General features: G+C 42.3%; 1 protein-coding gene and 1 long non-coding RNA gene across 3 annotated transcripts; one reads left to right on the plus strand and one right to left on the minus strand.

The window, feature by feature from the left end:
- Positions 1-25199: 25199 nt before the first annotated feature.
- LOC309437874 lies at positions 25200-27077 on the minus strand. Of its 2 annotated transcripts, XR_014183650.1 has the most exons (4): positions 27006-27077; positions 26809-26863; positions 25817-26107; positions 25200-25438 (listed from the first exon to the last, which is right to left on the minus strand). It is a non-coding gene; the product is annotated as an uncharacterized lncRNA (long non-coding RNA). The 2 variants fall into 2 exon arrangements; XR_014183651.1 differs by having other exon boundaries at positions 25817-26863; positions 27006-27059.
- Positions 27078-27588: 511 nt separating this feature from the next.
- TBX18 (T-box transcription factor 18) lies at positions 27589-52831 on the plus strand. The gene is made up of 8 exons (XM_082048605.1): positions 27589-28414; positions 29138-29321; positions 30854-30955; positions 33841-34012; positions 40470-40637; positions 41814-41878; positions 45655-45749; positions 49114-52831. Exons 1-8 carry the CDS (start codon positions 28138-28140, stop codon positions 49836-49838), a joined length of 1788 nt encoding a protein of 595 aa, XP_081904731.1. The 5' UTR covers positions 27589-28137; the 3' UTR covers positions 49839-52831.
- The last annotated feature ends 19258 nt before the right edge of the window (positions 52832-72089 follow it).

Genomic DNA, 72089 nt, shown 5'->3' on the forward strand with positions numbered 1-72089 from the left:
TTCAGGTTTGCCCCACTGAAACTCGTGAACTATGAGTTGCACCTGGGCTAGGAACATGCTTCCCTCTAGGCAATGGAGAGTGAAAGATGTCTCCAGAGGTGATTCAGATCACAGGTGGGCTGGCTTGATTCCTGGAGACACCTCACTCGATTTTCTGAGGATACACAGAGAATAGCAGAATAATGCACTTCAGTCAGGTGTCCAAAGCTGGCATTTGTGCCCCCAGTGGTTTTCATCAGAAATAGGAAGAAAACTCCCAAGCAGGAAGTCAGTGCCAGCTACCTACCAAGATGATGTCAGGACCACTGAGCAGAGAGAAAGGAGGAGGAGGAGGAAGAAGAGAAGGAGAGGGAAATCCAGGGTAACTCTTCTGTGGCTGATCAATGTTGAGGTGTCTGGAGGGCCTGAAAAACTCTCCCCAGATACCTGCACCTGCCAAGGCTGTCATCTGCTCTGACGCTGCCAAGGGAGCTGGGGACATGCCACAGCAGCCCAGAGAGGCTTTCGGCTCCCCCAGGCCACGAACTCACATCCACTTGGCCAGAAGAGGATGTGAAATCCAGCCTCACCAAGCTGTCTGGGAACAGAGCTGTCTGGAAAAGTGTTAAGGGAGGGCCTTAAAACCTGACCACTGCAGCAGGTTTAGATTAAAACAGGTATGTTGCAGGCAAACCCAAACCCACTCAAACAGCTGGAGCCCCCAGATCCCACTCATCTTGCATGGATTATGTGCTTTGCACTGACCAGCTTCATGCTAACAACCAACCTGGGTGCTGCTGGACTCACATCTCCATTATAGGTGCCAGCAGGGCTCCTTTTAGCAGGTGGTAGCCATTTGCACTGCAGAGCAAGGTCTGTGTAGAACCTGCTATTATAATTGATGGATAATACAGATCTGCAGCTAGTCTTTTTTTTTTCCTGATCGCACACAGCAGCACCATTGCGCCCAGCTGACCCTGTGGTGGTGCTTGCAGAGAACCTCTTCCCACCCACACACTCAAAGTTCACCGGTGTAGACACTTTCAGACAATCTTGTGAACACTTTGCTTTTGTTCTTTCTTGTTTTGTTTCCCTTAATCTAAAAGAAGTTACTCAAACTGAGAACATATTGTTGCTCTTTGTGTGTGGAAAAACATAACATAGCAACTTGTCTTAGCTTTCTAATAGTTTCATGATGTGCTTTTAAACAATGTCAAACTTGTTCAAGACTTGTGACATTTGAAGTTGGCAAGTAAATCAATGTTTATTTTTTTTTCAAAGGCGAAACTTTTTAGAAATAAAATGGTTGCATTTATTTCAAAGAAAAATAGTAATCCCTGTTTTTTGTGTTTTCTTTTTTTTTTTTTAGACACAAAGTGCTGTGTATGCAGGATTATTTTTATTTTGTGTGTATGTTGCAGTGCTCAACATTTTAATTGCCACTTCCTCAATAAAACTATTGGAAATCTTCCATCTTGCCATTAGCACTTACAAAATAACTGTTAACAATATGTTATCCAGACACAGAAACTTTATAATTAACATTGGACTAGTCTTCAAAGTCTAGTGACTAAAATATATCCTATAAAATTACTGGACTTCATTCAATGCTATTCTGCTGTTTTAATGTTCAATAAATGTGTTGAGGGGAGATATTTGGCAACATGCGCTAGTCTCTCTGGCAGGGAGAGTGACTACAATGGGGTTTGCTCTCTGTTGTATGGCAAGAGCACCAAGGCTCGACTGGGCTGCCGTGCAAAAGCTGGAAGGTTGCTGCTGGTGTGAAATAACGTAGCTCCCAGACACACTGCTGTGCAATCCTTCAAGGCGACACTCCTCCCTTGTCAACTGACAAGGAATTGGACAGTTTTCACATAAGCAGTAAAACACAACAGGCAATGTGTTTCTGGACCATTACAGCACAACTGGGGTAGTGTCAGAAGTCAGAAGGCTGAAGGCCAATTGTCTCAACTACGGGAGGAATACAAGACTGGCTCTGAAGCATCTTAATGCTGTCCCAAAATGGTATTTCTGCAGTACATTAAATAAGGAGGAACATGGACATGACATCACTGGCAGCTAATTAAGACTCATTCCAGCCAGAATTGTGCTGCAGCCCTAGCAGGCCATTGCACTGGTAAAGAGTTTGGAGGACAGGATAAAAGTGTTGGAATGCACTTTCTTTTGCATTAAAATACGAGAAAGGTATCATAATGGATTTAAAAGAAAAAAAAAAGTTTTGCAGGACCAAGGTCATTTAAAACAGTATCACCAAATAATCTGGCCATGCAAAGCTCTTCCCCCATGGGAAACATCTGAAAAAAACCCTCTGCTTAGTTTTTGAGACAAACAAGACTAATGGACCAACAGACGTGTGGATACAGTTTTGGAAGCTATTTTTACTGGGGTGTAGCTCTGAGTCGAGTCAACGGTATCATGGTCTTTAACACTAGATGCTCATAGAGAGAAGTGGTCACTGTCCCAGTATAATATAAGACCTTTATAAGTATGAAATACCTCACATGCCAGGTGATATCTATGCCAGGAGATGCTGTAGGTGAGACTCAGGCTGCCCAGAGCTCCCACCTAGCAACTAAAGGTGAGGAGGTAGAAGCAAAATCCATGGCTTTGGAGCCACAGGAATCCATGGGGCACTGAGAAAAGGGGCACCAGAGGGAAGACAGAGAGTTGCACCACAGCTGTCTCAGCCCTGCAGCTTCTGTCCTAGGTGGATCTGAATGTATAATGAGAAAAGTTTATAAATATGCAGTATAAATATTAATGCAGAATTTTGCTGTGTCCAAAAAGCAAAATTCCTTGATTTTCCAGACTACTTTCCTAACTCTTTACAGGCAGATAGCAGGCAATATGAAAGATATAACTGCAGCATCTGTGGCAGACTTTCCTTCAGAAAATAAGCTTTAGTAGGAACTGTTTTTAAACTCCCCCTGTTCTCTGCTCACGGGTCATCTGGTGAGGCCACAGGTCGGAGAAAGGGCTTCAGCAGAAGAAGAGCACCAGGGAAGGGCTTTCATCTTTCATGCTCATTGCACACATGAATACTTCCTTTCTGTCAACAATTCGAACACCCGGTCAGACCAGTTATTTTCAAATTGTTTGTCATTGTCTAAGCAGGTTTGCCCTCTTTGCAAAATGTGATTTTTCAGATCTGTCACAAGCAGCGACAGGCTTTTGAGCAAGTGGTTGGGTTGCTGAGGGGAGATTTTTGGGCTCAAAAATGTCTACTAGGACACAGTGCAAGCTCGTATCATCTGGATGTTTCTCTGCACCTAGTCAGTGGGCTTGTTCTGTTCAGCAATAATATTATAATCTAATAACACGCTCATGAAATAAAGTTACAGATCATTGTGGGGGTGGCTGCATTGTGCTAGTACAACTTCACTTTATCATGACAGTCAGGTGTAGGATGAAAACCACTAGAAAATTTCATAGGGAAAAAATCCTTTCTTGATTCACTGTCAAGAATTCAGGCTGAAGAGAGTGAAAAGATTTTGGAAAACATTTTTTCTGTGCAATTTTTTGCCATCATCATATAGTTTTCAATCATAAGATCAGATAAAAGAGATCTCTCAGGGACACTAAGTTATCCAGCTAATTCTTCTTCACCATGGTAGGGTGTTTAGCTATATGTACACCACTCCTACCATTTGCTTTTCTAACCTGTTCTTGGGTACCTGTGATGACTGGACTTGTTGATTGGACTGGTTTCCCTAGACAATCTCTTTCAATGCTTGTTTATTTATTGCAAAAGAGACAATATTCTGATACCTAGGACATTTTTTCCTTGTTTAAATGACCTTTTTATGCACAAAAGGCAGAGGAAATATTTTTTCATTCTTCTCGCCACTACCCTCATGTATCTGAAGGCTGTTATCACAATTCTGTTTTATTCTTCTGCAGACTAAACAATCTAAATTCCTTCAGCCATTATTGTAAGATGTAATTTTAGACCTTTGGCCACTGTTGATGCCCTCCTCTGATCTCCATCAGCCATGTCTTTTTGGTGTGCAACACCCAGGGTTTACTCATACTGAATAGAATGGAACATGTCTTTAGACTTACCAGTGATATTCCTATACAACTATCTTCTCCTGAGCTCTGGGATTGGGAGACAGAGAGAAGAAATGGGTATCTTTCACACTATGATCACTGTAGGTATTCATATTTTAAGACAAAATATTTCTGTGACCATTATCCACTAAAATAATTTTCATCTTAAAGTTCATTAATTTTCATTAACATTTGTTTGAATACTAAGAGAAGGTGAATGCAACTGAGGACACAAAGGCAGCTGTAACAAATTCAGATAAATCTTCCTAAAATAAGAGTAAGAGTAGTCTCATTCTGAGCTAACAAAGATACCCTTCCTTACGACAAACGAAGATGATAAATTATTCTGCAAGCTTGATGAGAAAAATGTTGGATACTCATTTAACTGGTAATAGTTGTACATCATGTTATAGTTTTAATGCTTTAAGAAAAAAAAGCAATGCTTATAAAGAAAACACAGTATTTTTTATGCTCTGTGGAAAAACAAAACAAATCAAAATAAACAAACAAACAAACTCTCATCCACACAAGCTGTCCTCAAGACATGCCTGCATCTTGGACCTGAAGAAGGGGGTTTTGATCCAAATTCTTGTCTCATTTTTCCAACTATATTAGTCAGCCTAATAAAAGAGACAGCTTCTGTCCATAACTCATGTTTCTCTGGTGGTTATCACTATAATATTTGCTGCCATAAACCCCTAGGAATTCACAGCTCACTCTCTGTTTCCCTCTCTCAAAAAGACAAAAAGAAAAAGGGCAGAGAAACCCTGTCCTGCTGCAGGACTGTATTCCTGTGCAAAACAGCGGTGTCAGGCGTTGCCACATCAACCTCAGGCAAGCTGACAGGTCAGTGCTGCAGAGTGCAGAGCCATGAAGAAACGTGATCTTGCATCCCAAACCATGTGGCCACCAGAGCTCAGCACTGCACTGGTACAGCTACATCGGTGCCACTTTTGGAGGGCTCTCCCAGTGCTCCCCCTGCTCGGTTCCTACATACAGACATGTCCCAGACTGCTGGTGAGACTTCAGCTTCTTGGGTGTGTGATGGCTTTGGAAAAACACAATCTCTATGCACATGCAGGAGAAAATCACCAAGTGATTTGTTACAAATTATTCACCATGCTCTAAGAATAACCAACTTATTTCATTTAAAAAGAGGGCAGAGAGGTTCTCTGCTAGCACGTGAGCATTTTTCCCTAAGGAAAATTTCATAATAGTTAATATAAGCAGAACTACAGTAGTGCATATGGTTAACAGCTGCTTTAACATGATATGGCATAACAACTGTCTGGAAATCATTAGCCTAACTTTTCTTTAGTATTTGGATAATTAACCCACAGACAGAGCTATTTCAGCTTATCAGATAATACATAGATATGTATTTTTTTTCTGCATTATTTACAGTACATATAGTCCCGTTTCTCAAAATAACACACAAAACAATCACTGAGTGGATGAAAAAAAATCATAGGTCTCAATAGATATTTAACAGATATTTAGATCTTTCCAGAACACTGAAACATTCATAGCTTCCAAAGAAGACTTTCGTTTAAGGAAATTAAAACATAAAACTCTATTACAGTTAAGGTTGCAAGGAGACTAACAAAAGCTTGGAATATAAATGTTTATATATATATATATATATATATAAATTTTGTTAAATATATTAAACCATAAAGCAGAGTTCCCAGGGATTTTGATAATGTAGATCACCTTTTGGTACAGAGATTTTTTAGCAGGCCTTTATTGCTCTTCACAACTGCCACCTTTCCCCTCTTTTATCTGCCCATAATAATTTTGTTGGAAGTACAGCTATTCTTTAGCTTGAACAGTGCTCTCAGGAAAAGTTTTAGCTCTTGTAATATTAAGCAGAGTGAAAATTGAAGAGGAAGAAAGATCAGCACCACATATGGAAGGCAAAATAATCTTCCTGACATTGTGGTGACCTACAGAAGACACTGTCATCTTGCATGAAAATGTATATAAATGTGTCTGGAGTCAAGCAGTTTTAGGAAGGCAGCTTGAAAAACAGAATAGTTGAACCAGTCAACAACTCCATAATTTGTTAACATTCCTGGTCCAGAAGTTTTGTTCCATATTCCAACTTTATTCATTCTGGAGAATAATTAAATTATAACAATAATATAACTTCCAAAAGCTTCTGTAAGAAGTAAGTATGCTTAAAAGTACAACCTAAATTTTAGACTGTACATAAATAGCAGAAATAAATACTTAAAGTTGTAAGAGCTGAGTTCCCATAAGTCAACTTCCCATGAGTCCAGGTAGTAGGGAAATAAGGAATAATGATGTAAAGTTTTCCTTTCTGCTTCCCAGAGTGTTTGCATGTGTGTACTTTACACCTGTCCTTCCTTGAGGACAGCTCAGAATTCACGTTTAATGCCCATAGAAAGCTAAACCTGTTCCCTCATGCAGGTGCATCCATGTTCTTTTGAGTGGGACAGTGAAGTGCTCTTAATAGTTTGGCCGTAATGAAGTTTTGGAATGGGGAGGGAGAAGGGACATAAGTGAAATACAAGTCGTTACTCACCTGCTTGAGAATAAACCAGAGAGTAGTTTGACCCAATTGACTTTTCTTTGGGATGTCACCAAATGCAGCCTTCACTCTAGGGGCTCCACAGAACACAGCTTATTTTTCCCTCTTGGATCGTGTATGTACCAAGGCATACGTTTCTTCACAGCACACATCTAAAAACACAGTGGTAAATGCTAATCCTGTAATGGCCTTTGAAGCACAAATGTGTTCTTGCTTGATAAAGGTAGGTTCCATTTCAACAGTAGCCATTTAGTAAGAAACACATGTAATGCACAGCTACCTAAATCTGATGTATCACGATTCTGCTAATACATGACATTATAGAAGACAGAGAAAAAAAAAACAAACCTTATTAAACATCAGTAGCTTTTCCACAAACTCACCACTGCTATTAATTAGCTGCCTGTTAATGAGTGCAGCATGCTTTCCAAAGTCCAAAACTAGTGATTTGGATGGAATTCAACGACTATCCCACCATACTGATAGGCTTTGACAAACTACCAAAATGCCTATTTGCAGTCTTGATGGTACAGTATACTCAGTAAATATAGCTGGTAGTATTTCCACATGTATATGACTTCTATATGATTCATGGTCCAAGATGAGTAATGACTGCAATTCCTGTAAGGTTGTGGAGTAGACATATCTGATCATTCTTTGTCAATGAAAATTGTTGCAACACAGATCAAGAGCTCATTTAACTGAGAAAGCTAAGTTTTGGGAATAGATACAGCATTGAATCTGCTCCTAGTTTTGGTTCCAAGGGAGACAAAGAATTGAAAAATTCACATTTCCTCAGAAATGTGATGAGTTGAGCTGTTTCTCCTAGATCTCCATATAGCAGAGAATGCTTGTGGGCTGACAGTCTTGCACAATATTTAATGCTTGGCACGTAAATCTCAGGAGAACAGCTAATGGCATTTTGTCTTCTTTAACTTTGACCCAAAATCCTGCTAAAACAGAAGAAAGTCACTCTGTGGCTGAGAGCAACCTTTTGAGGTGCAGGAGTGGAAGTTCCACCATCCTCCAGCTGAGCATTCTCCTCCTTGCAGAGATCACCAGGGTGCTTTCGGCATACCTACCACAAACTGCCATACACAAGTACATTTTGATGACAGCATCTGAGCCAGATTCCCAGCTTCCCGGAGGACTTTACAGGAGTGTGATGTGCACTTTCAGATGTGTTTCTATTGCTACCATCTTTGCGCAAATGCAGGCGTACAGCCACTCACGTATAACAGGACACTGGAGTAAAAAGGCACGTGGGGGTCTTGTGAGCATGGGTGGAAAGTAATTCTTATTAAGGGGAAAGGGGATTTTACCTCACTTGCCCTTTTTCACTCTTGTAGGACAATAGTTAGAGTAAATCTTCACAACAATAGTCAGATTTCTAATCATAAACTAATGTCTCCCTTCTCAGCACATTGGAGGGTGAAAAAATATTCTGTTATCTTTCCCATTGTTGGCCTCCAACCAAGTTCCATGTGGGTCTAATCTGCAATCTTCATTCAAATAAGATGATATTTATCAAAGTGGGGATCAGGACTTTTGTCTATAAAATCATCTGGTTCCCGTTAGAAGATTCATTCAATCATGATGACATGTGTGATATCTCCACCAAAATCAGCAAAACTCATTCCTTTTGCTTTGCAAGATTCATCTCATTGTACCTTATCAAAGACTTTTTGTTACTCAGACCAGTGACTGTAAAGAATTACCAGAAAAAAAATTCTGGAACCACTCAAGACTACTGATTTCATGAGGGGGTTGGGATGACTGCATAGAAATCCCCTTCCAAATTAATAGCATTTGAATCCTGAAATGAATGTAACACAATAAAATTGTCTGCAACATTACAATAAACTTAATGAGCCTTAGAGCAATTCAGTCACCATAATAAAACACAGAATCGTGCAAATAACACTAATAGTAAGAGACAAATTCTAAGAACAAATATTGCATCTATCCGACAATAATAATGGTAAGAAAATGAGAAATTAAATCATATCAGAAAGTAAACTTTCAATGAAAAGCTTACTATTCAGATATTTTATAATTTAAAATATTACTAAAATAGATGTAGCAAGAAAATTTTAAGTATCCTACCAAACTATTCTTTTTTTTTTCAGTATTATATCTTGCGTTTTGTTTTCAATGTTTAGGCAAAGATTCCTGGGAATGCTCTTCACACTTAGCTTTTTATTTGCCATTTCTCTTGTGTTATTCGATCCTAGGAGGTAAGAGATAACAGTAAAAGAAAAATAATGGGTCAGTGAAAGAAAAAGATAGAAAAAATATCTATTTTTAGTCCCATCTTCTGTAATACTGTAGGTGATTTTCATTGGTGAAAATAGGAAATAACACATTATAGTTCCTAGGTGCTGTTAAAGCCTGAATCTACCATCCACACTCAAACCATGCCAGGAACTCTTTTGAAAGAACTGCAGCCAAAGAACAAATAATATCTATGCTTCAAGAAACAGAATTTGTGTCCTAAAACTTATTCCAAGAAAAGGGAGAACTTTACTCCACATCTTTATGGGTTTCTGAAGACACATTTAATCCATGAGCTAATTGATTTATTTTGGCAGGAGAGCTGTCCTTTTTCTCCTTTTTATTTTTTTTTCTTTCGCCCATGAAACAAGCAAGCTATCAGTACAGAGTTTTGAAATGTGAAAATCTGTTTAATAAACTCCTTCAAGAGTAGTTGGGACACAGATGTTTTGTATAATTATTAGGTGTATCTTAGGATAAAATGATTATGGCAAATTAGAAGTCTAAGTTTTACACTGTGTGCCTATAAAATCTCTTTTCTATAGGTGATCTTATCCAGCAGCATGCAACAAATGTATCACTGTAAAGCATGCGTTAAATATACCACACATATGCAGCCAGGTATTTGGATGACATATAAATAATGCAAACATTTACCCTTTTCTTCCGTGGCTGAAGCATCTACTTCTGTAATGTGGAGCATTCGACCATTTAATATCCCAAAGTTCATCTGATACAAGAGATGTTTCTTTTTTCTCGTGTCAAATATGTAAAACTTTCCCTGTGGATGTTTTCCTACAATGTATAGTGGCGAAGCTTATGTCACTCAGCGCTCTCACTGCAGAAAAAGGACAGGACTCGCTTGCTGTTGACTGGCACAACTGGCCAAGTTAGACCTTGACATTTGGAAAAGGGTCTTCAGCATCAGCTGAAGTGCTGGCACTTAGGGATCTCTATTAGAGATCAGGACCAGGCTCTTCCAGATGCTTCACAGACACGTAAGAGCAAAATTGTTCCTGCCCTGAACTGTTCACAGTCTCAAGAAAGTAATTTTCTCCTCAGCCAGCCAGCGATGGCCATTGCAAGCTCCTCACCAAAGACAAGTAAGTGTGTCCCAGCTGGGAGCAAGGAGATTCCCCTCTAGACTGTATTCTTAACTGCTACTCACAAATATGTCTTGTTTTCTCCATTTTTGCCATGTCAAAGCTCTATAGCTGTTTCTCCCTGTTTCGGTTTCGAGTTAGATTTTGGGGATTTTTTTTGTTTGTTTTGATTTTCTTTGGGTTTTGGGTTTTTATGGCGGGGGGCAGTGTTTGTTTTGGGGTTTTTGTGTTCGTTTGGTTTGTTTTTTCTAATTCACTTTCAAACCGTCGCTTTGTCCACACAGGACTTGCTTAAGCCATCAGGGTTTTAAATATATCTCTGGATATATTCCATGCCCACCTCCAATGTTGTGAGGCTAACCTCAGTGCAGGAAAGCTAAGTGCATCGATTTTCCCATGCCCTCAGATTTTGCAAAGCCTCACTTGGCTGCCTGGTGGTGACCACGGCAATAAACAAAGAGAAAATTTGACGTGGTTGGTTCTTGCTTTATCCTTATGTGTCAGGAGGCCAGGCTCCAGCTGGCAGGAGCCAGGGCAACACAGTGAAGCCAGGTTATGTCACCTGAGGATCTGGCTCATGGTCTCAGGAGCCTGTCTTGAAGTTCACCAGGAGATTTTCAGCCAAAAAACTTCACATTCCATTTCCAATAGCGGCTGCTTTTTCCAGCACTGAGAGCAGAGTTCTCATAAAACGTATACTCTTGTTATTATAATGGGACAGAAACACTAGTATTATAGTTGTACTCAGAGGCCTGGAACAAGATCTCATCACATTATACACTGAACAAACATGGCCATGGGTCTTGGCCAAGGTGTCAGCTCTGCCATGGCAGCAATCACCACTGCATGCCCATGGAGGAGCTGGAGGTACTGAGCAGGAGGACACCCCAGTGGTTGCCAGGTGGGTGCACACCAGCAGTGTCTGTCTCCAAATATGCACCCCTCCGTGCCCTGAGGGTGGGTTTTCACCCTCCTTTTCACAGCCTCAAGAAACCTTCCGAAAAGGAAACTTACAAGATGCAACATAAGACAGTGGGTAAGGTAGGGAGGTAATCATGACTCTCACAGAAGAAATAAGAGAATATCTGATCTGTGCACCACCACAGGCTTAATTGACTTTTTTCAAGAGAAATATTCCAGTCATGAACTAGCCCTTCCAGAGACACTTTTGATGGCTGAGGGTAGCCAATAATCAGCTTACACTCCCTCCTAGGGTTCTAAGATCACCCTCTCACATCAAAAAGGGGGAGACAAGGTACAGGTTCACAGCTTCTGGCTCTTGGACATGCCTTCAAAATTTGTACAGTGGCCTGCAAGCAAGAGGGTGACAGGGGGACGCCACCAAACAGATTCTGTCTGAAGGGAGTTTTCCATGGTTTAGATACATGATTTGCTGGAGAAACATGGGAGTCCACTCTTTGTTTGTTTGTTTATGTCAAGAATTCAAAAAATACGTATTTCTTTAGCTCTATTATGTTTAGTTAAATATTTAACTATGCTAGCATGAGAAGACTGTGCTAGTCAGTTTACTAGAGAAGCAATTATCCATTGACACATGCTGTCCATCAGTACTCTCTAAACACTACGTGTCAATGTATGTAATATTCCTCAAGCAAAATTTCAGCCCTACTGCTGCTGTTTGCTGCCTGTCCTGGGGTACCTGGAGGCTGTCCCTAAACTTCACTATTCTGCAAGGTACTCTACAGGCACATAATGTTTCACAGACCCTGTTTCAAAGACTTTTAAAATTATGTCCATGGTTTCTGGACTGGGTTCTCTGTTAGTTTAGATTGGCAACCCTGCATTGACTTCAGTGGAAGCCTGGTAATTTACACCAACTGCAAATTTGGATCTTTATTTCTTTTTCTTCTTTTTATTTCTGAGGACAGATTGGTTTATTTTAAAATCTGGCTGCTGACTAAAAATGTGTGAAATAACTTTTTTTTGCTGCATAAATATTTTTAAACAGTATTTTCAAGGATTTTGCAATGAGTAACATGAAGCTGGCAAAGCTCTGGTACCCCCTTCATCCTGTGCAAACAGAATTATGTAAAGAACAGACCTTTGGGACATTAGCATATTCAAGCAAAAAGAATATTAAAAAGCAACTTTTTTCTCAGAGACCCTTAATCTTTCCCCATCCTGCCCCTGGGGTGACATTCCACCATCCTGAGATGTTACCTGACTTATCCTGAACACTTCCACTAGATTTTTTTATGCCCCAGATAGAACCAACTGGCCAGTTTACTGCTTGTGTTTGCCATCACTGCAATAAATAATTAGTCTCATGCTGTGAGTCCCTCATCCTAGAAATCTTACTCCAAATTCAATAAAATGTTTAAGTGTAGGCACAAGGCCATCTGAAAGTTGGGTTTCCCTTGAATTTAATGGTTTTTGGCCTAGAGGGCTGGTCCTTTGGCTTGATAGTTTTTCCCACATAAGGGAGGCCTTTTTCTTCCTTCATTATTCAGAATTACCTTGAGGTCTTCTGAGCAGTAAGCACTCAGTTAACCATACACCTCCCCAAAATATTTTAATGTGAGGAAGCCACTGAGCATTTCTGAATATGGATGCAAGTATTTATGACTGTACTGTAAGAGGTTTCTACATCCCTTTGAGCATTGTCTAAGGCCAAAACTGACAGCCAAGGAATCAAGTTTAAAACCTTGACATGAAAATCAGGGCTTGACACCTCATCCTCAAAGGAGGGCTGCACCTCTGCTGAGGCTGCAGTGATACTTTGCCTTCTCCAGAACTGCCTCTCGCCCAGTTCTCTGTATATGCCTCAGCATCCTCTCTCCCATCCAAGGTTTTCATTCCCTTCTCAGCAGTATTTTGGAGAAGCCAGTCCTATTCCGTGCAACATCCAATCTCTTTCCTGCTGATGAAGAAATTTGCCTGTGTGACTCTAATCACTCTTATTCCAGGCTCACGGTTAGTTGCACCCTGGTATTGCTAAAGTAAAAAGAACAATTTGGGCAACAGCAAGACACAGACACCACCAGACACTTACATATATGTGGACTGTCTTTGATCCCTCCTTTGAGCTTGAACTGCTTTGCTTCCTTGTCTCCAAAGGTTGTGGTGGGCATGGTGGTGCAAGGCTGCATGGGGGTGGGTAAGAGCTGCCCAGTTTGAATCACAGAATCAGAGAATGTCCTGAGTTGGAAGGGACCCACGAAGATCATCAAGTCCAACTCCTGTCCCTGCATAGGACAACTCAGAAATTCACGCCATGTGTATGAGGGTATTGTCCAATTGCTTCTTGAACACTGTCAGGCTTGGGACCGTGATTAACTTCCCGGGTAGCCTGTTCCAGTGCTTCACCACCCTCTGAGTGAAAGACTTTGTCCTAATGTCCAGCCTCCCCTGGCACATCTTCCTGCCATTCTCTCAAGTTCTGTCATTTGGCACCTGCCCCTCTTCCTCCCCTTGTGAGGAAGCTGTAGACTGTGATGAGGTCTCCTCTCAGTCTCCTCCAGGCTGAATAAACCAAGTGACTTTACCTGCTCCTCATATGGCTTCCCCTCCAAATCCTTCACCAGTTTGCTTCAGTCCCAGCCCCAACACAGAAAGCTGTTGCAGCTCTTTGAACATTAAGGTGTGGATGGCTCCTGATGGGCTTTGCTTTATTTGAGGACCTGAATGACTTGCATTGGTGCATCCCTCCATCTGACAGCAATTGATGCTGCTGCCAGACCCTTTCCGCCCACCCCATATTCAGCAGCTCTCCACCTGCCATCCTCCTCCCAGTTCGCCTGTTCCCAGCCTGGCAACTGGGGCTGGCTGGGAAGAGAGGTGCAGAGAGCCCAGGGATGTGTGTCCACCTGAGCTTCTCCTTTTTCCTTGAGATAGAGGGCCAGGTGCAAGGGGCCAGGCAAAAATGTCTTCCTCCCGAAGGCAGAGCTGAAATTTATAAGAGGGCTGGAGCTCTGCCTTCAGATCTTTCCTGGCTCCGCTCCTGAGAAAATCATGTCAGCAAGAAGAGCTGGCAACACTGCTGGCTTCCCCCGCTCCTCAGCCCTGGAAGACCTGCTCAGTGCTCAGGCCTACAGCTTCTGAATCGCAGCTGAGCTGCACGTGGAGTTGGCCATCACTCCTAGCCTTTGCTCTACCCCTCCGTGTGCTGCTTCTATGAATCACAGGTGTTGTGCATTTCCCTCGAAGGACTGAAAGGAGTTTTCAAGAGCTCCAAAATCACTCAAAGTTAATGGGAGCTGGGAGCCCAAAGTGCCTCTGAGGAGCTGTACTGCCCCAGTGCCGCTCAAGCCCTGATGTGGACTGGAACTGGGATTCCCAAGTCACAGGATGCTTTTAAAAATATGTTTCACTCTCACACACAAAAAGGAGCCAAAAGCTTGCAAGTTCTGGTCTTGCTTCTGCAATTAAACTGTTCTGAGGCTTTTAGGCAAGTCACAATCCTACTGAGCCTCTTTCACCATCTTTAAAAAGGAGATAACAATATTTAACATCCTTCCAAAATAAATGTTAATAAGACTTCAGCAGCTTATGCCTGCACAAGGTCTTGAAGATACAAGGCACTGAGAGAGCATTGTGTTGTTGTTACTAATTGTGAATATCCTTCGCTTTAGTTTGTTGTCAATTATTATTAAAAGTGAGAATTTGTGATCCAATGTAATATTACTCTGAAAAGATTTAGTATCTTTCACAGCCTGTAAATAACTTGGTTGTATTTGTCTGATGCAGAGATGGTAATAGGAAACAGATTTCAAAAGTGGTGCAAAAAGGAATGTGTGGTTATTCTGACAATATAGTTTTCTTAAATTTAAACCTGATAAATCAGCTTTGGGCTCATATTTTCTCTGAGGAGAATATTTTTAAGTGAGACAACATAAATGAATTTCTAAATTGAAACATGAACATTAACACTATGTGTCTACCCTTCCGTTCATTCTAATGAATAAACAGATGCATGTTAGGGCTTTAAACTATATTTGGCAAGGAAGTACAAGGAGTTTGTTCACGAATTGCAGAAGGAATCTGATGAAGGTCTTCCCACTACCAACTTTTTTACCCCAACCAGTGAAAAGTGACCCATATGTTGCAAGGCTAGACACAATGGTGTCACAAAGGGCATTGTGACATGTCATCTGCTTGCTGAAAACATGTCTTGGTCACCATGAAATGCCTATCTGAGGCCATTTAAAATTTGGCAAAAGAAAGTGAATTGGGCTGCAGTGGAGTTATTAGACCAACTGACCCCTTTGTATGGGAAGTTACGTAGGCACAGGAAAGCTCCACTCTATTTCCTTAATCTTTTTTTTTCTTTATTTTTTTTTTCACTCAGGAACTGCAGGACACTATAGATACATCCACTCAGGCTCTGCATCTGCAGCACGAATGTTGTTTTTCCTTCCCCATCTTGTGCATTCCCATGGATTCACACTACCATGGGTTTCCCTCTAGTGGGGCCTAGCCCAAAAAATCAACCTTAATGTAAAGAGTGGAGTAGCTCTTGGCTGTTGTGCTGTAAAGAAGTCAGTTTAAGAAACTGAGAAATTTTCTCAGGGATACAGGATTGCTGATTCGGGTTTTCCTCTTAGAGATTTCCATCTCCATCCCCTAACACCAAAGGGTTCCTAACCCTTCTGGGTCATGGTACCTCAGCCAAAAGACTGTTGATGTTGCTATTATTTTCCTTCTCATAGGAGTGAGTAACATGACTGTGGGTCACTGATGCAAGGCAGCCAATTTACCTGTGGAAAATGAAGTCTGGACTCTTTCTTCCGTGGTTGAGGTTTCTTTTATGTTCTCAAATCTCGTAACGCCACTGTGTAGTTCCAGGTGTATGTATGGTTTTGTGTGTTTTTAATGTAGTTTCTTAGATCCTTTAGATTAAAATCCATAATACTTTTCTAACATAATAGCAGTTTTGGAAGAGTTGGCTCCAATGAGTTTTATTATGGTTGGTAGCAACTCTCAGAGTATATGGATCTTTAATGGAATCTCGACTTCCGTGGAGCTAAAACAGATAGAATTTTTTCAAAAGAACAGAAAGAAGTGAGAATGCTATATTTTCTGTATTTCTAAGCAGCCTGTTATTTTGGAATCTACTGCAGATGTATCCCATTAACTGTCAAGTTACTTAGTAAACCCACCAAATTACTGCACACTCACTCAATAAAAGTGCTAGATATATAAAAGAGCAAGGAAGTTCTCAAGGTTTTTCTTAAACCTAACCAGGGCGGGGAAATAATAATTGTTTGGGGTTTGTTTTGGTTTCTTTGTTGTTGTTGTTGTTGGTTTGGTTTGGTTTGGTTTTTGTTTCTTTTGTTTTGTTTTGTTTTGTTTTGTTTGTTTGTTTTTTATTTAACAAGGAGTACAGCCAGGGAAAATGAATGGTAAAAAAACAAGCAGAACAAAATGAGCGCTTACATTTCCAAACCTCCAAACCTCGACATACCACATGTGCCTATAAAATACAGGAAATGGGTACAAATGTGAAGCTGCACACAGGATTAGAGGCACATGAACACATTTAAAGCAGGTGGAAATAATGTCAGCTGGAGCTGTAATGTTAGGTTTGTATCAGGGGGCAAAGAGTAGATGTGGCTGTTAAAGTACTCCTGATACAATTTTCTGAAAAGAAATCATAAACACAAACAATTTCTCGCATCTTTAAACAAATGTACAGATGTTAGTTGCATCTCTTCTCATTGCTTTTAAAACAGGAAAGCCTCCAGGCCTTCAGCTCAACTGCAAAGCCTTCCAAATCCAGAGAGCTACTTTGTCAACAAAGCGAGCCTTGAGGAACATCCCTAAAGTGACTTTTTTGTCAACTGGCATTACCATATCACACAAGGTCAACACATGACATCAAGCTATTGGGAAATCTGAGGCCTGGTGCTAAGTTATCCTCAAATAAGCATGTCATACATTAAAACACTGATGGGATACACACAGGACCAGCAATAAGATGTCCTCTACTGCCCCCACAGACTCATTCCTGCAAGATCAGCACGGACAGGCATAATCCTCCACAAAACCTGCTCCATTTTGTCCTATTAATTCCCAAGTAGGATGCTTTTAGGTACACTATATCAGAAAGAGCCTGGCAGGATCACTCTAAGGTCTACAGAGAAACAAATATTTTTGCCTCTTTTCAGATAATCCTGCCAGAAGTGAGGGTAAAAGTAACTTGTCATTACCTATGCCCAAGGCTACAATCTCCCCTCTGAATAAACAGGGTGCAGCTGGAGCTGACAAAGCCTGGCAGTCGGGAGGAAAAGGGCTCAGAGCTGGCACAGAGGCACAGGACAGGATGGTCCCAACCCTGTCTGCATCCTTTGGGATATGAGTCGCTCTGTGTGCACAGTTGGTAAAGTTTACTGCATCCTGTGCCTCTCTTGCCAAACTCTCGCTCACAGTGAGGATCCAAATCAAAGGCTCTCCTGCCTCTACAGCCCTGCCTCCCCATAGCAGCTTAGATTACATATTTTCCATGGACTACAGGAGTGGCCATGTCCTACGGCTTAAAAGAAAAAAACTAAAGAATTGACTGGGTCCAAATAAATTTGTGTTTCAAAAAAAGACAAAATGTGAATGATTTCAGAGTCTGGAATCCCTTCAATCAACACCTTCCAAAAGCAACTCTAGCTCTGCATCCAAAATCTACTGAGGGAGAGAAAGCAAGCAAAACTTTCCCACTTCTGAAGATATGGCATACTTGCTTCAGTGCCCACTAAATGAGATAGTAAGTTTTCCTCCTCTTTGCCAGGTTAAACTACAAATATTCCTTCCCATTCTCTTGTACTGTCTTCCAGAGCACAAATAAAGCACCATCTGGTCCTTCATTAACTCTATTTGATTTCCTTTGATCTCATGTAAACGATGAGAAAAAGATCTAAGACTCCCTTCTCCTCTTTAGACATGTGCATAACTCACATCAGTGTCAATGGGAGTTAAACATGCCTATGGAGAGGAAGAAATAGAAACCACTGTGTGTTTCACTGTAGCATCTTTGCATTTGCGAAATGGAAACAAAGTGGTCCAAAACCTAATTCCCAGATCACATTCCTCGAAGTCTGAAAGTGGACCTTAGAGAGGATGTAGAAATACCAGGATACTGTGACAGGACACAATAGGGTAGTTGATGTTCTTACTCATAAAGCAAACCATCTCAGTTATCATGAGTTCAAGTGTCTGCAGCTCAAAGGAAAAATAATAAAATTTAAAATGCATTTTGAAGTTTTCCACATTCTATCTTCTCTTTATACACAAAACAAAAATTGCTATAAATTAAAGCCTGAGGTCACAGAGCCTTCCAAAGTCTCTCTTTTATTTGCTCCCCACCCCTTCCTAAACAGCACTATTGTTCCCCAGGTGAAGGGAGCAAGCTGAGCATTGTCTTCTCTCACTGCTGTTCAGGTTTGTAAGGGCAAAATATGCTCTCTCTGTTTTACACTGGCCGAAGAAGCAACGGACCCAGAGAGCTGACAGTTACTAGCTAATACCCCTCCACACTTCCCAAGGCATGTAGGGAAATGTGTGCCTACAACATCGCTGATTCTGGTGGTGAAGGCCACGGGTATGTGCACCCTCAGGAGAACCGCAGCCGTGGTCACACAGTCATGGTCAGGCAGGAGAGTAGGGACACCGTGTACCGCTCCCACCCCCACCATCCACGGGACTGGGGTACTTGGGACAGATGCTAACCGAAGACTTCACCTTGTGCTGCACCATGTCCTGGCACTGCGGTTACTGCTTTGCCCTGTTGCCAGGGGGTGTCTCAGCCCCCATCCCACTCCTGCTGCCCCTTTAGTGACGTCTTTCATGGATCAAGTGATGTATTTAGGGATGCATGAGCGTGGTGAGAACTGACAAGCTTACTCAAGAGCTCGTCGGTCTAAATACATGGCCCCTTCTGCCGCGCTGAAGTCTTGTGTATATTTGTGTGTATACACTTACACATATGTGTAAGGTCTCTTTCTGCAGTCTGTCCCGCACAGGTATTCCCAACCTGTGCACCGACTGTACAACTCAGGCACTGTGGCAGGACTCACCGGGCGCTTTGGTGCCGGACCAGGACGAAAGAAAACGATGGGAGAGGGGCTGGGGACAACAAAGCCCCCCACCCTGCCCACCGGACCGCGGCGGCTGCGCGGGCGCGTAGTCGGGCGCAGCGCCGACCCGCCGGGCTCTAAGCCGTTTCGCTGCACGGCTTCGGGCGGCTTGTCCCGCCATCCGCGGGTCCGCAGCACAGCGCTGCGCACGGAGAGCGGTGCGGACCTGCGGAGCCCCGACAGCGGCGAGCAGCGAGGAGCCGAGAGGAACCGGGAGCGGGAGCCGGGCCCTCCCAGACGGTCTGTTTCGTTTCCCTGGCGTTTAATGCGGGCTCTGATCTAGTGAAATAATCAATAACCATCCTTCAGTCTTTGGACACCAGGGGGCTGAGAGAACTTTTCAAGACAAATTCCTCGGGCGATGATGTATACTTCACACTTACTGTGCACTTTCCACTTAGAAAAGAGAAAGAGAGAGAAATTAAAAAAAAAAAATAATGGGGGGAGGGGCAGGGGCTAAGTAAGGGAGGGAGGAATACAACAACAACAACAACAAACAAAACAAACAAACAATAACAACAAAGGAAAGGATTGTATTCATCTACAGAAATCAACGAGTGAAAGAATCCCGACCGCAGGGTGTGCCTATATAGTTAATGGGAAGACTTTAATGGATATATGTGTGTGCGTGCATGTATGTTTATACATACATATAGATTTGTATTATTATGTATATGTGTATGTGCACACACACATGCATTTGTTTATTTTTAAACAGGCGCCGAGGGGCTTTACACACGCAAACCTTAAAGGAGAGCGACTTTGAAGCCCCGATTTGCGACACGTAGCTGGAGTCTCCACAAGTGCCTCGCCCTCGCCCCGCTCCCGGGTAATTACAAGCAGAGTGCTCGCACAGTTTTTAATAACTGCTTCCCTTTCAGCACATCGAAAAAGCAATATATTTAAAAGATATATTATGTATGCAACACTTGATAGGGAACTCGAGGGAAATGATCTCCTGGATGTTAGTCTGAAAGTATTTTGGTCTGGCTGATTGCAGAGGAATTTAATTTTGACGAGCTAAATCCCTTCTTTCAGGTGATGGGGGGAATCAGGCCATGCTAAGGGGCTCGGCCGGAGCCCTTGCTGCGGCGGGCGACAGCCAGGGCCGGTGTGCGGGGGCTGCGCGGTAGAGAAGCCTCTGATGGCTTCTTCAAAAATATCTGCCCAGATGGAGTTCAGCTTTATCCTCGATAAATGTCTTTCTACTCGTAAAGCCTGCCTGCCTGCCCTTTTCTCCGACGGCTCTTCGCAAACCCACTCGTCCGCCGCCGCCGAGGTCTCAGGGCCGGGCGCCATGGCGTGACGGCCCCGTACCCACACCAAGTTCCCCCCAAAGCGGGCAGGTGGAGCAGAGGGAGCGCGGCTGCGGGCGATGTTGATGCCCCGGCACAGACGCGGGACTGCGAAGAGCCCCGGCGACATTCCGGGGTGCGCGAAGCCTCATCACCTCGGCCGGCGTGGGGCTCCGCCGCCAGCCAGCGGGTCGCCCGGGCTTCGGGGGTGTCTGCGGGGAAAAAGAAAAAAGAAAAACAAAAACAAACAAACAAAAAAAGCGAAATTGAGGGCCTGCGATCCCGGGTGCGTGGGTTTGGTCTTCTCCGCGAGAGAGGGACGCGCGAGGCTGATCCGAAAATCCAGGCGTGAGGCTTCGAGGCGAAGCCTTCAGGCTCCCAGCCCCGCATCAGCTGCTGGGGTAAAAACCAATCGGCGAAGGTGCATTTCAGTCAGCGAGACATTTCAATTCCCCTCGCATATAAACACAGGAACGGCCTTTCAAGAAATTCAGACAACTTTGTAAAACACCATCTACTCACACGTTCACACCGAGAAGAGTAGTAAAAGCGAATGAGTGTAGGGTCTGGATTTTATATTTTCCTGTCCTCTGGGGTCTGGTTTTAGACGGAGGGAACTGGTTTGGGGGTTTCTTTAGGGATTTTATTTATTTTTTTCTTTAATTTTCCTGTGTGAGTAAAGATTAACCTTTCAAGCCGAGAAATACAGGTGCTCCCAGGAATTTCTCCCCCGCCCCAATGCACGCATCTAGGCAAGAAACGCAGAGCCGCCTTCCGCGGGACAGCAAAAGGGAGATTACAACGTTGAAAGCTAAACCAAAAGGCTTTCGTGTTTCCCACTGAGCAGTACCGAGCTAGTCATGGCAGGGAAAAAGCCAATCCCTCAGCAAGTGAGAGTCGCAGGAAAAAAAGCCAGTTCAAGGCGGAGAGGCAGGGACTTTCGTTCAGAAATTGATCTGCGCTTGCAACGGGAAAAATTGACTATTCCCTTCACGTCTGTTCAGTTATTTCAGTTTATTTATAGTTGATGGGGAAATATCATCTTTTCCTTCCCCTCCCTGGAAAGGGGAAAAGCACTAGCAGCTCTCTCCTGCGGGATGAGCTTTTTCCGCCGCTGAGAACCAGAGCCTTTTGCGAGACCCGGCGGCGGCCGGTCGGGGCTGGTTGCGGAGCCGCGCACCCCCTGCCTCAGCCGGCCCCGCCGCCGCCGGCCCGCGGGCTCCCTCGCTGCTGCCTTTCCAGGGAAGCTTATACACCGCCTTGCAGATCAGAGTCGTGTTTCGGGATAGCTCTGCGAGGCATGGAAAAAGGAGGGAAAGGGAGGGGGGGCGATCCTACAGTCAGACTCGCGTAATGTCCAGAGGAAGTCTTAACTAAGCAGAGACTGTAAGGTCGGTTCTAAAGCAGCCTACTGGGTCGTTTTGTGACCGTAAAGTCCTTAAGTAACCTCGCATTTAAAGGAAAAAGAAATCCTTCTTTGACACGGTTCAGTAATAAAACAATCGAAAACGCTAAACCTCTCCCACTCGGGCTCTCCAAGAAGGGAGTTTGCAATTAGCTGCAAAATCCCCTTGTGAGTTAATGACCTAATTTGTGAGGTATAAATTCACTGTCTTTGCCCACCCCCCCCCTCTTTTTTTTTTTTTTCTTTTTTTCCCGGACCTCCATGGAAAACTCTTTATTCATTTTTTTTGCAATATACCAAAACTATGACTGCGACACTTTGCTACGCAGTATTCAAAGAACGGAAAATACTCGCTTGGGTACCCTTGGCTATGTAAATAACTGCTTTGCCAATAGATGGCATAGTGTCCTTTCCATTGTGAGGAAGTTCCGCTTCCCCGTTTATTTACCTTGTTTGTTTGTTCTGCTGGCAGCATTTTTTTTTTTTGGCATAAACGTCTCTTTGCATTTCCTTCCCTGGAGTACAGAAAACATAGGTATCTTTAAAAAGGTATATAGCAAAAATTAAAATTACAAATGTAATACATACTGTGAAACCTATAAAAATGAGTTTACAATGGTTACTTAAAAAAGAAATTTATAACTTTCATATGTACCTTACTCGTGCAATATGCAACTACCATATGTTTCCTAGTTCCATAATTCAGTTTTTCCTGGACAGCTGGAGCAGGTAGTACTTCTTAAAGTACATTTCATGTAATATGAGAACTAGCCCTGACGAAAGAGCGAGGGTTACCATAAAAAGACACAAGTCTTGCTTAAAAAATGTTGTTGAACTACACATCATTTCTTACAATGGTACGATATAAATGTCCCCGTAGATCGACGTTATTATAAAACGGGGATATACCGTATCTTTTTGCTGCTGAAATCTCAGCCTTGCAAACATAAATATTTCCAATTAGTGACTCCACCCTAAACTATAGTGATTTAGGGCTACCTAATTTAATTTCATTCCATACATGTTTTCATATTCTTCATGAGACAATAGCGAAAATATGAGTTAAATTATAGGAAAGCAATAAAAAAATAAAGCCAGAAGTTTCTTCAACCCTCATTCAGCGTTTGCAAACGTTTGTTTTGTGACTGGAGTAATGAAAAGTCTATTTTTAAAAATCGTTTGTCTGAAACGAACAATAACTGTAAGTGGGAGCGTCATATTAAAGACCGGAGATTTCCTTAAAAAATGATGCATACTCGTGGCTCTGTAATTTCAGATTAAGGTAGTAATTCAAGCACTATAAAACGCAATCACCAGAATATTTATAATTTTAACGTAAGTGCCTTTAAACTGTGTTTTCAACTCTTTAGTGCTATTCCTCAGCATTTTCACCCGCCTAAAAGCCGGTCGGTTGGCAGCGCACTGACTTCCGTACGCTGATCTTATTCGTATTTCCCCGCAGGGGAGCGAATATTCTTTTTCCCGGTGTTTTAAAACGAGACCTGAGGCTGCGGGGGCACCGACGGTGGGGACGACCGGGCCGAGGGGCTCAGTGGAGTGAGCGCAGAAAGTCCGGTGGCCGCGGCGCGGGGGAAGACGCGGGTCTGCGGGCGGCCCGGGCGCCCCGCCGGTGGGCTCGGTTGGCTGGCCCCGACCCGTTCGCCTCCTCGATGCGCTGTCGCCCCGGCGCAGTGCGCCACGGTGCTGAAGCGGGAACAAAACGTGCCACGTCGCACCGATAAGCCCTCCTCTAACATCACTCACGGCGGCTGTCTGAGGGCCGCCGTCGTGCCGCCGCGGCCGCTCTCCTGGCAGGTTAGGCTTGGCTTCGGGGCCACTGGCGACACCCGCAGTGAGGCTCCCCACGGTCCGTGTTAGTTCTGGGTCACCTCAGGCAACACCCAGCTCTGTAAGACGTGAGGGCGCCAGGTTTCCCCGCATCTCCCCGGGCCGGTTCCCATTCCTCGGCTCCTGAGCTAAGAGCATCGAATGGGATGCTGCATGCAACCTGTTCCTGGAGGCTGGGGCCGGATCGGCTTCGCTGTGCCCTTGTTTTGGGAGCCACCAGTCAGGTTCGAGCCCGAGGAGTCTCAGGTGTCTGAGAAGCCGGTCCCGCTCCCTCCCGGCTCAGCTCGGCCCTGGAACCAAGCCCGTCGGGCAGATGTACGGGGCGGTATGGCCAGAACAGGGCCCGGGACGAGTACCGGGGACCGAGTCCGGCCTCGTCGGGGCTCCGCGGGCCTGGGCCCGGCGAGGCGCGGGGTGAGCCGCGGCCAGGCCCGCGCCCCTCGCTGTGAGCTGCGCTCGGTCCGCGTCCGCGGAAGGCGACGCACACAAGCGGGGGCAGGGTCCGGGTCCCTCTCGTCGGAAAGGGAAGGAGAGCCCGCCTGCCGCTCCGGCCCGCTCCCTGATGCCACCTCCTCCGCCGGGCTGAAGCCCGCTCGGAAGCGGAGAGAACAGCCTGGCCAGAGGGTCCCCGGCAGAGCGGGACGAGCAGGCTGTAATACCCCGCCGTGGCCAGGGGGGCTGAGTGGGACTTCCCTGCGCCTTTTAAATTCAAGCCGCGTTTAACCTTCTCTCAAGCCTATTTTGAAGGTGATTTTCTTGGGGAGAGTCGCTCCGGGCGTGCACCCTGTTGTAGGAAAATTGGAAGTGCTAATTCGTCCCCGAGACCACCCAGTCCCCCCATTCAGCCCCAAAGGAGGAGAGCAAGGAAGAGAGACGGCGGTGAAGGTGCAATTGGGATGCACAGAAACGGAGTTTACATGCGATTTTCTCACCGGCGTCCATAATTTTTCTTTAATTGGTCATGTTTCACTGACCAGTCGCCGTCAGCTACCTGCTGTCAGTTTTATACACCGTGTCTCCTTAGGGTGAAGCGATTTGTCTCAGTGGGGGAAAAAGCGTATAATGATATAAAGATGTTTTCATTGGTGACCGTTCCTATGGTCCCCTGCTGGGAAGTTACAGAAAATCGTGGTTTTAAGGAGAAAAGGACGCTGTGGATATTTTACTTTCTGATGGCACTCGGCTTTAACGTTCGAAAACATTCGCGGAAATCACACTGTGGATGGCAAAATACGGTCAATAACCATCCCCTAAATGTCACTCGAGATTTTCGAAGACAGCGAAGGAAAATACCTTTCTGGTGGAAAACAGTTTAAACATTTTTTTTTTTAATTACTATTTTTTTTTTTCAGGAAGTGTAAATATGCGATTCTCCTACATCAAATAAGTAGCGCCTCACCCAACTGCCTAAAAACCCGGACTGCATTTTAACGTCCGGAAATAAAAGTAACCCCAGAAAGGTGGTTTGAATATACATATTATTCCTTTAGCAGATCACTATATAGAGAGATTCTTCTCTCTTTCATCATCCCATAAAAAAATTAATCGGACAGACATATGGATCACAGGTTGTTCGATAAATTTAATTCCACCCATTTATTTTAAAAAGGCAATGAATGAAAACAATATGCCACATATCAACCTACAGAAATGTGTCAAGGAAAAAGAATCAACAACAACAAGAAGCACCCACCCTCCCGGAACAATATAATCCGAGCGATTCGTCCATCTGCCGTAGGACGGGCAAGCTGGGCGCACCCCGCGGTGCGGAGCGGTGCAGAGCAAGGGGTCAGGGGCTCCTCCGCGGAAAAGCGGGTTGGTTGGCTCTAGGGGGATGGAAAGGAACAAAAATTGGGCAGGACCAGCAACCCTGTGCTCAGAGGCTTCTCCAGAAACCCCGCGGCACCCCGCCGCTCCGGCTCCCTCCTCGCCCGTGCGCCGAAGCTGCGCTCCTCCGGTGCTGCGCCGCGGAGAGCCCGGGGTCGGAGGGGGAGGTGTTCGCCCCCCGGCAGGTCCCGGCGGCCACTCGGGTCCGACCCCGCTCTCCCCGCCCGCGCCATGCTCCGCCAGAAGCTCAGCCTCGGCCTAAAGCCCCCGCGCCCCCCGCCGCTCGCACTCCGGGCCCCGCCGCCGCGGAGCGCACTCTTCTCTTCCCGCCCTCCTCCGCGCCCCCAACCCCGGGCACCCGCGGCGGGGTTCAGTACCTGCTCCCCCGGGCCCCGCCGGGGCCGTCGCACCGGTGGCGGTGGAGCGGGTGGCCCGGCGGCCGCGAGCGGAGGGAGCCCGAAGCGAGGCCGCGGAAGGTGCCGTCGGAGATGGGCGGGTGGGGAGGCTGCCGGAGCGCCCTCGGACAGATAACATCCATTTCCTTCCTTCCTTCCTCTCCCCATCGATCTCATCCCCACCGCGACGGCGTTTAAACTCTTGCAAGATCCTCTAGCTTAGCACGTTTCGAGCACTCTCGCACATCTGATTTCCTTCAGATTCAATCACGGCTGGAATAGGCAGAGCAGACAGACTTTAGACCACGGTGCAGTTAATATGTCCCAGATTTAATGTAAAGATAAACTAACTCCACAGCACTGTTCGTCGGTGAGAGGCATTAGGAATTTTCTGCTCTCCTATCGATTCACAGCGACAGCCACTGCAGGGGAAATTTTTTTTTCTGTAGTGGTGAATTTTTCTCAAACGAGTTGCGATTTTTTCCAATGTGCAGAGTTTAGTGCTCGTGAGACGGTTTCGTGTTTGTTTTTCTTTCTTTCTTTTTTTTTTTTTTTAATTTAATACATTATCTATCTGTCACATATCTGTATTTTCACGTCTGGAAAGCACTACTACAATTTGAATGCTGATAACCTTATTTGAACGGATGATTTGTCTCTAGGGTATATTTATTACACAGCCCTTCCTCAGACCCTCTGACGAAGCAGCCATTGAAATTGGGGATAAATTTGCATTTTAAGGACAAGTAAAATGCTTTAGTGGAAACGGTTACGTCTCCTAAATGGCAGCTATTTCCTTTTTAGATTACGATCAAAAATTTCAGCTGTGCCACTCGACGGCCCGAACAGAACCTCCGAAACTGTGACAGAGACGAATCACACTACAAATTCGTCTCTCTCTGTTGCCCAGAACAGCGAAATGAAGCCGAGATCCCTTTCCCTGAAACCGTGAGATTTGCCCCATGATTATTTACAGAAAGAGGGTTTCTATTCCGTTTCCTTCAATGGAACATGTCAATCCATTCAGTTCTGCGGAAAAAAAAAATCCCAACAAGAAGGGTAAAAAAAGAAAGAAAACACAACAAAAATCTCAATAGCTTTTTCATTTCCCTGGGCATGCAAATAAAGGATATCTGCCTCCAAATTTGTAACTTTTAATAGTTATACTCACTGGCAAGATGCGAAAGGATTTACCCCGTAACTATGTTATGCACCTGAACATGATTATTATTAAAGTTGCTGCGGCTGGATGCATCCATGTCCATACAAGGTTCAGTTTAATTCTCTTTTTATTGCAGCTTCAGTGCTTAATGGGCAGGGTTTAAAGGGGGGTACGGATGCTGAAACCGCTCTGCAGCCAGTGTTTGAATAACAACACGATGAATCTCTGAGTCCATCAGCCGAATAATACTAATAATGGCTAATCCCTAACAGCAAGAAAAAGCACAACGTCATGTTTTTGAAGCCCGAACGGTTTTCCCGAGCGAAACTCGGCGCCCCGGGAGGGCCCCCTGTCCCCCCTGCGTTTCGGAGGGAGCTGGGGCTCCCGGCCAGCCTGCTCCCCGCGGGGGGAGATGCGAAGGGGGTGGGAGTCTCATTAACGTTTATTGGGGGGTTCATCTGCCGCTGGCTCTGGGGTGCGGCGCTGTTTCGGTCTAGGCGCGGCGGGGCCGGGGGCGGGCGCGGGACGGCGGGGCGGGTCTCCCCGATCCCGGCAGCCGCGGCGAGGGCCCCCTGGTAGGGTGGCGGGGCCAGGGCCGTGTCGGCGGGGCCGGGGCGGTGGGTCCGGACCGGTGCTGATTGGGCTGCGGGCGGCCGAGCCGTGGCAGCCCCCGCCCCGAGGCTCCGCCCTGCCCCCGCCGCCGCAGTGACACTAATGAGCAAGTTCTTCCCACCGGTCTCCTGCCTGGAAGTGCTGACAGATCAAGGCAACAAATTTCAATTACAAGCCCTAATTTGTGTCCGCAGAGCGTTTGTTACCCATGTCAGTCCTGCCTGGCCCATCAGACGGGGCAGAACGTGGAGGAGGAGGGGGAGAGAAGGAGCGCATCTGCAGAAAGGAATAGATTTTTTTTTTTCCTCCTAAAAAAAAACCAAAACCAAACAACACCCCCCACCAAAAAAAAAAAAAAAAAAAAAACTTGGCTGATAACTCGGATTTAAAAAGAAAGGCGAGGAAAAGCCCCAGCCCCTTGCCTGCGCGGTCGGGAGGACGGGAGGGCGGCCGGCGCGGCGGGCCGTGCGTGGGTGCCTGTGCCGGCGGCCGCGGCGCGCCTGGATGCGCGGGCTGTAGGGGGGCGGGCATGGCCGACAAGCGGAGGTCCTCGCCCGGCACCACCATGAGCCTCAAGGCTCACGCCTTCTCCGTGGAGGCGCTCATCGGGGCCGAGAAGCAGCAACAGCAGCAGCAACAGCCGCCGCCGCCGCGGCAACCCAAGCGGCGGAAGCTGGGCGGCGAGGACGAGGCGGCGGAGGACGAAGGGGGCAACGGCTGTTGCGCCAAGAGCTCCCCCGCTGCCGCCGCCGCCGGCAGGACCTGCGGCGACATGGAGCTGGGCTGCGCCGCCCGCGCCCCCGCCGGTGAGTGCCGCCCCGCGACCCGCCGCGTCGCTGCCCGCGCCGTAACTGTCGGGCGGGAGGCCCGCTGCTCCGGCAGGGCTCCGGCTCCCCCTTCCCCCCGCCGCAGCCTGCATTCTATTTCTCCGTTATTCCTTCTGTCTTTCCACACTGCACGGGCAGCCCCGGCTGCCGGCGCTGCGGGCTAAAACCCGCAGCGCTCCCCGGGACGGCGGACCGGGCCCCGGCCGGCGGCGTTTTCAGTGCGGCAACAGCTGGGTGTTTGTTTCCGAGAAGGGGGAAAAGCACTTATACAATACATATGTATATGCTGGAGGTGTATATGCAACTATGTGTACATATATTTATATACACACAGGATATACATATATATATGTCTGTACATTTATTGTATATGGACGCGAGTGCATTTTCACGCTGCGGCCGGCGGCGGCCACGCTAAACGTCTCCAAACGAAATGTGCCGCTGGCCACACAGCGCAAACCCGCTGCCGCCCGGCCCGGCGTTGGGGGCAGCTCGTCTCCGGGCTCCGCGTCGGGGAGCCGAGCCCGACTCCTCGGCGCCCCTCTCGCCGCCCGGACCGATGGGGACACGGGTCGCCCCGTCGCAAGGCCACGGCCCAAGCTCAGGGCCGGCGCCGGGACCCGGCTGGAGCTGAAGGAGCACCCCCCGGTCGGGAGGTCCGCGCTCCCCCGGCCCCCCTGGCTTCCTCCGCTCTCTCCGCAGGCGGCTGCGAGGAGACCTTCCTGGCGGCCTCCCCGCCCGCTTCCCCCGGAGGCTCCCCCAAGGGTTCGAGGCCCGGCTCGCCGCTGCCCACGCCGCAGGCGCCGCGGGTGGACCTGCAGGGCGCCGAGCTCTGGAAGCGCTTCCACGAAATCGGCACCGAGATGATCATCACCAAGGCGGGAAGGTAACGGGCGCCCGCGGGGCCGCTCCGGGGCTCTGGCCCGGGCTCGGCGGGTCGAGGGGCTGCGGGCAGAACCCGGGGAGGGCGGGCACATCAAAGCGGGTAAAAAAACAGGGGAAACCCCCCAGATTTCCGAGGCAGGTAGATGGCGATAATTTTAGGTGGGCACGGGCACATGTGGCGTTTCGGGTTTCCTGTTCATTAGGGCGAGATCTGGGAGCGTTGTGTCCTTCTGAGGGGAAACTTTTCCCCTTTCCAGTGGATACACATGGTAAAAACCTGCGTAGTATAAAAGTATCTGAACTTATTAGAAATTACAAAAACATATTTTATTGAATCCATATGCTACCTTCTACATTTTCAGAGAGGCTTTATTAATGATTGAAAAGCACTCTTAAATAGCACAAAGCAACATTTGTCTTATGAGAGTCCAGTCGGGGAATTTCTGTTTTATCTTACAGGTGCACTGAAAAAACAGCAAAAACTAGTTAACCGCAGTCAGGTTTATCCTCCTGCTTTTTCAGAAATAACGGAGATAGGATTTTTCTTTCCAATAACGACTTTAATTGATATATATATATGTATATATATATATTTTACAACAGCAGCAGATACTGAATAAACTGGAATGACTTTCAGGTTTATAAAATACGAAAAGTACCTTTCATTAGCTTGCAGTCAGATCGTCACTAGGACTTTTTTTTTTGGCTTCAAGAATGAACTTTCTTTTTAAAAGGCATACCAAACGTGAGCTACAAAATGCATTTTTCTGTTAAAACCACTGCATCAGTTAATTACTCCGTTTTCTTCACAGAACGATCTACACCGTGAACTTTTTTTTTTTCTTTTTAAATCACCTCGTAGATTCGTTTCTGCTTTCAATAAAGAAGTTTTACTATACCTTTCAAAGACAGAGTAGCTCTTGCACTTCACCTTTAGTAAGCTGCAGACAGGAAGTCCCGTCTCAATAAAGACCATATTGTTGAGTTACAGCACGGCACGTTAGCTTTTATAACTGCATCCTTGCGGTGTGATAATTGTATCACCGTGGTTTTAGCTTTCTAATTTGCTGCTACAGAACCGATACACCATTTGCTGTTGTAAGTTGGAACTGCAGTGGCAATTTGCGATTCTATAAGTACTGGTCTTCCCGGGTGGAGGTGGTGTTTGCACATCTCCAGAATAATATTTCTAGCTAATATCTCAAACGACTTTAAAATGCGTGTACCGCTAAAGTAAAGTCTCAAAACCAAATGATTTACTGTCTAACAATAAAGTTGAAATGATGTGGTAATAGCTGTACTCCCAAAGCGTATCCCAAAACATACGAAGCATTGTTCGAGTAAATGCACTTTAGAAATCTGTTTTGACATATCGAATGGGCCATTTCATGGCTATGTAACTATAATCGTCCAAAAGGACTCTGTAGGTTAAAAGGAAGAACGAGAAAAATCCCACGAACTGGTTACTTTTCCTAAACAACCATTCCCGAGTCTGTTTCATATTAAAAATGACCTCTCTCTTTCCATGTTCAGGCGGATGTTTCCCGCAATGAGAGTGAAGATCTCAGGTTTAGACCCACATCAGCAGTATTATATTGCTATGGATATTGTGCCAGTGGATAACAAAAGATACAGGTATGGTGATTTTAAGGCAAAAAACATACGATGCGGGCCATAGGGAGGCTTGGCGACTGGGAGGAAATATTAACACTGTATCAATTAGCAGAAAGTCGTGTTTAACCCTCCTTCAAATTCCTATTTTCATCCCAGTGCATTAAAAAAAAGATTGTGCCAAGTAGGCAAAACTAACTAAAATTTCTGTTGAAGCCCTTTATACATTTGCCTTAAGTTGTGTATGTGCTGTGGGCAGACATTCAGGTTTTGACTTTCAGAGAGTGCAGTTCTAGTGTGATCAGGAAATATTATAATATTTTATGCCTCATCATATCGGTGGGAATTATTTTTCTATTAACAAATAAATATGAAAATGCACATTTTTCTAGTTCTAAATGGCAGTATCATTCATTAATAACATTACTAGCATCAGTGTCTGATTTAATGACATATAAGCTTTCTTGGTCATGCTTCAAATTGATTATATAATTTAATTTAAATCTGTTCACTCAGATATTTGCTTACGTAGATTTACAAAGCGTAATGTTTCTAATTACTGTTTTTTACAGAATTGGTGGCATTATTGTCTGACGACTAATGTGAGGAACAAAAGTGGTTGTTCTTCGAACATTTAGGAGTAGGGATCATGTGCTGAAACTCTCAGCAGTCGTGTTTCGAGGGAGCTAGTTGGACTCTGCTGAAACCACTGGTCCTGTAGAAATGTTCGCAGGGTTGGGCCCGCAGCAGTTGTGATTTTGAGTTATGGACGTTTTGTAGGTCTTGTTTTATGGATGTCCTGTTCCATAGTGGTCAGGAGCAGCCTGGGCAAGTAGTTCAGTGGAGGCAGGATCAGGCCCTTACCAATTACTGGTTGGATTGTTTCAACCCCATACTTAGTATAATGTAGGGAAAACCGCTGCAGATTTAATTGTAGAATGAGGAATATTTCAGACTGAGACTAAAAATTTGGTTCAGCAGGAATGCTGCCTCATGTCCTAAGCAAACACTGCCTTATGTTTTTTGTGTGTCCTTGCTTCATTCACTGCAATTTTATCCTTTTCTCGTGTGGTATATGGCATTGCTTAGGACCTTTTTAGATTATGTGTTTTTCAACAAGGTGCAGATACCAGTGCTGAGGATCTCTAGTACATACAGCTAGGAGAGGATTTTCTGACAAAACAATAGAGGAAAAAACACTTCTTAATTTTGGACCAGTGCAGTGCAGCTCAAATGAAAACCCTTTTCTTGCTTTGTGTTGCACGTGTGCATTTACTTAGCAATTTAAACACATCATTCCTATAAGGTCTGAGCCATTCCTTAATTCATAGAAAATGTGAGGAAGTTATTACCAAATGAATAAAAATGTTAGTATTAAAAATTAAAACCAGGTATATTAAATATGAGTTGTTTAAACCTCCTTTCATTTAAAATTCTGAGCTGTACTGTCTGCCCAGTGTGATACCTGATGCCCAGAAAACAGAAGTAACTTAACAAAAGTTTTAGGAAGGGCAGTATTTTCTCAGTTGGCCAACTTAGATTTCTGTAATCACATATCAGTACCACACCATTAACCTTCCTCCTAAATATTAGTGTTCTATGTGTTTTACTTGATTTCACTTTCATTCTTTGCTGTGCGATCTATGATTTTTTTTTTAATTGCTGCTATTTTAACTTTGGCTGTTCATGTGGCTTTTCAAATGGTCTTGCGGATCTTTAGATCTGAAAGATACTACAGCAGTTGCGTGGAGTCTAGTTTTTAGCTGTCATAGCAAGCAGCAAAACTAAGTGAAAATGAAGAAAATTACATCTAGGTCTAGATTTCTTGCAAAATCTGACCTTGTAAATATTTGGAAGCTGAAGTTGTTGCTCAACATATTTTGTGTATTTATGACCTTATTTACTTTTGTAGAGAAAGCATGTATTCAGTAGAAAACAAAAAATATAAAATAAATTTAAAATATTACAACAGTTGACTGTGTGATTTAGGGCTGAGAATTTGTCTCCAGGAGAGAATTTCATCACCATTCTAGATCTTAGTTTTACAGCTTGATATGAACTGAACAGAGCAATGCATGTATTGGATCATTTTGTTGTTGTTATGTTGTTTGTCTTTTTCTAATAAGGAACTGAATTGTACAAACATATGATTTGATAAAGTCTTTCTTGTATTTATGAAAAAATAGAGTGGAATTACTGGAATTTTAATGTACTTGAAGAAAATACTTTGACATTTTCAATTAGTGCTTTTTAAATTGTCCTGTAAAGTATCTGCCTTCAAAATAACTTTTCCACCAAAGCAGGCACTATTTTTATTAGAAAATGGCTTTGTCATCATTGGCCTATCAAATGAAATATGGGCTGTGTTTTGTTTTTTTTTTTTTTCACTTTTATGCCTTTCTGCATGCTATTCAACACAATTAATATGGTCTTGCAGAAATAGCAGGAGCATAATTTGACATAGTTTCATTATTTTCCCAACCATAACGTTCTTTCCCCTCAATAGCTTTATTTATAGACTCTTATATTAGACTCAACATACTGAATCTTCCAAATATAGAATTAGTACTTGATTTGATAAATGAAGGACCAGATTCTCCCGTTTGCTGATGCCTATTCAGAGCAGAGCTGTAACAATTGATGAACTAACATCAGCTTAAAGCTCAGTGTGGAGCATGGTGTTAAGACTGTTACTTATTCTAAGAAGACTAAAGTCAGATCAGAGTGTGTGTTTTAGCCTTAGTTTTGCAGATACCAGAGCTGTGTTTTGAAACAAAAAAATAGAGTTTTAAAATCATCCTTTCATGTTCTGTTAATTGGTGGGTTCCTGCTGGAACTTATTAATACTGAATGAGTCTGATAAATTAATTCGGGTTTTGTGGTTATAGGTATTTGTTTTCTTTTTATAGGTATGTTTATCATAGCTCCAAGTGGATGGTGGCTGGTAATGCTGACTCCCCGGTACCACCTCGTGTTTATATTCACCCCGATTCACCCGCCTCTGGGGAGACGTGGATGAGACAAGTGATCAGCTTTGACAAACTGAAGCTTACCAATAACGAGCTGGATGACCAAGGGCATGTGAGTACTTGCTCTTCTGCAGTGTTACGTGTAGGCGCATTGCTCAGCCCTGACAGGCTATGACGTACAGCTTCAGAGTGCCAGAAATAGGCTTGACTTTTCAAAGCTGTTTTGGAACTTTACCGTCCAGATCTAAAATCTGCTTGCTTTCTGCTTCGATAATTAACTGCTTATTAGAGCCTGCTGTTTTACTCCCCCCTGAAAGACAGAACTCCTTCTGCAAAGTAAGGCTTTACAAGGCCAAATTGCCTAATACGAAGGGGCAGAATTGCTCTCATGTTTTCCCACCAAGTGTGTTACTCGCAAATTCTGCCCCGATCAAAAGGGACGCTTAAATTCACAAGCGGCTAGGAGAAACATTAATAGTGTGTAATAACTTCATGTGAATAAAAATACACTTAACTATTTTCTTAACCTAAACATTTGCGTGAAATCCCATGAGGTGTTAATAATTGCAGTCAAAACCGAACAACATGGGAGCTGGGTTCGCTCTGATAATGATTTATTACATACCTTATGAAGTAAGACCCTTTCACAGCTGAGGCTCATTACTTCTGAAAAAACTGGCGAAGACGTATGCAGTGTGAGTGTTCTGTTTGCAAGTTCTAAATTGTTTGGTTATGACATTATCTAATGTGACAAAATGTGTTATGTTAATATTTCCTTTTCTATTCAAAACTGTTGAAACATGACAGATGTAAGCCAGTATCTTTCCAGCAATCCCTAAAATAGTTTTACTTGACACCTTAGGAAATAATTAAAAAATGAGAATAGTTTTTAGTCAGGGTGAAGTCTTTAATTTTGCAAAATCCTATAATAAATGGCAAATGTTGACTTCCTTTCAGAAGGAGCCTTAAGTTCCAAGTGGTAGAGTTTTAAGATGTTGGAGGCAGGGTGTGGATTCCATTGTCCTTAGTATAGCCCGATTTATTAGAGCAGGATACTTTTGCCTTCACGGAAGGGAGAGTAAGAAAATGTACCTGGCACAGAGTACAAAGATACTACATGCATCTTTTAGTATAGTTGTAACTCCGTGACAATAAGCCAGGCATTTTGACAATACAGAGTCCAAGTTTGAGATTTTTTTTCCCCATTTGTGTTTGCAGAGGAGAATAACATGAGAATCTGGTCAAATTGTGTGGGAGCTACAGTTTTTATGTTATGGAGGCAAGAATACAGGAGACTGTCTGGACTGAGATAGTAAATATGATATCAAGAATTAAAAGCCTCCCTTTTGTATAGTACTGTTCATAATTTTATCATGCTCTTCTTTAAAAAGTATGTGGGGGTATTGACATCTCTTGAGTTATCAGTGCTTTTGTTTAGGATCATAAGAAAGGCATTTTACATTGTTGATTTTCAGAATTGCAGTGATAGGGTCTCATTTGGCAGTGCGCTTTTGAGTTAAGGTTAGCGCAGGTAGTTCCCTTAGTTTCCCCGGTGTTTGTATATTTGCGGCTTTTCTCGAGTGGGAGTTGCTTTCTCTGTGTGCCAGGTCTATGGTGAGGGCTTTAAAAAGTGAAGTGCATGGGAATGGGTAAAATGTCCCTTCTCTAACAGAGGGCAGGCTGGCTGGTTTTTGTAGTCAGTCGTTTCAGAGGGGCGATACATGGGTACTGTGGTCCAGCCGTGCGCTTGGAGTTGCAAACTGCCCTGTGATAAAATCTCAGCTATGTAGAGAATTGAGTTGCTGTATTTTTCCATCCTAGATCTTAGCTTTGTTTTTACTCTGAACTGAAATCTGTGTAGTGTACACAGCACACCATCACTCACAATGTAGGGAGATATAAATTTTCTGGTCTTTAGTTAAGTGTTTTGATTTGGAAACAGTGAAGCAAAGCTTCAGCTTTTGTGATTCAAGACACATTGAACTGATTCGGAGCTATGGCAATGCCCCTCCTCCCCAAAATGGAAATTTAAGTATTAAAATAAAAGGACAAAAGAAGGATGACTGTAAAATAATTTCATATTTCTCAAATCTGGGAAATTGCAAACATGTCATTCATAATTACCAGAAAAGGCAAAAGCAGAAAGCAGAAAAGTGTCTCTTCCAATGGGTAATTTTTTTCTTATAAAGCTATGGTAGTGTGGAATGCTGTATTGAAAAAGCTATGTAGCCTCTGAATGCCTCCAGCAATAATGGAAAACTAATAATCATATTTTGTGATGAATATAAAAAACAATTGTTTCTCATAAGCAGGAAGGAACCATTTTGCTCAAGAGGGCACCAGGGGAGGGATGGGGGATTGGAAGAGCTAGGGGTCAAGGCTGTATTATCCCTCAAATATTTGTTTTTATATCAAGTGTTCTGACTTTCCCACCCCTGTATGGGAGATGTGGTATATGTCAGATTATTAGAAAGTTGGGGTTTTTTTCCTCCCTCCTGCTTAGGCAGAATGGCTCAGAAAAACCTCCGTGGGGTCTCTACCCTTTACCATCATTCCTCCAGTAGTTCAAGCAGTGTCAGGCTTTGGCTGTTGTTCTTTGGGTGTGCTTTCCATGTTGTCTGTTTCTGGGGCTTTAATCCTTGTCAGTGGATTCTTCCCCTGCTCCTCAGAGGTGTCAGCTTTTGCAGAGTTTTTGTGTTCAAATCTGGGCTAGGTTTTGATCTTGCAGGCATTGAGGAAGGGAGCTCGCTTGAGATCAACCCAAGGCCCTTTTACCCATTCCAGGGTTCTCAGAATCAGTGAGAGAAGTGACCCACATCCATGGGTCATTGCAAGCAGATGCTAAGGTAGTATTCCTGTGTAGTATTTATATTGTGGTCCTAGCTCATGGCTCCCCTTGCATTGCATTGGTCTGGGATTAGTTTCTTGTGAAAGGAGATCAGCTATCTCTAAGACAACTTGCTTTGCTGCTCGAATGCTTTCTGGGCTCCTTGCTGCCTGCTTCTATTTTCATCAATGTTTTGAGTGGTAGTTTGTGACGACGTGATTTTGTATTGCGGTTCTGCAGAGAGATTTTGAAGTACATCTGCATGTAGGACACTCTCTGATACATGGGTTCTACTTACAAGCTGAGGAGATCAAGCAAAATTTGTAATGATACGTTTTCCTTGTGTATTTTTGACATCAAAAAGAAGTCCCAAGGTAAATTCCCTACTTTGGAAAGGTTGTGTTCTTACAGAGGCATTAAGGCCCAGTGGCATCATTAAAGACACATTTGTGGCCTTTGTGTCTTTCATCCATGTCACGATGGTAGGGAAAAGTAAACCTGGATTTCGCAGTTGACACTGAGAAGTGCGTGGTCTGGCCACTTTTGGTTAATGAATCTCATCCTTCTCCCGACTGTGGAGTAAGTGCTGCATTGTAAAAGCAGTCTCTCCCTCTGGCTGGTTAGAGCTGGCTGATTTTTTTTTTTTTTTTTTTTTTTTTTTTTTTTTTTGTGTGTATGTACAGTTTTTAATCTGAATTTCAGTAGAGGGGAAAAGTCAATATTTTTTATGCTGTTTTCTATGCTTTTCAACTGAGTATTTTTTGATGCAGAGGAACATCTTTTAACTTTTAGTGAAAATGAGGCTGTTAGTGTGTTAATTGGTCCTTGGTGGTTGCTTTTTTTTTTCCCCCATTTGAAAGTGGGGTGAGGCTGGAAGCAGACTGTTACTGTGCTCAGACTTGGCTCCAAGTAGCGAGCTCTGCTTACAGTCAATGGGTAGTTATATGTTCTTGTCACAATGAAAAGCTGGGAAACATCAGCATTTACACTTGCAGTTTTTGTCTTTGTGAAGAGGGAATCCATGCTCCTCGGCCCCAAACACTTCCCTGACTGCTGAAAGCCTGGGCTTTGCAGAGAGGATGAAGGGGGATTTTTGGTGAAAACAGCATCAAGGTGAGGACCATGCCACTGGTGGGGAGGTGGCTGGTTAATCTGTCAAGCTGCTGGAGGATTGGCATCTCCCCCACAAAAGAGAATTGGGCTCTTGCTTGTGCTGGCTGTGACACTGGTACCACAGTGGTACCCAGGCTCAAGGTCAGCGCTGAGGCCTCATCACAGCAGCATCGCTCAAAAACCTTATTGCAAAGGTAATCCTAAAAGTGATCCCAGCCTTGTGTGTCTGCAGGTGCCCTGGTTGCCTTTGTCCTGCCAGGCTGTTGCCTTGCCCTGCTGCCTGCCTGTGGGCTCCCTGCTGCCATGTCTTCCATCTGATAATGACGTCTTGACAGCTGCAGTGATCAAAGTGTAATTTTACATTTGATGGGAGAGATTTATTCCCCCACGTAGTGTTTTGGTGATGCCTTGTGAGGGATTTGCAGAGAGAGGCAGGCTCTTCAGCTGTGAGTTGAAAGTAATGCCAATTTGTGTTTGGCATTTGGTGGGGTTTGTTCTGGCTGGGGTTTTTTATTGGTGGCTTTTAAGGGTACAAAAGTAAAGTTGCTGCTTCTGCAGATAAGCATTAGATCCCGTTTCTGCTATTAACTGTGCAAGTAATGGAAAATGCAAAGCCGGAATCTCCATTTCCTTAGCTTTTTCTTCACAGTAGCTTTAGGTGATGCTTAAAATAATAGAGCTAAACCATTTTTCAAGGGGATATTGCATCTGCCTGTCTTTTTTTGTCCTGTCTTTATAGTGTTGCTTTTTCTAGGGTTCTGCAGTTATGTATTACTTATTTAGAATTCAGAGTCCTGATTGTTAACAAAGATCCCATTGTGCAAGGCACAATACAAAATCAAGAAAAAATTTCCTGCTGTGGATTCACTAATCATCTAACAGCATGTCAGTGCAGAAAATTTCAGTTGAGCACGGAGCTGAGTCAGGTTGCTCTTAAGAGATGACCAGAATCAGCAATAGCCACCCAGATAAGGGAGCTGGTTGCCTCCATGCTGCTGTGACTTCACTTGCTCTGATACACGAGCAGAGCTGTTCATGGCTGCCTGGGTTATAATTATGTACGGTCAAGTCTGACGTGTAAGCAAGTGCAGAGCTGATGGGTTGAAGTAATCGGGGTGGGAGCAAATGCGGCACGTTCAGTGACACCCAGGGAAATGGCAAAGCGCAGAGTAGTGATGGGTTTGAACAGTGGAACAGACCTCTCCTTGATTATGTTTTTTTCTGTTGCGCGATTATCTCCCCTGGTATCACTGGGTGTTCACAGGAAAACAGGGTCAGGAATGTGCTGTCTTCTTTGCATTTTCGTTTTGTAGATCTTTGCCAGCGGAGAACTGAAAGGAGTGTTGTAAATGAGAATACACATTTGCGTTATAAAAATCTTGCCCTGTGCAAGATTTCGGAAATTGGGGAAAGGCTTCATATGAGAACATCCATAGGGCACTCTATGAGCAAATTAATTGAAACCTATGATATCATTGTCAAAACCTTATTTACAGGCTAATAAAACTCCTTATTATCCAGAAACTTGGCTTATCCAAAAGAGGGTTGTGTCATCTGGCCAGGACCAAGTGTATTAAACTAGCCAAACTCTATCCAAATGAGTGTAATGTCCTCTATGTCATTTGGATGAATGAACTTCCATGATGTCTGGCACAGGGGCTTTGCTGAGTGCACATACACATACTGAGGCTACTCAAGGAGCAGGAAATTAAAAAGCTCTCCCTGAACGTTGATTAGGGGTTCCACAGGCCAATAGCCATAGGACTATTTATTTATCAAGTTACTAATTTCTCAGGCCTTCCAACAATAATAGTTGAGTTTCCATTTTTTTTTTTTTTTAATTGAAATCTTCTATTTTAGTAGTGGTTAGCTGAAGTGGAGTAAAATAGAGGGAAAATTCTGTATTTTAAATCTCCTCTAAAATTTGAGAGCAATACCAAGAGGTATTTTTGCATTTAATTTTAGGCACTATAAAATCATATATTTGTTTATCCTTTTTTCTTAGTTGAGCTACTGCATGCTGAGAGGGGTTTGTTTATTGATATTATTTATATGTATTATAATTTTGGGGTTATTAGCACTTTAACGTTTTGGATTTTAGTATTATTTTACTCTAAGTTTCTGCTCCTTCCAAGCATGAGAGTCTCAGCTTGTGTTCAGAACAAGCGATGTTTCCAGCCTTTGGGATATCAGGAAAAAATTGCTCCAAGCATATACTGAAGGTTCCAAAACCAAAAAGCAAGTGGTGCTGCTGTTAATCTTGTTAGATCAAATCCAGGCTCCAGTGGAAAAAAAGTGACAAAACTTCCCTAATTCCAGTGAGACCAGGACCTTGCTCCATTTTTATTTATTTTTATTTATTTATTTATTTAGCCAGTCTCAATTGAGTCAGTCTCTGAATTTGGAGCTCCTGAGTCGTAATTTTTAAATGCTTAGTGCTGGTAATAGCATAAATGCACAGGGATTAGACTACTGTAATAGGAACCTTCAGAGGTTAGAGAACACATTTGATTTCCAGTAAGTGGCATGGTAAACACATACCATAATCTGTTCCAAAAAGCTATTAGGCCTGAAACAGCAGGGTGTCCTTTCTAATAAATGTTATCTTTTTCCTTTCATGACTGCATAGATTATCCTTCACTCCATGCATAAATATCAGCCTCGTGTCCATGTCATCCGGAAAGACTGTGGAGATGATCTGTCCCCCATCAAGCCCATCCCTTCAGGAGAAGGGGTGAAAGCCTTCTCCTTTCCAGAGACAGTTTTCACGACTGTCACAGCATACCAAAATCAACAGGTAACTTGTGCTTTCTGCTTAGCACTTTGCAAGCTTTTCAGACTAGACCAGGGAAGTAAGAGGTAGAAGAAAAGAGGATACTTTTATTATTAAAAAAACCCAAACATTGTCTAAACCCTTTTTGGATTGCAAGTAGCTTTCACTAGTAGTATTGCAGCAGTGCCCGGAGGCTACAGCTGAGACTTCAGGCCATGTGGGCTAAACGCTGCATGTAAAAAGTCATTCTTATTATGGAGATGACACAATCTAATTAACAGAGTTCATGGTGTCTTAATTATAGATACAACATTGAAGCACAAGGCAAAGAGCAGTCTAATTTTTAAAGGTATTTTTGTACCTTTAAGTGTAGATGCACATCTGGATAGGATTTTTAAAGCATTTTTGGTCCTAACTCCAGTGATTTCAAAACTCCCAGAACCTTAACAGAGAAACTGAGGTCTAAAGAAGGTTGCAGTTGTTTTTATTAACTGCATTCAGTGGTTTTTATTAACTGGAATTTATCTAGGTCTACACAGATTAAAAGTCAAAAGTAAACTGCAGGTTGCTTGACTCCAGTGTTTGGCTCTTATTACCACTTCTTTAAGTATTAACATACATAGTGGCACCATAGTTAGTGTTGTCACATTTTATTAGTTCCATGTCAGTTGTTGTAGCTGTATTTTGGGAAATTATATATACCTTGCTATCTTTACAAATAAAAGAGCGGGAAAGGCATGTAAATACCAAAACAAAATTATTTGGTACCTATTTATTTAAATTAACTACAAGTATTTGAGGGGAAGGTGCTGGGTTTTTTATAGAGGATAATAGCCTAGAGATAATCGCTATTTTCACATTTCCCTCTTGAGCCATACAGGAATAAAATTTAATTTAAATTTTATTGCAGTTAGGCAGTGTACTCTCTTAGGTGAAGAATGACATTTGCCAGAAGATTTTTCACAAGAATTCCAACCTGCCATTTGGTAGCATTAAATACCTATTAGCTTCTCTGGGGATTTGCAAAAATAATGATCAGAAGACTGGCCCTTAATTTGCTGTGTTTCAGGACGACCATCTTAAACCATGCAAATGTGAAGATGTTTTGACTCCACTGTCAGCTTAATTCTGTCAGGATAGTAATTTTGTGCGGTACTTAGCTGAATTTGCAGGTAATAATTTTTTAAATCATCTTCACAGATAACTCGCCTGAAGATTGATAGGAATCCATTTGCCAAAGGGTTTAGAGATTCAGGACGTAACAGGTAGGTGTTGGGGGCGAAGGTGGGCTTGTTACTACTGACAGAATCAGTTTGTGAAGGCTGGTAGGGGAAAATACCTGTATTTACAGACAAATTAGTTTGAGGACTCAGACTTCCTAAGGGACCACTTAAGTTTCCCAGTAATATCCTTTGTAGTGGGTTCCTGCTCCTGCTCCTCAGACCATCTAGGTCAAGAACGGGTTGGCACACAGTTTGACTCACATACTCAGGTTTTCTTTTGGTGGAAACAGTGGCATACCATGAAGGCTGCAGCTGGAATTGATGCATACTCAGGTCTGTGATTTCAGGCTGCTCCTGGAATCTCCTTTTTCTCCTGGCTGGAGACACAAAATGGAGATACTGGTGTCAAACTGTAAGCCCAGGTTCTCTTGTGTGGATGAATGTGTCATTGTTTCTCTTAAAGGGGGAGAAACTAAGTTGCCTCTTGTGGTAACCTTATGTTTAGTACACTTGACTGGGAGGTGGGAGACCTGTGTTTAAATGTCTCTTTAGCCTAAGGAGTTTTAAATCCACTTCCTAGGTGAATGCTGTTTCTATTGGCTATAGATGACCTTGAAACGAGCCTGGTTTCCAACTCCTCTGTTGCGGTTGGACTGATTAATTGCTTGTTCTGTCTTGATCCATGAATCTTTCAAAATAGCAATGGGGAATCTGAGTAGTGCAAAGTGGAGACTTGGGTCTAGTCCCTGCTGCCAGTACTGATGAGGTATTTTATCCAAAGACTGTTTAATGCAAAATACTTAAGCCTGTTATGAATTGTATGTTAAACCATTTCAGCTAAAAAAAGCAGCATTTAATTGTGGTACATTTTATACACCAGTTCCAGTGACCACATTGCATTTGGTGTCTACAGCTGCTATATTTATGATCAAGCCTTGCAGAGAAGGGAGCAGGCTGTGCTTGCAGGAACACTCAGAGAGTTTCTTTTGGCAGCTGCTCTATTGAGCTTCTCTTTTAGCAGAGGCTACAGCATTAAAGCCTGTTTTTTGCTTCCACCTGAGTTACATAAATGTTGAGACTGGACAGCAAGTGAGAGTAGTTTTTAGAATATTGTTATAGAAGGGATGGGTTAGTTGTAAAAATTTACAGAAATCATTTCAGTTTGCATTTGCTGCTCTCTAAGATTTTCATCTTCTAGCTAGAAACAATTGGCCATGCTCTGTCCTGGGGCCTGGAAGGGATGCCTCAGACATTGACATAAATAGAGTTTTGTCCTCCTTTGCAGCCTTCTAGTTCGAAATTAAGTGAACAGTGACTTCCAGATAAATGTGGTGACTGAAGAAGCAAAACACACTGTGTGTACTTGGGGAAGAAAAATGTTGCCATACGTGCGCCATTTGACAGCTCTCCATAGGCAGCATCTCTGCTGTGCATGCTTTTTGCAGAGCTGTAAAATAAGTATTAAGGAGCCTCTTAAGAAGTGAGAAACCCTGACTTCTCTGAAATTTCTGAGTTTAAGTGGAGTTAGAAATGCTTCCATAGTGTTCTATGAAACAAGAGAAGATGCCCTTGAAAACAGACGGGAAAGAATCATTCAGAAACCAGTCTTGTACTGGATTTAACTTGCTGGACAGCCCTATTATTACCCGAGGATGACGTAGGTGCAGTACGAGTACTGCATCTGCAACTGTGCGAATCCGGTTGTGGGATTGGGGCTATCCAGAGAGGGTTTTTTGTTTTGTTTGGCTGCTAGGAATAAGTTTGGGTTTGGCATTAGAAAAAACCAAACCAAACCAAACCAAATCAAACCAAACCAAACAAACCAACCAAACAAACAGAAAAACCAAAAGAAAAACAAAACAAAAAAACCCCAAAACTAAACAAGATATTTTAATTGAAAGACATGTGTAGTTTATGGAAATGGTTTAGGAGGACAGCTCTGTAGGAAGGACCAGCCTTCGTAGAAATGTTTCAGGATTTGCTTTAGATGAGGTCTGAATGCTTTTACTGTAACAAGCACACTTGTTACAGAGTAACTCTGAAAAAATCTTTGCCATTGCAAATTGATGATGGTTTACTCAAGTCAGTATTGCTGTTTTCTTTGATAGACTCTATGGTACCGAAAAAGTATGTTGGAGAATGCTGCTCATATTTGTAATTGTCAAGGAAAATTTATTTTTTAATTTAAATTACTGCTTTACTCAGTTGCTAAACATTGAGATTAAATGTTAAGATTCTGCTATCATCATTGCTCTAGCTGGTGTTATTATCAAAGAGGCATTTTAGTCTGTGACAAAAGGGTAAAAAACCCACTGTGGTACCTTTATACCGAACTTTTCAACATTGTTTTAATTATTGCTGCTATCTTACTCTGCACTGCTGCATGCAATAATTCTGTTTAATTAGAAATATACTGTTTCAGGTCATTCCTGTTGAGTCTCAAAGGCTATTTTACAGAAATCAGTAGCTTCACCTCTTAAAAGCATTCCCTGTGTATTTGCAAAGTGCAACAGAATTTATGTGCTGAGAATAGTTTCATTCTTCAGTTCGGCTTTAATTTTGACCCTATAAAAACTTTTACTCAGGAAAGGACCAGAATTTCTCTCTTTAAATACTTCAGGAAAAACATAACTGTTTTGCTAAATAAACTTGGCCATTTGATAGCGTAAATTAGGGTGGTGATAAAATGTGGAAATTGTTCGAAGGCATCTTGTATAAATTATCACCTTAGCTACATTCCTCCAGGAGGTGGCTTTTATCTCCGCTTTAACTAGAAATGAAACTTCACCATTACTGTGGAAAATGAAGGCTATCTTTTTAGTCCAGGCTCAGCTAATAAATACTTTATAACTGTTTCCTGAAATACATTGTGATCCTGCTGGAAATGCAATAGGGAAGAAGCAGTATCGGAAGAACATGTAGGTAGCTTCAAATCAGGCTATTTACATAATTGGAATTTACAGAGTGCTGCTGCTCAAAGGCAAGTGCTTGTATTTGGTAGGTGCCTGATGCTGACATGTAGCAGGCCTTTGGGGCCCAGTAGCCAAAAATAACAGCAAAATGATACAACTGAGGTACATTATTCACAGAATTCTGTCAGAAAAAAAAAGGAGCCTTTACCTGCAGGAGATAGAGATTCTTCTAGTTATTGTCTGCCACAGTTGTCTAACTGGTTATTTCTGTTTTGTCATGACACTGTTGAAAGAAACGATTGCCTTCAGGAACTGGAAGTCTTCATTTTGCTCAGCACATAATAACCAAGACGCAACATTCCTTTGTACATTTTAGTAGCCAAAGAGGTGTACACTCATGGATTGCTCATGTTGCAAATATGATTTTCCAATTCATTGGTAATGATTAGGAATCCTGTTTTAATACAAGTTGACACTGGATCACCTTATTCTAGGCAGAAATAGGAGATCATCCCTCTGTCACTTGGAGCATTACTTTTAAGGAAATGTCGTACTAGGAAAACATTTCATATAATTTTAGCCAAGTTGTGTCTCCCCTCCCTCCACGCCCCCCCCCAACAAAACAAACCAAAACAAAATCAAAACAAACAAAACAAATGCCAAAACTGACATAGAGAGCTAGATTGTCAAAACTGGAAACTCTTTGCATGCTGCCAACCCAGTCAGTGACCTCAGATCACAGCGATCTCATGGATTAGGATGTAGGGCTCTTTTCTAAAAGCAAAAAGAAACTTAAAACAATCCTGAAATGTCACTAATTTTTATATATTTCTGAGGTAAACTATGCAGAGAAATGTGACAAAATACAGTTTGTTTTCATGACACTGATGTTTTTGTTTTACATAGAATGGGACTAGAAGCTCTGGTAGAGTCTTATGCCTTCTGGAGACCTTCACTGAGGACACTTACATTTGAAGATACACCTGGGATACCCAAACAAGGTATTGGTCTTCTTTGAGTTCTTTCAAAACAAAAACATGTGAGGATAAAACTTTGACCATCAATCTTTACAAAAAACTTGTGACGCTTTTGGAGAAAAAGCAACTGACCAACCACAGTGCAGGCCATTGCCTCTCATCAGAGCCATTTTAAGTTAGAAAGCTAATGCTAGCTTAACCATGGTGGCAGTAAAAATGTTAGATTGTAAAGATAAATCAGATCACATTTGGAAGACGACAGTTATTTCAGGATGCAATGACCTCTTCTTTAGTGTTATGCTCTGGCTAGATACACAGAGTTAGTTTGATGACTTCTGTTGTACACATCCAGAGACCAATATAGGAGTTACTTATGTGTTTAAGAGAGAAAAAAAAAAAAAAAAAAAAGAATGGGAGAAGAAATGCCCTCTGGGTAAATAATAAATAGAAGTAAGCTTAATTTGGTTTCCTTCTTGGAAAGCCTCCTTGATTCTTAATACCTAAAAATGGTTCAGTAGAATCATAGAATGTTGTGAGCTGGAAGGATCCACAAGGATCATCAAATCCAACTCCTGTCCCTGCATATGACAACCCCACAGTTCACACCATGTGTCTGAGGACATTGTCCAGTCTCTTCTTGAACACTGTCAGACTTGAGGCTGCGACTGCCTCCCTGGGGAGCCTGTTCTAGTGCTCCAGCACCTCTGGGTGAAGAACCTTTTCCTAATGTCCAACCGAAACCATCCCTGGGACATTTTCCTGCCATTCCCTTGGGTTCTGTCAGTGGTTGCCAAAGAGAAGAGATCAGCTCCTACTGTTCCCCCTCCCCTTTGGGGGAAGCTGTAGACTGTGATGAGGTCTCCCCTCAGTCTCCTCTTCTCCAAGCTGAACAAAAGAAGTGACTTCACCCACTCCTCATACGGCTTCTCCTCCAAACCCTTCACCAGCTTCATAGCTCTCTTCTGGACACTTCCCAGTAGCTTAATATCTTTTTTTATCCTGTGGCTCCCAGAACTGCACCCAGTGCTCCAGGTGAGGCCACAGAGCAGAGTGGGACAATCATCTCTCTCGCCCAGCTGGCAATGCTGTGCTTGATGCACCCAGGACATGGTTGCCCTCTTGGCTGCCAGGGACACTGTTGACTCATGTTCAACTTGCCATTGACCAGAACCCCCAGATCCCTCTCTGCAGAGCTGCTTTCCAGCATTTCATCCCCCAGTCTGTATGTACAGCCAGGGTTGCCGTGTCCCAGGTGCAAAATCCGGCACTTGGCCTTGTTGAACTTCATGTGGCTGGTGATTGCTTGGTTCTCCATTTTGTCCAGATCCCTCTGCAGACCCTCTCTGATCCCTCTGCAGGGTCTCTGTGAATAAACTTTATCTGCATCATAGACCTTGAAATCAACAGCAGTCCTTTCCATTTTGTTTTTCTTGCTCCTCAGTCCATAACCTCTTGGCTCCCACTTTCTCCATCATAGACGTAGTGCTATGTGGAAGGGAGGAATATTTAAATGGCCTGTTTGGACAGAGAGGGCAGTCTCTGTACTCCTTTCTGAGTTCCTTTATTTCCAAAGTACTCCAATGCATATAGAAAATCTTTCAGAGGTTTCCCAACTAAATGAGACATATTACTCTTGATTTCCTGCTACCAAATTCACAAACATTCTTCCTGCTTTCTTGATAATGTATTCTAAAACCAGTAAGTGTCTTCAGTGCAAAACCACAGGAAATACAGAAATTCACAAAAGTCACTTTCGTCAACTTCTGCTTAGCCCACTCCTTTGAGATATCTTGAGCATTCGTGCCTGATGTGTGCAAATAAAAAGGAGTTTTTGTGCCAAGTCACAGATACGTTGGATGAGGGTCAGCAGAGTTTTCAGTGGAGGGTGGGGGTGGGGGGAACATCCTCTTAAAAAAGGCCTATAATGAGAAGCCAGCATCAGACCTGAAATACCTTGTCAGACTGTGTAAAACTGAAAGGTAACCTGCTATGAAGTTAACATGTCTAGGAGACAGGATGGCCGTATTGCCCTGTTTGTATATAGCAGTACTGTTTTAGAACAGAGAAACTGCTGCCATGAACTTCATGCTTCCTTTTCAGTTGTTGTAGGTTAAGGAGCTTGTGGAAGTAGCTGTTGATGTCCACAGAATGGAAACTGGGATCCTTGGAAAATCTTTAGTCAACTGTACCTTGGCCAATAGGGTGCTTTAGAAACATGCTGAAATACCCCATTAGAAATTTGTCCTGGTTGTTAGTGCTGGAAGTGCCCACCTTTGGATGGCAGAGGCTTTGCATAGATTGGAAGAAAAATAAGTATGCCTTATAGTAGAATTTCTTGAATGTGGCAGTTTCTCATGGTGCTTTGTGCCTTTTGTGGCAAAAGAGCAAGAAGAAGCAGACAGGCTTCACTGATAATGTCTTTTTCTTTCCACTAGTTCGCCTATCACAAAAACCCGTTAACTTATTGACAGCAGGCATACCTTTGCAGCATCAAGCTGTTTGATAGTTTATGCGATTCCCAAATAGGAGACTCTTCCATGTTAACTACCTTCAGCCTGCGAGACTGTGAAAGGCCCAAATCAATTTTTCTGTGCTCACTTTTTGAGGAAATATAATCTCTAAGAAAAAGAAGTGTTTCTTACATCTGGGAAACTTTCAGTCCTGAGAAAAGCCTTCACCTGTAGCAAGCAGTGCATTTTCAGGAGCACTCCACACTGGTATTGGTCATGTAAAAAGTTCTGAGATCAGCAAATGAAGAGTTTGTGAACATTTTGCTACAAACCTAAACCTCCACGTAACCATTCAAGAAATGAAGCAGCCATGCATGGTACTTAGCCTACACTTTTCCCAAAGTCGTTCCGAAGTTTTGTTCTGAAGTGGCAAACTTTCCTGAAGCTGTTGAACTGTGGGAACCTTTATCATTTGACCTAAGGAGCTGGTGCCTTAGCTGGTGCTGTGACAGTGAGTCAGGTACAGAGTGCTTGAAAGACACTTTGGGCTGGAGCAACAGCACAGACAATACAAAATTCATAACTTTGAAGAAGGTTTCCTGTGACGTAGTACTTGTCTGTCTACATCTTAGCTGCCGTGCAGCTTGCTTCCCACATCAAATAAAGATGAGCTAACCTTTCAGGCAGGAACTCTAAGTTCCTGTATTGAGTGATGGTTGCAAAAGCGTAACTTACATTCTCTGTCTTAGACAGGTTGTTTCTTCAAAAATACCTGTCCCACACACACTCCCCTGCACATGTATATGTATGTCATTTTTTGAATGAATTTGCATTGTGTTTCATGTCAAGGGTTATTATAAAAGACAAAGGTCTTGATCTATCACCTAGGAAGGGAACCTTTCCCAACATGCTTCTTACACTGTAATATTCTTTTCCAGGAAATGCAGGTTCCTCTACTTTACTCCAGGGATCTGGCAGTGGAGTGCCATCAACCCACCCTCACCTTTTGCCGGGTTCCCCTTGCTCATCTCCAGCCTTCCACCTCAGTCCCAACACTAGCCAGCTCTGTAGCCTTGCTCCAGCTGACTACACAGCTTGTGCCCGCTCAGGCTTGACCCTGAACAGATACAGCACTTCTTTGGCTGAAACCTACAACAGGCTCACAAACCAAACTGGTGAGACGTTTGCACCCCCGAGGACTCCCTCCTATGTTGGTGTGTCAAGTAGCACAACTGTGAATATGTCTATGAGTGGCAATGACGGGGATGCGTTCAGCTGCCCACAGACTGGCTTGTCCATGCAGATTTCAGGGATGTCTCCACAGCTCCAGTACATCATGCCATCCCCATCCACCAATGCTTTTACCACTAATCAAACCCACCAAGGCTCCTACAACACGTTTAGACTGCACAGTCCCTGTGCACTCTATGGATATAACTTTTCCACATCCCCTAAACTGGCTGCCAGTCCTGAGAAAATTGTTTCTTCCCAAGGAAGTTTCTTGGGGTCCTCGCCAAGTGGAACCATGACAGATCGGCAGATGTTGCCCCCTGTGGAAGGAGTGCACTTACTTAGCAGTGGGGGGCAGCAGAATTTCTTTGACTCCAGGACCCTAGGAAGCTTAACACTCTCATCTTCTCAAGTGTCTGCACATATGGTTTGATGAAGCCTTTAAGTAAAAGTACAGTATGCTTGGTGTCTACAACGCATTTCTTTTGGAATATGAAAGGACACTCAGTGTAGCTTGTAAAGTGTGTGTATATATATAATATGAGAGGAAGTTTGACTGAATTTTTGACTTGTTTGTGGCCAGATTTTTCTCCTATTTTGTGTTACAGAGAGTTTGCTGCAGTGCAGACTGCTTTAGTTTTCTGGTATAATACACTTAGTTGTATAACACTTTGGGACATATGCAACAAATTAAGTAAGACTTCCTCCCCTTTCCCCCTCCTCTGCTCTAACCCTTTTAAAGAATGAAATGACACTTGGAGTATTAAACAACACAAACAAGCCCACTTACATTTCCTATAGTACTAGTGAGTTTCTTTAAAACATTCATACAATGATAAGCTGATGCACCAAAGGCATTTTACAAGTTTCTTCTCTGTTATAAGCGATATGAAGGGTATTTGGACTTTTAAGTGTTAAGCATCAAGCATCCTGCCTAAAATAGAAGTTTAACTAACAGATTATGTACAGAGTAAATGGAAAGATTAGTTTGCCTTCTCATGATATGCTAGTTTTAGCTTATCAACAGCACAGTATTTTTAATAGGATTTTTTTTTTTTTTCAGCATTAGTCTAGATTTATGTTTAGGTATTTGAATACAAATAATGCATATTCAAATTTCAGTGATAGGAGTAATTTAAACCAACAGCAGAAGAAATGGAATTCTTTGGTACAGAATGAACTTTGGGGTGCCTTGGGGCTTGATGCATTTTTTCCTCCATAAACATTGCCTGTAAGACATTTACTGGACAGCAGGATATTCTAATGTATCTTTGGTTTTGTATTTTTACTTTTTTAAAGGAAAATACAGGTTTGATTTAGGAGAAAAAAAAAAAAAAGTGAGCAGGATGAGAAATTCCATTATTGGTTTTACCCTTTTGTGGTTATGGGGTTTTTTTGTTTGGGGGCGGGGGGGGGGGTCCTGTTGTTTTTTTTTGTTTTTGTTTAAATAAGGGCAAAAAGTCCTCCATCCTCAGTCTCTCATAAATACATTGCCTGTAGCAATTAGGCAGATGACTTAGTTTGCCCACAAGTGTTGCGGGAAACAGAACTTTATTGTAGCTGCCTCCCTGTAACATGGCCAAACTGGGATCAGGATTACAATAGGCAAAATTCCTCTAGTAGTTTACTTTGAATACTCCAGCATGACACCTACAGCCTATGTCCCTCCCTCCAGGGAGCCATCTGTCTTCCTTTTATTCCTTTCTGTCACGAGGTTACTGCTGCTCTCTTTCTCAGTCAGTTTTTGCCCTGGAATTGGAGAGGTTCCCTTCTTTCCCGGCTCTGGTTTTAACTGGAGCTTGCAAGAACACAGATCACAAGCTGCTCCTGGCCAGACTTCTCCAGAGTGGCGAATACATGGGGAGACACTTGTCATGGTGAAATTTCTGCCCTCATCTGCACCTGCACAGCCCTGGCGTGTATCAGTCCTGCTGCAAAAGCTGCCTCTCAGCTGCCTGCCTGTCAGAGCTGAACCAGTGAAGCTGTAGAACAAATTTTAATGCTTGGGAGAATGGGTCATCTTCAACACTATGCTAAGCCTCCTTCATATTGCGCAGGTGATGTAAAGGCATTCCGAAGTGGGTACAAATGTAGCTGAAAATGCTTCCCTGGTCAGCATTGAAGGAGAGTAAGGCCTTTTAGATTTTGTATTTTTCTCTGTTAGATCTTTCAGTGAATGTGGATTGTTGTGTTTCTTGAGTTCCTACATCTTTTCTGGCAAACAGTAGACTTCAAGTAAAGTCTACTGCTCCTACTTCAAGGAAAACTCAATGTAGATAAAATTTCTTCAGTGGGTTGGAGATAATTCATGCAGAAACAGCCCTATCAATATATTTTCTTATTATTTGTGAATAGAAGGGAAACCACAGCAGTCTTTAAGCCCATGCCTGGAGAAGGCTTTATTTCTATTAGTTACGTATTTGTTTATGTTAAAGAACACACATTGAAAATTCTCATTCAAAGCTGGAAAGACAAGAGGATGAGCCTGCAGTTGAGGAGATGTGGGTTTACTTCTTTGCTGTTACAAACTTCCCAAGTGACCTTGGGCAATTCATTCAGCCTTTCTATATGTATTTTTTTTTCTTCTGTAAAATGTGATAATAGCACTTCACTGCCTCACAGTAAACAGTGACAGCACACTGAAGATGAAGATCATCCTTATATATACTGTACTATGGACAGTACCTTACAGATGAATGGCAAAATACTGTTCATATATAAGGATAACAAAGAGCATTCATGTACTTCAGGTCTGTCACTAGTTTTGGCATTGCAGTGTCCTTTGAGACAGACCTCCTAGGAAAGACATTGTTCAAAACCTCACACTAAGAATTTGTGAAATGCTTCTAACATGCAGATGGGCAAATTTTCACTTATGTAAATTGTCCTAGATTTATTGGTTTAAATTAGCAAGGAACTTGTGTATAGCAATTCCTGCTCTAGTCAAAACTTTGAAATGTTGCAGTTGGACAAATCTTTAAATGGGAAGAATGATACAATTAATCTGTACTTGAAAAAAGTTAAATATAATTATCCATGTCATTTTAAGGGCTGTGACCAGGTAGAAATGTGGAAGAGCTAAATCATGCATGTTCCTACAAGGGGGAAAAAAAAAAGAAAAAGATTGTGCATGGATGTTCATGGAGGTGCTCCTGGCAAGAGTATGTACTTTATCGTCTGGGAATTTTTTAGAACTGGTCTCTTGATTTTCCTCAAATTATTCTAATCATATAACCACACAATATTGTTTGAAACATTTGTTCCTTAAAATTTGGAATCATATTGTAAATACTTGCTGGTGTGTCATTGCGAAAAGACTAGCTTTTTATCAATATAGTAAATGCTATATATGCATTATATCTATAATTCTATATCTGTATTTTACAAAAATGCCACAGAAAATATATTAAAGTGTGTATTCAAACACTTTTTACTACATTTGGAAAATTGAGGGGCTTGGGCCTTTTTTTTTTTTTTCATCTACAACATTAGCAAGACCAAAGGAAAAGACTTTAAGGTAAGCTCTGAAATTCAAAGACTTAATACAGCAAACTGCAGCGATCCAACTAGTCTGCAATTCTTTCACGCTTCATGTTAATCATTTGCTGTTGAATCTCTCTGTTATTGGTATGCAAAGGTCACAACAGTTGTTGGCTACAAGGAGATGCTGGGACTGATAGCAGAGCTGTGAGGTTTTTACGTGGGAAGAAGGGACAGAGCAGCTTGCAGAGCACATCAGCCAGTGATGGAGCGTTGCTGGTTCCTCATAGCCCAGCTCATCCCTACTGCCAAGACCAAGTGAGCTGCCCCATATCAGCCAGATTTGGGAAGTTAGCACTTCCATGTGACCAGGTGCTTGAACCAGGGCTTGGTACCCCACATATTTTCTCTCTGTGCTCTTGCTTGGGTAATTCCCTCTCTGCTCTGCTTGTTCTAAATGCAACAATCCATCAATTCCTAAGGCACAATTTACAACCTATACTTAGCTGGGTATACTGTTACTCAGCAGTGAGCAACATTTCTCCCCCTAGAAATACTGTCCTGTGTAATGGCCTTATTTCCTATTGTACTGCAATAAATGATTCCATGTGACTGAGGGCACTGGGCCTGAAAATCTGGTTACTTTAGAGACTGGGGTTTCCTAGTCGCTTAACACCAGCATTGTTGCAAACGACCAGAATTAGGGCAAGAGAAGCAGGCATGAAATGCTTGATCATAAATATCAGGCCTCGAGAGAGAATGAAAGCTGCTGTTTTCAATAAGAGAAGAGCGTTTTTTTGGAATATCACAATCAGACTCTGAGAGGGTTCATTTCTGCTTCAACAGAGGACAACAGGAGAAACTTTAGAAGCATGGACAGTGTTGGCATTAAAGCTAGCGAGTTTATGCCACGAGCAGTTCAACAGAAGGAACTTAAATAATATGAGGAGTAGCTCACAGGTTCTGTGGGTATATTTTTCCTGTAAAGATAATATATCTAGTTAGTCTGTATAGAAGTGTGTTTAAAAAGGCTGAAGAGCAGCTACTTTTAGAGGTTTGTCTACCAGCTTCACATATGAAATTACAATTTTGTTGCTCTCTTCTGAATATGCTGTCAAACTTTCACGACATTAATGTTTAAGTTTACTTTGAAGTCCAAGTTTTAATATTACTAACAGCAATTTGTCATAATGAGGTAATGGTTTGTCTTTGTGGGCTGACTCTGCACTTCAGCTGACAAAATACATTGACTTGTCAGTTGACCTCTTCAGTAATATGATCCTCAGATTCAATATTTCACCTTGTATTTAACACATACTTGTTGATATGGTAATTCAGTATATGCAAAACTACAGGAAGATTCATGTTTCGCCTTATTTTCCACCATATTCCTCAGTTACCCAGTTAATTCAAAATACTGATATGCCAAGATGACACACGCTTTTAAGAGGTGATGACTTGACTGACTAGGAAAAAACATTCCTAGAGAATTCAACTTGCTTTAAATGCTTTTTGCCAGTGTTGTTCCGTTCATGGGCTGAAAAGGCATTGTTTCCCAAAAAAGAAAAAATCCTTCGCAGTCAACACTTATTCTTGCAAAGCAATGATGACAAATTGGTCATAAACCTGCCTCAGATACTTTGGTGCCCAGAGCTCAGGTAGAGCAGTTCCAGCAAATGAGAATCTGAATCTTCCAGGCATAACTGGAGAAAAATACAAGCCTGAATTAGTGACAATTTTATGTAGTGTTTATACTGAATTTGAATCTTCATCTGAGAAGGGTAAAACTGAAGTTTTGTACAGGGCTTTTCTAGGTCTTTCCTTGCCAAACATAATCTGCTGCAGATTGGCTGAAAGCCTGTCCCTTCTTGAAATACCATCACTGTTCCATTTGTTCCCCTCCTTTAGGCTCTGTGCTTGCAAACACACCAGATAGGTTTGTAGGGATAGAGGTCAGTACCTGCTACACTCCCAATCATTACACTGAAGTATACTTCTACAGCAAAGGTTCATTACCCATGGTGAAGTAAGTAACCCTACTAAATATCAGCCATAATGTTTGTCTCAATTCTAGAATTTGGAGTCCGTAAAGTAAGCACTTAACATTTTTAAGAAGCATCAGTAAATCAAAAGATCAGTGCTGCTACCAGGAAAATACAAAACCGGTGAGCAAATAGAAACAGTCTTTTGAAATTTAGTTGCCTATGACCTTCTGTTCAAAGGTGAATGACCATTAAATAGTTAATATCTCACATCTTCCACTCCACTAGAATGGATGTTAAACCTTCAAGAGCTAGACACATTTGCAATTTTTTCCTCTGTGGCCTTTCTAAATGTTGGAGGTAATGCCCAGGTTTCCAGACAAGCACTTAGGCTTCATTTCTGTGGCAGGGAATGGCAAGAGGAGTGGAGACAGCACAAATGGACCCTGCAATCCGACCATACACTTTTGAAATATTCCAGGTACTGTGATGGCACATAGTATAGCCATAATGTATACCTCCATCCAAATATATCTTCGTGCACCTGACTAAGGAGCCTTATAGCCTAAAATGAGGACTGACATCAAAGTCTGGTCAAGAAGGATAAAGCACAATGAGAAAATGTTGGAGGTAACGCCCAGGTTTCCAGACAAGCACTTAGGCTTCAGTTCTGTGGCAGGGAATGGCCTTTCGTGTTACACGAAAGCTGGGCTATTGCAGTGAATGCGAACTGTAGACACAGCACAATATGCCATGCCCTTATGTTCGTTTGCACACCACTGGATTTTATTTGGATGCTACAATACAGAGCCAGGAGTAAATTTAGAGCACATTGGAGGAAACCTGGACTCGGCTGTCACCAGTGGTAACATTGCCATTGACTTGAGCTTTATGGATACCACATTTTCAGACTATAAACCATCCCTCTTCCTGTTGCTGAGTGCTTTAGCCACACAGCAGCTATAGTCTGACATTTTTCTGGCCCTTTGGGGTGTTTTTCAGGTGGGTAACTCTCTTTTTGTGTTTCACATACTCATATTTTGTTTCCATCTTCTTTCTTCTTTTTAAGCCATAGTCTATCTCACACTGAAAGTTAAGACAAGGCTGGAACTTAGTGCTCCCTTCCCCAAAAAGCTTGCCGATGGGTAGTGTATTCCCTTCCACTGCAGATAATTGACTATATATTTCCCACAATGTTTTTATTGTATTTTACAGAGAAAAGTAATAAAAATAGAGGCTGTATCCCAATCAAAGCTGTGTTTCCATTCCTCAGGCAATATTTTTCACTAACCCAAAGGAAAACACCTCCCCACCCTTTCCTGGTTACTATGCTCAGTATATGGTTCTCAGGAAGAAGAAAACCAGATGCCATATTTAAATGTAAGATGGCAGAAACCAGAAAACCAGAAAAATGGGTTCCAATTCAGGGAAATGTTCCCATATAGTCTTTTTATTCTTTGAAGTGCAATATGGACACTAGTACTTGTAGAGACATCCTCAAAGACACTTTGATGTATCCCCAAATAGACAGCTGTTTGTGCGTGACAAATGCCTTGGTGACACAGTGTGCACTGCAGACTACCTGCCCCATATACAGGCATGGCGTTGTCAGTGCCACACAAAGGCATGCAAGCAAATGCCATTTGTGCAGTTCTAGTAATCCTACACAGAAATGTGGCTTCACAAGTGTTAAACAGACCCCAAAGCTATGTTAAGAGACCAGTTCTCGGGGAGAACTAGCTACATGCCAAGCCCACGCAATCCAGTTATCCTCATGGTAGTAATTAAATAGGAACTTACAATGAATATAAAAGCAATTAATCTAAGCAGTAATTTATTTCACTTTGCTAAAAATGAAAAGGATATATTCATTTCCTCAAGATTTTGGAAGGGGAAGGGGACTGAATGTCTGCCACATAGGAATTTCTTTTTGTGGAAAGAGGAGATCCTTGGAAAACAAAATTAGCAAATGAAGGCTGGTTCATGAGCAAGGAACCTTTAGACATCAAAATACCCCATTGCAAATATCTAAAAGTGGTCTGTCTGGTGCCATATCCTTGCATTCAGCAGAGGACAGAACTGTTACTTTAAGGAGTGATCTGTTACACCTTTAACTTAAGAAATGCTGGGTAGAATGAAGGCCTTTGTCTGTAAGTTAAATGTTGAACTATTTAAAATAATCTAAGGTTGAACGTCTGCCATTTTAAGTCTTTAACCTTCCTTCCTTCCTTCCTTCCTTCCTTCCTTCCTTCCTTCCTTCCTTCCTTCCTTCCTTCCTTCCTTCCTCCCTCCCTCCCTCCCTCCCTCCCTCACTCCCTCCCTTCCTTCCTCCCTTCCTCCCTCCCTTCCTCCCTCCCTCCCTCCCTCCCTTCCTCCCTCCCTTCCTTCCTCCCTTCCTTCCTCTTCATTTTCTCTATAAATAAAGATGATGCTTTAAAATTTCCAGCCACATGTATCTACAAACTTTCCCAGAGATTAAAGATACTCAAATGTAGGTTGGATTCAACTCATTATATAGATAAGTTTATTTTATAGCTAGCCACAGCTGTGAAGTTTGGATTCAGATCTGTAACTCCCATAAACTTTGAAGACTGTAGTCAAATCTGTGGTTTTGGATTTGAATCTCCAGTTGCTTGTTGCATCAGACTTGTCATTCCCATCTGTTACACTCACAGCTCAGTGCAAAACTCCAGTACCAGTTTCAGACTCTGCAAAGCTGAACCTCAGCAAGGCCACTTCTCAAGCACGCAGTTACATATGGGGAGCGACAGCAGCATATTGCAGGTCCGTAGGTTAACAACTCTCTACATGCCATCTAATGGCCCTCAGTGACCCACCACAGAATACTGACTGGTGGGTCACAGGTTGTTGGCTCCCACCCTGCAAAGTATGCTTTACATACTTCCTTCATATTAAGTTTCTGTGTAAGTGAACGCTATAGCTTCCCACAGGGATATTATGTGATCCTGTGTGGAAGGAGAGAGGGTTCGCATAATTGCAAATGGGATGAAAGCTGGTCCTTGAGGCACTCTCTGAGGTCTTATCTATACAGAGTGGTTGCTGAGAAATAAACTAGGAGGTGAGTTTACAACACCTCAGCTCCACAGGTGGGCACTCTTAACATGCAGTAAGCACAGGGAAGGTACTTTGTGTGGAAAATAAGAGAGAAAGTATGCCACACAAGCCATGTTCCCATGAGGATACAGTGCTGAGGGGCTGAGGTCCCACAATTTCCCTCTTGTTTGATCTACAGGCAGACCTTCAGTCTTCAGCCACACTGTAAAAAATAACAACCCACAAAAGTCTATCTGGGAGGGTGTTACTGGTTGTCACCATGGCACAGACAGCCTCACCAGCTGCAGTGATGGAGCCACCCATGGTAAATGCTGGACAACACTTCTGACCTGTTAATAGTTGGCAGACTATTTGATGACAGTTGCAAGAATCTGATGCACAGCAGTATCCTTTACAGCAGTTTAATCTTTGTCATCAAATCCCCCAGCAGCCATGATTAATAGCAGCACTTGAGCTTGTTTTGAAAGTTGTATATTTGGCAGCTATGAACTTTGATCTATGGTTTCGCTTTAAAGAATCGCTATGACACAAACTTTTCCTGTAATCCTTCCATCTAATTAAACCACACACAAATACTATATGAGGAAATATGATGCTATTGATATAAGCTGTGTGTTTATTCCAATATTTTAGGCACTTTATTAAAGTGGGTGGTTGTTCCCAGCAAGATAGTAGATAAGCTCCCCCAAAACAATAACATCACCCAGCAAGAATATGTAAGAGAATTTCCCAAGGCCAAATTCAATTAGAAACTTTGTTGATTAATACTGTGCCCCTGAACCCGTTAAGGGCTCAGATGTTTTAACCTGAGCTAAAATTACTAGCATTTAATGAATCCAGCCTACTAATGTGTACTTTTCCACAAAAAGTTTGCATTTGTTCCAGATAGTCAAAGGACTTCAATGTCTAACATGATAATATCTGTCTTCCTGTAGTAGGTTGTTCAGTATTTGGGTACAATTTAATGTGAAAGTTTTCAAAGATCTGAGAAAATATATTTTCATATAAATATTTTAAACCATTAAATACCCATGTTTTTGTATATGAATCAACTCTAAACCAGACATTTCTTCCTGGTCTCTATCCCACTGTACATTATGCAGTGAAGTTCCCATGAGGTAGATAATGCTCATGTTTTCAAGCCCAGAACATGAAACATGGATCAGAGTCTGAGCTTTTTGTTTTTGTTGTTTGTTGGTTTTGGTTTTTTTTAGTTGTTGTTGTTGTTGTTGTTGTTGTTGTTGTTTTCCTAGGGCTGAGGTGCAGGGCTGCATAGTCTAGACTGAGTTGACTTGCTTGTGTATTGCACATTCATGATGCTGGCATTCATGCATCAGTGGGTTCCTTCTTCTAGAGCAGACTACCCTGGTTGTGAACAGCAGTTTTATGGAACTACCTGGAATCTCTGGAGTTTGTCCTAATTGGCCCACAAAACTGAAAGATAACAAAGGGGTAAATTGCCATCTTGAGGTTCCTGCTGTTGTTGGGTCCACCAGTGTTTATATTTGCTGGTCACCATATTTTCCATATTTTCTGGGTAGACTTTCAGCCAGCTGGTTTTGCCTAAAAACATGACTCCTGTCAGTACTGGTTAAGCCCAGTGACCATGGTTTCTGAGTCAGTTGGAAAGCAGACAAAGTACCAAGTATAATAATTTTCCCAAATTGTCTCACAAATTTCCAGAGACTTCATATAAATGTAGAACAGCTGAAGCAACATGAGTGATCCCCTAGGGAATTCACAGCTGAACACTCTCAAGCAGAAGGAATAGTTGACCATCACCACTCTCTGGACTTGATCAGAAAGGAGTGAAACAAAACTGCTCTAATACAATTCAAACCTCCTCGTGCCAGGTTCTCCAGTCTTGGTATTAATCCTCCGTGATGAGATTGTACCACATCTGTTACCACAAGGCTGAGCAGAATTAGCAGGGACATTTGTCATGTGTCCATTGTTATGAGGGTGGCTGGATCAGTGACCAGAAGTGGCCTTGACCTAACCTGCTTCTGAATAGCTGGACACAAGTTACTTGAGCTGTCATCCTCTCTTTAATGGCTCTTCTCTGAAAAGTAAAACTTGCTGAGATATCCTGCAATCCCTCCTGTATCTGCACAACCAGGGCTTTGGGAGACAGTCTCTGGCTGGGCGGAGTGGAGGTGTCATATTATTCTCAGCCAGCCACAAAATCTTGCGGGTGGATATATGGTCAACATTTATTTCATATACAACTGGAATAAAGTTTTGTATAAAGAGCTTATAAAACCTCATAAGGAGTTTTTACTAGATCAAGGGCTGCCTCTTGTTCTTATTGAACTCAATGGGAATTTTGCTACTGACTTCAAAGAAACTTAAAAAGAGCCATGAGGGGTTGATTTCCACTACTACACGTGTGCTTCTGCACACCAAATTTGTGTATTGAAAGACTGTGTTTTAGTAGTTTTTTGTTGCTGTAGTTTTGGGGGGTTTTGCTACTTGAGAGTTTGTATAAACACAGGATCTGCTACATGCAGATTGTCTACACTCATGAGCAAATAGCTTATTTCTGTCCTGCAAATCTATCTGTACACTACACATTTCATATATGCCTTTAGAAAAAGGATGCACTCAACTACCTCATTCAACTAGCATCATTGTCCCAGGAGTTTAAAATCTCTCTTAAGCACATAATGACCGGTGAAGTAGGTTCTACACTTACCACTGTCAACTGCATAAAACCAAATCAAGCATAAATGAATCCTTTGCCAGTCTTTTCTGAGGCTGCAAAATGGGGGCATGCTCTGCTTTACAGTCGATTGAGACCTTGCTTCTGATAAGTATCTTTTAGGGTTGATTTATAAGCTGTAGATCTTCCTGTTATGAAACATTACTGCATTGCATGCTTCAATAATTACCATCCTATTCTTGATAGCTATGCATTCTCTATCTCTATCTATCTCTATCTCTATCTCTATCTCTATCTCTATCTCTATCTCTATCTCTATCTCTATCTCTATCTCTATCTCTATCTCTATCTCTATCTCTATCTCTATCTCTATACATCTCTCTAAATAATTCCACTATTTTGAGAGGAAATGGCCTCAAGTTGTGTCAGGGGACGTTTAGGTTGGATATTAGGAAAAAATTATTCACAGAAAGGACTGTCAGGCATTGGAACAGGCTGCCCAGGGAAGTGGTTGAGTCACCATCCCAGGAGGTGTTTAAAAGATGTACAGATGAGGTTCTTAGCAACACGGTTTAGGGGTGGACTTGGCAGTGCTAGGTTAACTGTTGGACTTGATGACCTTAAAGGTCTTTTCCAACCAAAACCATTTTATGGATCATAGATTTTTATACATTTCAGATATTAGAAAACATTATCATAGCCTTCCTCAGTGATCCTCTAGTGAAGCCACATGTATTTAATTCCTTCAGCCTTCCCTCGTGATATGTCAGGGACACCAGAAGAAATGTTGAATATCTGAGTGAGGATACAACAGAAAGCAGAGGGGTTGGGCCCTCTCAGCCTCTCAAAAGAAGGGCTGTGGAGAAAACTGCTCTGCTTGCTCCTCTCCTCTGGCGTGACTTTTTCTGACTTACTCAGACTATGGGCATGGTGTAGAAGATTGCTGAAGTTTCATAAAAGATGAGTCCTGCTAAATTGAAGTTCAGTGACCAATATGATGCGCGTAGGAGACTGACTGTGTGGAGATGGAGCATGGCAAGTAGGGAGGCTTGGTGAAAGCCTACTCAACCTTGGGGTAATGGGTTTGGGTAGTCCAATAGAGCATCCACACCTGGTTGCTGATGAGAACAAATCCAGTTTTCTGAGCTGACTGATGTTTCTTTCTTCTTCCTGAAAAACATATCCTTAAGTCTCACACTCTGAAGCTAACCCAGTCAACTTTTCAGAATAGGTTTAATATATTTTGTTGTATTTAAGGTCAAAGGGCTTTGCTGCAACTGCAGCTCAGATAAATAATCCAGACCTGTTGCAGGAGTTACTAGACAGAGCTCTGATTTGTGTCAGGTGTAGGCTCAAACCAGATGTGACAAGGATACTTTCTGGTGTTGAAAGCTAAGAAAGGTGTCCCACACTTCCTGGGAGCTTAGCCTTGGGCAGGGTATACTGAAAAAACAGATTTGAAAAGCAGACAATAAAAAAGTGACTTTAGAAAGTGAGTTATAATTCATCTAATAAACAGAAACATCTTATACCATGGTTGTGGTGGTGCGTAGTGTTGAGTTTTTTATGCTTTCTGTAAGGCTTGCTTTATGTTCAGGATTAGCTTTTCAACATCCAGCAGTGATAAGAGCTTTTGAAGGGACGTAGGTAGCTAGCCATAAGATAAATATATAGAGCAGCTACTAGATTTCTTTTCATTAAAGCAAACATAGCTACCAAAACTGAGAAAGACAGTATCCTGGAGATAGGCATGGACACAGAAGCTTGATTTGGAATTCCACATCTTTTAAAAGGTGGAGCTTGGGCTAAGAAGCCTTCATGTTTGAGAGGGAATGAGTAGACTGAAGGGATATGGGATGTCTGCACATATAAAACATTGATACACACAAATCAGACCTCATGGTATCACAACTGTGCTAGTCTTGCCTGTTGTCTCTGGCAGCCTTCAGTGTTGAGTGAACAGTTAAAGACATTGCACAGATCCTCATCACGCGTTTTGACCTGGTAGGCACATGTTGCAACAAGAGTGTTTCATGCCATTCAGTCATAGGGATTTATGCCCATAGGTCTTGGTGGGATCTCATAGATCCTCACTTTGCACTGACAACAGTGTTTCAGTGTAAAATAAGCAGTGACTGAGAATACTCTGATGGACAATCTCATTATGACAATCAGCAGGAATTTTCTCATGTTGATATGTTAGACTGTTTTTTTTAAAGCTGTTCAAGCCACTTGCTATTCACTAAGGGTCCCATACTGCACTCTGTTTCCCTAATTGTCAACAAAAAGGAGGAAGTGTGTGAAATACCTGTATGTTACCGCCTGCTCCTTAGAAACCCAGAATACACTCTGTATATGTAAAAGCACAGCACAACTCTCTTCAATAAGCAAAACGGCAACACATGTATTTAAATATCAGAGCCTGAATGGAGTCTGCTTCTTTTCCCACACCTCTGTAAAATCAAAGTTTGAAACCCTGTAGGAGCTCTTTTAAAATATCCTGGCTTCCTTGCTGCAGACCATATGTTGTTTCAAAAGCCAGGGCTGCAAACTTGAATAATTGCATGACTTGCATTCTATCACTGTAGACTGTGCTCCACTGGCTTCAACTGGCATGGTTTGGTAGCTGTTACAGATGCCACAATTCATTGCTTTGAAGTCTGCACATTAAAAAAAAAAAAAAAAAAAATGGAGGGGGGGGTCAGGGAAAAAAAGAAAAAAAAGCTTTCAAAAGATTTGCCTGAATTTCTGTTATGAATAAGTCGACATTTCACAACATCTGTCATAGTCTCTGCCACTTCAGCTTCCTTCTTCCGCTCAGACTTATGTGTTTTATGTTAGTACTAGAGCAGCTGTGGATTCACTCTCCGAGCGAGGTGCAATAGAGGGGTAAGGGCAGGTAACCACTTTCTCTGACTAGCAGACCATGAGGTGTTGCCTTGCTCTTGCTGACACAGGGTAGGGAGCAGAGAGAGTGTGGATATTGCAGTAAGATCTGCCTGAGAGCAAACTGTGGTTACAATGGTCTGCAGTAGCCTGTCCTTGTGGAAGAGGCTTGGATCATCCCTGAGGAGCCTACAGGTACCCCAGACCATCTCCCAGCATTTACCCTTTCTTCTCTACTGCTCTGGACAGTGTTATGGACAGTTGTGTCCTGGGTAACTGGGGTGCAGCTAACTTTCTCCTTTTCTTGCTGTTTGGAGGCTCAGAGCAGTGAATCTGCTCAGCCCCTTGTTGTGACCAGTTACCATCAGAGGAAATAAGCTTTCCCTGTGCTGTTTTTTTGGTTACTGATTTTTATATTCCTAGATGCAATCTGTATAACTTCATTCAGCCACTAAATTACAGGATTCAAGAGAGAAAAGTGTGGCCTGGATCTACTTGTTACCAGCTTATTTTAATTAGTTTTTGGAAATAGATTGCCAACAGAAGACAGCAGTGCTCTCAGTGATAAGATTAAGCTTTAACTATGATACTTGAATACTTGAACATTAAGAAAAAACACCTTCATTTTGGCAACTTCAGCTGGCTCTCTGGAGAATTTGCAGTGTGGTATCATTTTGTGTGCAGTACAATCTCTCCATTAAAAAATGATGCCAACCCCTCCTTGGCACATTACTAGCAGGGTTCCTTGTATAGTGCTCATGCCTGGGGAGGTGCCCTGGTCGTCAGCAGGGCTTTGGTTACTTCGAATCTTGACTGTTTCATTCGGGCTCCACATGAGATAATTCCAGCCCAGTTGTTTTCAGGTTTCAATTTGGGGGGCTGGAATTCATCACCTTGGAGGCTGCTTCCCCCAATTCAGTGGTGTTTTCGATCACAAGCATCTGTAATCCCTGTAATCCAGTTCACCCCGCTCGCCTTTTGCATGGAGGATGAGAAGAGAAATGGTCTGACTCCATAAAAACATGTAACACTGTTTGTGACCCCGCTTTAAACTCTGAGGAAGGTGTCCTTGAAGCTATTAAGAGGAACTATGTGACAGCTCTTTACACTATTAAGTGTCAGTTTCAGCTTCCTTATTCATTTCCAGAATATTTTTCTTTCGGTTTGGTTTTATTTGGTAATAATATCCTGAGCAAGGCACTCATCTGGTTTAGCTGAGGTGGTGCTACTGAGGTGGGTTCCCCCCCTCTGTACTGTTGGTCTGTTTTATAGAACATGGGAAAAGGGTCAGGGCAAACATAATTAAAATGCCAGCACATGAACAGATTTTGTCCACATGTTCTTAAGATCTTGTTGCTCTTGGGTTTGCTCTTTCTATGCACCAGGTGTTAAGACCAAATTATGCTAAAGGGGTTTCATATTAAAGCAGTATATTTGATGTGGTATATTATTAGCTGGTGTCTTATCTTAGTGAGGTAAATTAGAAAATTTTTGCATAACACTGAACTTTGCAATCTTTTGCAATGTCAGGCACATAGGTTTTGGGAAAGTGAATGTATTTCAGCAGATACTGCTTTGTCTCTCCTTTTCAGCCATGGTTTGGGAGGGTTTCTAAATCTTTACCACTTGAAATCCCATTGAGCTGAAACTTGCCCAAAAAACTGTCAGCCTTGTTGCTTTTTTTTCTTTAACATGCTGTTCATTACTTCCATATACCTTCTCCCACAAATAAAAAGCGGCAAAAAAAGGAAACAAAGAACTTTTTAAAAAACTACTAAAAGATTTCTAACTGGTGGTGACTTTCAATCTTTCCTGACAATAAGGCTTCAGTGAACACAGAGATTTTTTTTTTTATTTTGGTGATTACCATTGTTAAAGAAAAATATTTTAAAGACTTGAGATATTGATGTTTGAAAAAAGTAATTAGAACCATGCTGTGTTTTTCATAAGGATATGACTGACAATCATGATGCCTGCAAAACTTCAGATTTAAAATGCAAAAACATTCATCCAGGATCCCATGTTTAACTAAAAATCAATATGAGGCAAGCTTGAATAGAAAGGTAGTCAGGAGTAGAAGGAGACATTGTTCTCATGCAAAATTCTTGAGCAGAAACCACCTTCGCTTCTCTTCCTGCCCTTTCTAGCTAACAAGGTGCCCAAACTGGAGATCAAAGGGACACACAAAAGTGATTCTCTGAACAACCAAGGTAAGGCTCAGCTGCTTCACTGTCATTGCCTTTCCTAAACCTTCTAGGATACCTCTAGGGCAGAATTCAGCAGAGGGAAGGCTGGAATGAGGATGGGACAATGCAGAAATAGAGTGAAATGTGAATGTATCATGCATTCATGATTGGAGCATGCCTGAGTCATGTCATTTTGTGCAGTGGAAGCTCTACCAAGAAGGCAGTCTGGGAACCATGACCTGAGCAGCCATTGTTTGCCAAAGACTGGATTCTGTGTGTGTACAGAGGCTTTGTACATATTCTTCATAGATACCTACAATGCAAGAACTGGTGGTCTAGTTACTATGTTGTAGCCCATGGCAGAAAATGGGAACTTACAGGTTTCCACTCCTCTTTTTTTCCCAGGAGAAGGCATGTAAATCAGGTGAGATAAATTATTTTCTACAAGCACAGCTAACTCTCCCAGAATTGCAAAGGTTGCCTAGGGATCCCAGCTCATAAGTAGCAAGATGTCTGTAATTAGGTGGGGCGAATCTTATCTAAAATCACTGGGCTAATTATTCTGACCTCCCCTGGATCTCCTTGCGTATGCAGAGCCACCATGTTAGACACCTGGGAGTCCTTGTGCACTGTAACTGCTTGTCATTTGTCCAAGATTTGCTCCTTCCAGCTCAGACTGATGCCGCCTATACTTGGCTGGACCAAACATGAGCCCTTTCTGTTTCTCTCCCTAAAGTGATGCTCAGGAACATTATGCTTTCAGTGCTGGAGGTGCACAACAGCCTGTTCAGAAATTGAAAACTTTAGTGTTCTGAACATCAGCTGAGGGTTGAGTGTTCAGGCATGTCACTGGAAAATAACGCTAACAACACAACTTAGCTATCTCTGTTCTTAAAACAGTCCTTGACTGTTGCTGGTACTCACTACCTTTTTACAGACCTGAGAGAAGATGAGGTCCTTAATTTCAGCAAAGTTAAAATCCTTTTCCTTTGTCAAAGACCTCAAAGAGCACTAGTATAATGAAGAATTACATGTGGGCCAGTCTCTTTCTCCCTTGCCTTTTTTTTTTGACAAAAAAATGAGCTATTCCCCCCTCTGTACTGACACCAAGTTGTGTTGTTATCAATATCATGGTAATTAACACCAAGTGAAGAGTCGTTATTTCACTTGGTATAACTCAGCAGTAAAGCAGGCCTGTATATTTACTTATCTGTGCTGAAATAAACACATTGCAGCAGTTGTGACTGTTACAGTTATGACTGAAGTGAAACTTTCCATTACAACTCTGACTTTTATATCTAATTGTTCTTAATCTCATACAAACTTTGCTTGGCTGAAACATTGTATTTGCACTCATTTGAGCAAAGCATTCATAGTTTTATCAGTCATGAGTAATGTAGTCCTTTCTATTTCATACCAATATCCACACAATCTTGCCTTCACATTATATATATTATGTTTACATATATAACTTGTTATTATTTTATGTGAGTACATATACATATTTACACATATATACACAAACACATAAACTGATAAGGAAAAATATTTCAGCATTAGGCTTTCAAAGAATAATGAAGTTAGAACAGAGTGAAAGGTTTACAATGAAACTTAAATCTTTACTGGCTATAAGATTTCATTGCTAACTCAAAACTCAGTCCAATACTTTGCTCAGGCCAGGGTCAATTTATTTTTAGCAGAAAGGATGATCTTACGATTGCAAGTTAGAGTAAGGTTTGATTTTCAACACAAACATTTCACATTGCTGAGAAGTTCCACCCCCTCCCCCGAAAAAAAAAAAAAAAAAAGAAAAAAAGTCTGTTTATTGGTGAGAATGTAACCTTACTAAAGTCAGTGCAACAACTTTGGATTTGCCTTGATCTGCTGTGTATATAGGAAGGATCTATATGTTTATTTCTTCATGTTGTTTCTTCCACTGCACAATATCACTACTTTATTCTTCTAATAACATTGCAGGGGAAATGTGGGTGTGAAATAGCTCATCCATGCAGTAGCCAGGAGTATTTCTTTAGATAGAGGTGTTGGTGTGGTTAGATTCTGCATGTTCCCTCCTTTCCCACGTGTGTTTGTGCCAATGAGAAGGTTTTCAAAGAAGGAGGAGTGTTAGTGCACACACAGTTGTACCAAGTTTCTGAATAATCATCTTGGAAATATTAATAACTCTGCAGTTTCAGGAGTCATCTCCTCAGGCAGGACACAGGGATGTTTCCTATTTTAGTCACCTGCAGAGCCCGAGTTGTCAATGAAAAGAAAAGAAGTTCTTGCAATAGTCTCAGCACACAGTTAACGTCAGCAAATCTCACTCCCAACATACATTTACACAATATTTTACTGGAGGAATCAACCACAAATAACAAATTCATTTCTTAAATTTATTTCTAAGTGGAATGTACTTTCTAGATATCTAAAAACATGAAGTGGATATAAACAGAGTAGTTCTTAGAAAGATGTAAAACAGAAAGAGGAAAAGCAGGTGGGTTTTCCCTTGTTAATTGCTTAACAGTATTAGTGAAATCACTTATTGTTATAAAAAAAAAGTCTCTCAAGCTAATAAAACCACATAAAAGTAGGATGACTTTGCTGATAGATCTTATATGTGAGAAAAGTTGAGAAGGGAGAATGAGTCAGTGTCTCTGTCATGCAATAAGGTTTCAAAACATTCATCATCAGGAATTAGGTTTTTGTATCTCTGAAGCTATCACATAAGTCTGTGACATTTTTTTCATAAGGATTTTGGGAAAATACGTAGGAACATTGAAATTTTACACCTGCCATCAGTTCCCTCCCCTCTGTGCTGGGGAAAACAACACTTTGTGAGCAGAGACATTTTAAAGTCCTTTTATGGAAAGACCATTGTGCCCAGTATTGTGCTAATATTTTCTTAATATAAGCAGATGTTTAAAAAAACGTTGTATGACTGCAGCATCCATGGCTGCTGGGAATTTCCCTGTTCCTAGGCAGAATTGTGGAAAGTTGCCATAAGGAATTATTCCTCAGTGAAAATGAAGCATAGGTTTGGAGGTGACAGACTACCCCTGAGGAGAAACAAGGAACCCCTGGAGAAGTTCTTTTCTTTGGCACTTGGCTTTATACGAGTTCGAAGCCCCCCTGGGTCTTCTGTAATTTTTCCAATGGGTGGGAAACGTAGTTAACATTTAGGAAAAGCAATTTTTGACTGCCAAAACTGCAGTGTCTGACAGTTTTGCATCCAAGCAGAACTGATGAAAATCCAAATATTTGTGGATTTTGCTTCAGATGCAAATATTTTGTATAGCTTCAATCTCAAATTGAAATCCAAATGGAATTTTGATTAAAACTGCTGATATTCATACTTCAGTGTTTCCCTCATTTCAAATAATATCAAGCTGAATATTTCTTAATAACTTTTTGAGTGGATATACGTGTCAAATATATTTTAGCCTAGTACACGTTTTTAACATGGAATGTGTATTTTCAAAGCTGACTTCAGTGAGGATTTTTATGCAGGGTGTGTTTTATGTTCAAAATAACAAGTAGAACAGATGATTATTTGCCAGGAGGTATCATTCAAACAACCAAACCACACACTTCTTGGCCTTGGGTCAATCGTGCTATCAATTGCCCTATACAAAAAAAGTCACAGTTTAAAAACAGTCAAGCTTCTGATACCATTTGGATTAGCAGAAAGGGTACTGCCAAGGCTGAATAAGTAACGGTCTTCTGTCAGCTAAGTAGACACAGCAGACATGGCGGAGCTGATCACTGGAAGGAGAATTGTGTGAGAAGTGATCTTGATTTAAAAAAAATCTCTGTATTTTGTTTAATATGTGATTACAGATATAAGCCTTCATATTACTTCTTTGAAGCACACATATCAGGAAGGATTAGCTGTTTTGTCCTTCTTGAAAATCCAGAAAGCTTTCAGCAAGGTTTCCTCACCAATGCCTGCTAGAGAAACTGAGCTGCCATGGGATGAGAACCAAAACCCTGACATGACTAAATAACTGATTAAAAGCTGGAAATAAGAGGTTAGGAATGAAAGGTGGAGGGAAGTTGTGAGTGAAATCCTGCAGAATGTGTGTTCTGGCCTATGCTGTTCAGCATGTTCATAAGTGATATGGAAAAAGGAGTGAATAATGAGGTGACAAGGTACACTGATGATAGTAAGTTATTTAAGGTGGTAAGGACAAGGGCCTCTTCATGGTTGAAGAAGGACTTGACAAGATTAAGTAACCAAGTAAACAAAAGATATTTGATCTAGGTAAATGTAAAATAATTAATAAAAGAAAAAAACAATTCTAGTTTTACCTACTCAGTGGTGGGCCCCAAGGTCTGTTGCCACTGTCTCATGAATGAGATCTTGGTCTTGCAAAACACCCTTCCATGGAGACACCATTTCAGTGTGCAGAAGCAGTAAATAAAATAAAGCAGATATCAGGTACTGGTAGGAAACAGAGGACCAAAAGTACATACAATTATGCCACCATACAGCCTGTGGTGGTGGTGTCTGAAACAGTGCATGCAGTTCTGGCCTCCCTGCCTCCACAAGGATGTAACAGAGCTGGAAAAAGGTCTGGCAAAAGGCAGAAAGAGCTGTCAAAATCAGGCACAGCTTCTGTGAAGAGTGACTGAGGAGAGCAGGAGGTATCTGACAAGAGGTACAGTACTGGTCTCTAAAATCGTGCTTCTCCTACAGAAGGCAACCTGGAAATAGACACTCACTGTCTCTTCCAACACAATGAGACCTTATGTGAAACTAGTAGGTGGCATGTGTGAAATAAACAAAGGAGATACCTCCTCCATAAATCAATGGTAAACTGTGGAACACCTTGCAAACAGATAATTTGGATGCTAACAGTTAGTTAGTTTGAAAAAACAAGTGGAAAAATAAATGAAATAAAACCCTATTGAAGGTATGTAAACACACACACACAAAGCAGTTCCAGGCTACAATACTCCCTAAACTACAAACAACTGGGGACTGAGGTTGTATTTTGAGGAAGAATTACTGCAGACTTGCCCTGTTCCTTCTGCCTTCTCTAGACATCTGCCACTGACACTTGGAGACAGGACAATCAGCCAGGTGGAGCTCTGGTGTGGCCCAGTCGAGCTATACTTATATTCTTATATTCGCAATTCGTGATGTCTGTTAGCTTGGTTATATCTCAGATGACAAGTGAACCTTTAACTAGGAAAAACAAAAATGCTTGCCCTCTCCCTGAACCAACAAAACCCCAACAAGTGTTTCTGGAATAATTCTTATCTAAGTTCAGCTAGATAGTGATTTACAATCATAAAATAGTTTGATGGTCACAAGTGTTTCCTCGAGCATTTGGATTTCACATGAAAAAACAAAGACAACTACTGTGAATCCTTCCCTCCGTGCCCAATAAACTCACCTTCATATTTCTCTTCTGCATCAAACCACTCCAGTGTTTTTAATCATGCTTTTGGAAAAGCCACAGGAATACTTCCTTGGGTCCCTGTAAAAACTTTCGTTTCTTTCCATTTACCATTTTTTACTAAAATAAATTAATCTGATATGTCAAACTCTCTTGAGACATTGTTTAGTCACATCACAGAAAGCTACGTTAAGGCACTAGCTGGGCAATATTCCTTATCCAATCTTTCTACAGCCTTTCCCCTATACAAAAAGAACTTGACCTGGCAATCACAGAGCACACAGGAATGACTCAGTCATGGAGAGTGTACAACAAACAGGAATAGCAGCACTGCCATCCGTCCTGACAAAAATAAGAAATTCAGAGTCGTTGAAATGACAGATGAGAACGTTTTCCTTGCAGAAGAGATAACAATGCTACCAACCAGAAAGAAAAGCAACAAGAGCAACTGTTGCTAAACACAGGGGGATTTTTGACAGGCTGTGATGATAAGGAGTTCTCAGCTGGCAGGCAGACAGAATGCATCCCTACAGAACATCTTTAAGCCAGGGGATGCCTGTTAGACAATATGCATGCAAAGGGATAGTGTGAAGCGAAACAGGAATGAAAGATAGAACTCATGTGGCAGAAACCATCATCAGTGATAGAAATTTTTAGAAGTAACACAGCCTTGTGCCACTGTGAAGTCTGCACTGGAATTTTTCCTAGCCAAATTTGTCTGCTGCAGCATATTCTGTTCCCGACATTTCTGATATTGCATGTTTATGCTGTGTTGTCAGTCCCAGAAAAACTCAAAAATTGTTAGGAAATCCTGGGTTATGAAGTTCCACTCCACTAGTTCTAATTTTATTGTCATCAATGGGAGACATCTGCACTTACTATTTTTTCAGGTGCAAATGCCTTTTATTGAAGCTAAACATAATCCAATATCACTTTATTTGTGTTGTTTCTTGGAGAAAAAAAAATATAATATTTTGTTTTTTTCTTCTGTCTTAAAATCAGAAATTAATT

This window comes from Streptopelia decaocto (genome assembly GCF_964273445.1).
Source record: "Streptopelia decaocto genome assembly, chromosome: 3".
NCBI lineage: Eukaryota > Metazoa > Chordata > Aves > Columbiformes > Columbidae > Streptopelia > Streptopelia decaocto.

Excerpts from the sequence above, each read along its gene's own strand:
- TBX18 (XM_082048605.1), top strand. The coding sequence starts at position 28,138 with ATGGCCGACAAGCGGAGGTCCTCGCCCGGCACCACCATGAGCCTCAAG. Across the intron at positions 28,415-29,137 it reads CGCCGCCCGCGCCCCCGCCG|GCGGCTGCGAGGAGACCTTC; the intron begins GTGAGTGCCGCC and ends CTCTCTCCGCAG. Across the intron at positions 29,322-30,853 it reads ATCATCACCAAGGCGGGAAG|GCGGATGTTTCCCGCAATGA; the intron begins GTAACGGGCGCC and ends TTCCATGTTCAG.